Source organism: Electrophorus electricus, chromosome 9, assembly GCF_041902795.1.
Source record: "Electrophorus electricus isolate QZ-2024a chromosome 9, ASM4190279v1, whole genome shotgun sequence".
NCBI lineage: Eukaryota > Metazoa > Chordata > Actinopteri > Gymnotiformes > Gymnotidae > Electrophorus > Electrophorus electricus.
The window spans coordinates 1,882,631-1,954,058 of record NC_137505.1 but is presented as its reverse complement, the minus strand read 5'-3'; positions in this window follow the sequence as shown (position 1 = coordinate 1,954,058).

Here is a 71,428-nt window from a genome sequence, read left to right as displayed (position 1 = left end):
TGGGCCTTGAAATGTGGTGCTTTGAATGATTTAAAGAGTGAAACGGTCTGAAGTGTGCCCACGTTTAAAGCAACCTTGCTGGGCATGACTGTGTGACCTCTTGGGCCAGGAAGTCTGTTTCTAGTTTTATTTAAACGGTCAAACTGCGTAAAGTGTGCCCAGGCCCAGAGCTACTTTGCTGGGCATGGCTGTGTGACCTCTTGGGCCTGGAAGTCTGCTTGTAGTATGATTTTAAAGGGTCAAATGGTCTCCATTGTGTATCCAGGTTTAAGTCTACTTTGCTGGGCATGTGATTTGGACCCATCGGGTACGGAAGCCTTTCCGTCACGTGCTCGTTTTCCACGCCTTCAGCGCAGGTAGCCTGCGAATTTAAAACCGACGTGCATTTTATTCTTTTCCCCTTTTATCCTTTCATATCTCTCCGCTACCTTGGAGAAGAGAGACGCACGCGGGTAAATAAAATGTAAATATCTCTAAATATCTGTATAATATGTAAATAAAAGGAAGATGTGGTTGTGTAGTGTAGTCGTTTGATTATAAATAATCTCATAATAATTTTATCCACAAATTCTTATACATTTATACATGTTTATCTCTCTCTGTGTGTGTGTGTGTGTGTCTGTGTGTGTGTGTGTGTGGTTCTGTGTCACTAGTGGGGCCTGTGGCCCGATTGGAGTGTTTGCGGTGTGAGAAGGAGGAGTTGGAGAACAGTTTGTTTGAGCAGCTGAAGGAGTTGAGGTTGCAGAAGCAGAAGGAGCTGCAGGTTCTTCAGGAGATGCTGAAACACAAGCAGCAGGAGGAGACAGAGCTCCTGCAGAAACAGCAGGAGGAGGAGGAGCATAACAGGTCCATCAAGAGTAAGTACTATGGAAATGCAATAATACTAACATAACTAATAATGAATGTTAGCCTTTAGGCTCCAATAAAAGTGACACTAATATATGTATAGTACTATATATATTATATTTTATATATTCAGCAGTAATTATGTAGTATATACAATCTGTGTTATATCCAGCAGTAATGATACTTGCTCTGGCAGATATGAAAATGGCCTGTGAACAGGAGAAGAAATCTCTGGAGGAAGAACTTGAGAAGCTCAAACTGTCACTGCAGGTAGAGATCCCTTATAGTGTCAGTACACATCCACCAGTACCACCACCTCTCACTTATAACGTCAGTACACATTCAGTACACATTCCCACCTTTCCATTGTACTGGCTGTAGTGATGATTCGTGTCTGTGTTATACCAGCCCATAGAGGAGGACATTATGAGTCTGAAAGTGGCGCTGGAGATGAAGAACCAGGAGATCAAAGATCAGCACGATCTTTTGGTCAAACTATATACTCTGTATGTATACTATATCGAACCCACGGTTTTCACGCTACGATTTTTTTAAATGTGGTGAGCTGCGGAGAAAAGACGCGGTCCGGACGTATTTGTGGCTTAATATCTCTTGTCTCCTTGGGAGTAGGAAGTCTGTTCATGGCTCTTTGGAAAGGGCTGCATCTCCCCTCTAATCGCCTTCGAGCTTCAAGCGGATTGGACCCACGGTTATCACGCTACGATTTTTTAAAGCCGCCAGGGACGGGCCGAAAGCGTGGCAGGTGGCGTTCGTTAGAGACAGTCATGGAGGTGATGCGCACCGAGTTGCACGCCATTTGGACTTGGCCAGGCCTAGATGTGAGCGTTCAAAGTCAGCGCGTTTGTTTAAACTTTCTCCTCCAATTCGTTGCAACTGCTCAAGCGTTTCTCGCTCATCCGACTGGAGCGTAACGCTTTATATGTTAATATCTCTTGTCTCCTTGGGAGTAGGAAGTCTGTTCATGGATCTTTGGAAAGGGCTGCATCTCCCCTGTAATCGCCTTCGAGCGGCACGCGGATCGAACCCACGGTTTTCACGCTATGATTTTTTTAAATGTGTTGCGCGTAGGAGAAAATGCGCGCGTCGGACGTCATTTCGGCTTAAATCTCTTGTCTCCTTGGGAGTAGAAAGTCTTTTCATGGCTCTTTGGAAAGGGCTGCATCTCCCCTGTAATCGCCTTCGCGCGGCACGCGGATCGGAACCATCGTTATCACGCTACGATTTTTTAATGCCGACAGGGACGGGCCGAAAGCTTGGCAGGTGGCGTTCGTTAGGAAAAGTCATGGACGTGATGCGGACCGAGTTGCAGGCCATTTGGACCTGGCCCGGCCTAGATGTGAGCGTTCAAAGTCAGCGCGTTTGTTTAAACTTTCTCCTCCAATTCGTTGCAATTGTACAAGCGTTTCTCGTTCATCCGACTGGAGCGTAACGCTTTATAAGTTAATATTTCTGGTCTCCTTGGGAGTAGAAAGTCTGTTCATGGCTCTTTGGAAAGGGCTGCATCTCCCCTGTAATCGCCTTCGAGCGGCACGCGGATCGAACCCACGGTTTTCACGCTATGATTTTTTTAAATGTGGTGCGCGGCGGAGGAAATGCGCGCGTCGGACGTCATTTCGGCTTAATATCTCTTGTCTCCTTGGGAGTAGAAAGTCTTTTCATGGCTCTTTGGAAAGGGCTGCATCTCCGCTGTAATCGCCTTCGAGCGGCACGCGGATCGAACCCACGGTTTTCACGCTATGATTTTTTTAAATGTGGTGCGCGTCGGAGAAAATGCGCGCGTCGGACGTCATTTCGGCTTAATATCTCTTGTCTCCTTGGGAGTAGAAAGTCTTTTCATGGCTCTTTGGAAAGGTTTGCATCTCCCTTGTAATCGCCTTTAAGCGGCACGCGGATTGGACCCACCGTTCTTCCGATACGATTTTTTAAATGTGGTGCGCGGCGTAGAAAAGACGCGCGTAGGACGTATTTGCGGCTTAATATCTTTGGGCTCCTTGGGAGTAGGAAGTCTGTTCATGCCTCTTTGGAAAGGGCTGCATCTCCCCTGTAATCGCCTTCGAGCGGCACGTGGATCGAACCCACGGTTTTCACGCTATGATTTTTTTAAATGTGCTGCGCGGCGGAGAAAATGCGCGCGTCGGACGTCATTGCGGCTTAATATCTCTTGTCTCCTTGGGAGTAGAAAGTCTTTTCATGGTTCTTTGGAAAGGGTTGCATCTCCCCTGTAATCGCCTTTAAGCGGCACGCGGATCGGACCCACCGTTCTTACGCTACGATTTTTTAAATGTGGTGCGAGGCGTAGAAAAGACGCGCGTAGGACTTATTTGCGGCTTAATATCTTTGGGCTCCTTGGGAGTAGAAAGTCTGTTCATGGCTCTTTGGAAAGGGCTGCATCTCCCCTGTAATCGCCTTCGCGCGGCACGCGGATCGGAACCATCGTTATCACGCTACGATTTTTTAATGCCGACAGGGACGGGCCGAAAGCTTGGCAGGTGGCGTTCGTTAGGAAAAGTCATGGACGTGATGCGGACCGAGTTGCAGGCCATTTGGACCTGGCCCGGCCTAGATGTGAGCCTTCAAAGTCAGCGCGTTTGTTTAAACTTTCTCCTCCAATTCGTTGCAATTGTACAAGCGTTTCTCGCTCATCCGACTGGAGCGTAACGCTTTATCTGTTAATATCTCTGGTCTCCATGGGAGTAGAAAGTCTGTTCATGGCTCTTTGGAAAGGGATGCATCTCCCCTGTAATCGCCTTTAAGCCGCACGCGGATCGGACCCACCGTTCTCACGCTACGATTTTTTAAACGTGGTGCGCGTCGGAGAAAATGCGCGTAATATCTCTTGTCTCCTTGGGAGTAGAAAGTCTTTTCATGGCTCTTTGGAAAGGTTTGCATCTCCCTTGTAATCGCCTTTAAGCGGCACGCGGATTGGACCCACCGTTCTTCCGATACGATTTTTTAAATGTGGTGCGCGGCGTAGAAAAGACGCGCGTAGGACGTATTTGCGGCTTAATATCTTTGGGCTCCTTGGGAGTAGGAAGTCTGTTCATGCCTCTTTGGAAAGTGCTGCATCTCCCCTGTAATCGCCTTCGAGCGGCACGCGGATCGGACCCATCGTTCTCACGCTACGATTTTTTAAAATCCGCCAGGGACGGAACGAACGCTTGGCAGGTGGCGTTCGTGACGGACAGTCAAGCAGTTAATGCGCACCGAGCTGCAGGCCATTTGGACCTGGCCCAGCCTAGATGTGAGTATTCAAAGTCAGCACGTTTGTTTCAAAGTTCTCCACCAATTCGTTGTAATTGCGTGTGTGCGCGTGAACACCAGGTTTGTGGAGGAGTTCGTCCTTGGACTGTACAAGGGGAGACAGTGTGTGGCCTGGCTGCGTGAGGTTGCAGTTTGCTGGGCATGAGAGATTGGCATGTGGTGCCCTGGAGGTGTGGTTGTTCCAGGACGGGCAAGGTGGGGTAGTGTGGCTGGGTGACGGTGCGCTTCACTGGGGATGTGGTTGTGAGTTGCAGGCCCATTCCTTTGAATGACAGAAAGGATCTGATTTGTTTCCAGGTTTAAACGTACTTTGCTGGGTATGACTGTGACCTCTTGGGCCAGGAAGTCTGTTTCTAGTTTTATTTAAACGGTCAAACTGCGTGAAGTGTGCCCAGGCCCAGAGCTACTTTGCTGGGCATGGCTGTGTGACCTCTTGGGCCTGGAAGTCTGGTTGTAGTATGATTTTAAAGGGTCAAATGCTCTCCATTGCGTGTCCAGGTTTAAGGCTACTTTGCTGGGCATGTGATTTGGACCCATCGGGTACGGAAGCCTTTCCGTCACGTGCTCGTTTTCCACGCCTTCAGCGCAGGTAGCCTGCGAATTTAAAACCGACGTTCATTTTATTCTTTTCCCCTTTTATCCTTTCATATCTCTCCGCTACCTTGGAGAAGAGAGACGCACGCGGGTAAATAAAATGTAAATATCTCTAAATATCTGTATAATATGTAAATAAAAGGAAGATGTGGTTGTGTAGTGTAGTCGTTTGATTATAAATAATCTCATAATAATTTTATCCACAAATTCTTATACATTTATACATGTTTATCTCTCTCTTTGTGTGTGTGTGTGTGTGTGTGTGTGGTTCTGTGTCACTAGTGGGGCCTGTGGCCCGATTGGAGTGTTTGCGGTGTGAGAAGGAGGAGTTGGAGAACAGTTTGTTGGAGCAGCTGAAGGAGTTGAGGTTGCAGAAGCAGAAGGAGCTGCAGGTTCTTCAGGAGATGCTGAAACACAAGCAGCAGGAGGAGACAGAGCTCCTGCAGAAACAGCAGGAGGAGGAGGAGCATAACAGGTCCATCAAGAGTAAGTACTATGGAAATGCAATAATACTAACATAACTAATAATGAATGCTAGCCTTTAGGCTCCAATAAAAGTGACACTAATATATGTATAGTACTATATATATTATATTTTATATATTCAGCAGTAATTATGTAGTATATACAATCTGTGTTATATCCAGCAGTAATGATACTTGCTCTGGCAGATATGAAAATGGCCTGTGAACAGGAGAAGAAATCTCTGGAGGAAGAACTTGAGAAGCTCAAACTGTCACTGCAGGTAGAGATCCCTTATAGTGTCAGTACACATCCACCAGTACCACCACCTCTCACTTATAACGTCAGTACACATTCAGTACACATTCCCACCTTTCCATTGTACTGGCTGTAGTGATGATTCGTGTCTGTGTTATACCAGCCCATAGAGGAGGACATTATGAGTCTGAAAGTGGCGCTGGAGATGAAGAACCAGGAGATCAAAGATCAGCACGATCTTTTGGTCAAACTATATAATCTGTATGTATACTATATCGAACCCACGGTTTTCACGCTACGATTTTTTTAAATGTGGTGAGCTGCGGAGAAAAGACGCGGTCCGGACGTATTTGTGGCTTAATATCTCTTGTCTCCTTGGGAGTAGGAAGTCTGTTCATGGCTCTTTGGAAAGGGCTGCATCTCCCCTCTAATCGCCTTCGAGCGGCACGCGGATCGAACCCACGGTTTTCACGCTATGATTTTTTAAAATGTGCTGCGCGGCAGAGAAAATGCGCGCGTCGGACGTCATTGCGGCTTAATATCTCTTGTCTCCTTGGGAGTAGAAAGTCTTTTCATGGCTCTTTGGAAAGGGCTGTATCTCCCCTGTAATCGCCTTCGAGCGGCACGCGGATCGGACCCATCGTTCTCACGCTACGATTTTTTAAACGTGGTGCGCGTCGGAGAAAATGCGCGTAATATCTCTTGTCTCCTTGGGAGTAGAAAGTCTGTTCATGGCTCTTTGGAAAGGGCTGTATCTCCCCTGTAATCGCCTTCGAGCGGCACGCGCATCGGAACCATCGTTATCACGCTACGATTTTTTAATGCCGCCAGGGATAGGCCGAAAGCGTGGCAGGTGGCGTTCGTTAGGGACAGTCATGGAGGTGATGCACACCGAGTTGCACGCCATTTGGAGTTGGCCCGGCCTAGATGTGAGCGTTCAAAGTCAGCGCGTTTGTTTAAAGTTTCTCCTCCAATTCGTTGCAATTGTACAAGCGTTTCTCGTTCATCCGACTGGAGCGTAACGCTTTATATGTTAATATTTCTGGTCTCCTTGGGAGTAGAAAGTCTGTTCATGGCTCTTTTGAAAGGGATGCATCTCCCCTGTAATCGCCTTCGAGCGGCACGCGGATCGAACCCACGTTTTTCACGCTACGATTTTTTTTAAATGTGTTGCGCGGCGGAGAAAAGACGCGCGCCGGACGTATTTGCGGCTTAATATCTCTTGTCTCATTGGGTGTAGAAAGTCTGTTCATGGCTCTTTGGAAAGGGCTGCATCTCCCCTGTAATCGCCTTTGAGCGGCACGCGGATCGAACCCACGGTTTTCACGCTATGATTTTTTTAAATGTGGTGCGCGGCGGAGGAAATGTGCGCGTCGGACGTCATTTCGGCTTAATATCTCTTGTCTCCTTGGGAGTAGAAAGTCTTTTCATGGCTCTTTGGAAAGGGCTGCATCTCCGCTGTAATCGCCTTCGAGCGGCACGCGGATCGAACCCACGGTTTTCACGCTATGATTTTTTTAAATGTGGTGCGCGGCGGAGAAAATGCGCGCGTCGGACGTCATTTCGGCTTAATATCTCTTGTCTCCTTGGGAGTAGAAAGTCTTTTCATGGCTCTTTGGAAAGGTTTGCATCTCCCTTGTAATCGCCTTTAAGCGGCACGCGGATTGGACCCACCGTTCTTCCGATACGATTTTTTAAATGTGGTGGGCGGCGTAGAAAAGACGCGCGTAGGACGTATTTGCGGCTTAATATCTTTGGGCTCCTTGGGAGTAGGAAGTCTGTTCATGCCTCTTTGGAAATGGCTGCATCTCCCCTGTAATCGCCTTCGAGCGGCACGCGGATCGAACCCACGGTTTTCACGCTATGATTTTTTTAAATGTGTTGCGCGTCGGAGAAAATGCGCGCGTCGGACGTCATTTCGGCTTAAATCTCTTGTCTCCTTGGGAGTAGAAAGTCTTTTCATGGCTCTTTGGAAAGGGCTGCATCTCCCCTGTAATCGCCTTCGCGCGGCACGCGGATCGGAACCATCGTTATCACGCTACGATTTTTTAATGCCGACAGGGACGGGCCGAAAGCTTGGCAGGTGGCGTTCGTTAGGAAAAGTCATGGACGTGATGCGGACCGAGTTGCAGGCCATTTGGACCTGGCCCGGCCTAGATGTGAGCGTTCAAAGTCAGCGCGTTTGTTTAAACTTTCTCCTCCAATTCGTTGCAATTGTACAAGCGTTTCTCGTTCATCCGACTGGAGCGTAACGCTTTATAAGTTAATATTTCTGGTCTCCTTGGGAGTAGAAAGTCTGTTCATGGCTCTTTGGAAAGGGCTGCATCTCCCCTGTAATCGCCTTCGAGCGGCACGCGGATCGAACCCACGGTTTTCACGCTATGATTTTTTTAAATGTGGTGCGCGGCGGAGGAAATGCGCGCGTCGGACGTCATTTCGGCTTAATATCTCTTGTCTCCTTGGGAGTAGAAAGTCTTTTCATGGCTCTTTGGAAAGGGCTGCATCTCCGCTGTAATCGCCTTCGAGCGGCACGCGGATCGAACCCACGGTTTTCACGCTATGATTTTTTTAAATGTGGTGCACGTCGGAGAAAATGCGCGCGTCGGACGTCATTTCGGCTTAATATCTCTTGTCTCCTTGGGAGTAGAAAGTCTTTTCATGGCTCTTTGGAAAGGTTTGCATCTCCCTTGTAATCGCCTTTAAGCGGCACGCGGATTGGACCCACCGTTCTTCCGATACGATTTTTTAAATGTGGTGCGCGGCGTAGAAAAGACGCGCGTAGGACGTATTTGCGGCTTAATATCTTTGGGCTCCTTGGGAGTAGGAAGTCTGTTCATGCCTCTTTGGAAAGGGCTGCATCTCCCCTGTAATCGCCTTCGAGCGGCACGTGGATCGAACCCACGGTTTTCACGCTATGATTTTTTAAAATGTGCTGCGCGGCGGAGAAAATGCGCGCGTCGGACGTCATTGCGGCTTAATATCTCTTGTCTCCTTGGGAGTAGAAAGTCTTTTCATGGTTCTTTGGAAAGGTTTGCATCTCCCCTGTAATCGCCTTTAAGCGGCACGCGGATCGGACCCACCGTTCTTACGCTACGATTTTTTAAATGTGGTGCGAGGCGTAGAAAAGACGCGCGTAGGACTTATTTGCGGCTTAATATCTTTGGGCTCCTTGGGAGTAGAAAGTCTGTTCATGGCTCTTTGGAAAGGGCTGCATCTCCCCTGTAATCGCCTTCGCGCGGCACGCGGATCGGAACCATCGTTATCACGCTACGATTTTTTAATGCCGACAGGGACGGGCCGAAAGCTTGGCAGGTGGCGTTCGTTAGGAAAAGTCATGGACGTGATGCGGACCGAGTTGCAGGCCATTTGGACCTGGCCCGGCCTAGATGTGAGCGTTCAAAGTCAGCGCGTTTGTTTAAACTTTCTCCTCCAATTCGTTGCAATTGTACAAGCGTTTCTCGTTCATCCGACTGGAGCGTAACGCTTTATAAGTTAATATTTCTGGTCTCCTTGGGAGTAGAAAGTCTGTTCATGGCTCTTTGGAAAGGGCTGCATCTCCGCTGTAATCGCCTTCGAGCGGCACGCGGATCGAACCCACGGTTTTCACACTATGATTTTTTTAAATGTGGTGCACGTCGGAGAAAATGCGCGCGTCGGACGTCATTTCGGCTTAATATCTCTTGTCTCCTTGGGAGTAGAAAGTCTTTTCATGGCTCTTTGGAAAGGTTTGCATCTCCCTTGTAATCGCCTTTAAGCGGCACGCGGATTGGACCCACCGTTCTTCCGATACGATTTTTTAAATGTGGTGCGCGGCGTAGAAAAGACGCGCGTAGGACGTATTTGCGGCTTAATATCTTTGGGCTCCTTGGGAGTAGGAAGTCTGTTCATGCCTCTTTGGAAAGGGCTGCATCTCCCCTGTAATCGCCTTCGAGCGGCACGCGGATCGGACCCATCGTTCTCACGCTACGATTTTTTAAAATCCGCCAGGGACGGAACGAACGCTTGGCAGGTGGCGTTCGTGACGGACAGTCAAGCAGTTAATGCGCACCGAGCTGCAGGCCATTTGGACCTGGCCCAGCCTAGATGTGAGTATTCAAAGTCAGCACGTTTGTTTCAAAGTTCTCCACCAATTCGTTGTAATTGCGTGTGTGCGCGTGAACACCAGGTTTGTGGAGGAGTTCGTCCTTGGACTGTACAAGGGGAGACAGTGTGTGGCCTGGCTGCGTGAGGTTGCAGTTTGCTGGGCATGAGAGATTGGCATGTGGTGCCCTGGAGGTGTGGTTGTTCCAGGACGGGCAAGGTGGGGTAGTGTGGCTGGGTGACGGTGCGCTTCACTGGGGATGTGGTTGTGAGTTGCAGGCCCATTCCTTTGAATGACAGAAAGGATCTGATTTGTTTCCAGGTTTAAACGTACTTTGCTGGGTATGACTGTGACCTCTTGGGCCAGGAAGTCTGTTTCTAGTTTTATTTAAACGGTCAAACTGCGTGAAGTGTGCCCAGGCCCAGAGCTACTTTGCTGGGCATGGCTGTGTGACCTCTTGGGCCTGGAAGTCTGGTTGTAGTATGATTTTAAAGGGTCAAATGCTCTCCATTGCGTGTCCAGGTTTAAGGCTACTTTGCTGGGCATGTGATTTGGACCCATCGGGTACGGAAGCCTTTCCGTCACGTGCTCGTTTTCCACGCCTTCAGCGCAGGTAGCCTGCGAATTTAAAACCGACGTGCATTTTATTCTTTTCCCCTTTTATCCTTTCATATCTCTCCGCTACCTTGGAGAAGAGAGACGCACGCGGGTAAATAAAATGTAAATATCTCTAAATATCTGTATAATATGTAAATAAAAGGAAGATGTGGTTGTGTAGTGTAGTCGTTTGATTATAAATAATCTCATAATAATTTTATCCACAAATTCTTATACATTTATACATGTTTATCTCTCTCTTTGTGTGTGTGTGTGTGTGTGTGTGTGGTTCTGTGTCACTAGTGGGGCCTGTGGCCCGATTGGAGTGTTTGCGGTGTGAGAAGGAGGAGTTGGAGAACAGTTTGTTGGAGCAGCTGAAGGAGTTGAGGTTGCAGAAGCAGAAGGAGCTGCAGGTTCTTCAGGAGATGCTGAAACACAAGCAGCAGGAGGAGACAGAGCTCCTGCAGAAACAGCAGGAGGAGGAGGAGCATAACAGGTCCATCAAGAGTAAGTACTATGGAAATGCAATAATACTAACATAACTAATAATGAATGCTAGCCTTTAGGCTCCAATAAAAGTGACACTAATATATGTATAGTACTATATATATTATATTTTATATATTCAGCAGTAATTATGTAGTATATACAATCTGTGTTATATCCAGCAGTAATGATACTTGCTCTGGCAGATATGAAAATGGCCTGTGAACAGGAGAAGAAATCTCTGGAGGAAGAACTTGAGAAGCTCAAACTGTCACTGCAGGTAGAGATCCCTTATAGTGTCAGTACACATCCACCAGTACCACCACCTCTCACTTATAACGTCAGTACACATTCAGTACACATTCCGACCTTTCCATTGTACTGGCTGTAGTGATGATTCGTGTCTGTGTTATACCAGCCCATAGAGGAGGACATTATGAGTCTGAAAGTGGCGCTGGAGATGAAGAACCAGGAGATCAAAGATCAGCACGATCTTTTGGTCAAACTATATACTCTGTATGTATACTATATCGAACCCACGGTTTTCACGCTACGATTTTTTTAAATGTGGTGAGCTGCGGAGAAAAGACGCGGTCCGGACGTATTTGTGGCTTAATATCTCTTGTCTCCTTGGGAGTAGGAAGTCTGTTCATGGCTCTTTGGAAAGGGCTGCATCTCCCCTCTAATCGCCTTCGAGCGGCACGCGGATCGAACCCACGGTTTTCACGCTATGATTTTTTAAAATGTGCTGCGCGGCAGAGAAAATGCGCGCGTCGGACGTCATTGCGGCTTAATATCTCTTGTCTCCTTGGGAGTAGAAAGTCTTTTCATGGCTCTTTGGAAAGGGCTGTATCTCCCCTGTAATCGCCTTCGAGCGGCACGCGGATCGGACCCATCGTTCTCACGCTACGATTTTTTAAACGTGGTGCGCGTCGGAGAAAATGCGCGTAATATCTCTTGTCTCCTTGGGAGTAGAAAGTCTGTTCATGGCTCTTTGGAAAGGGCTGTATCTCCCCTGTAATCGCCTTCGAGCGGCACGCGCATCGGAACCATCGTTATCACGCTACGATTTTTTAATGCCGCCAGGGATAGGCCGAAAGCGTGGCAGGTGGCGTTCGTTAGGGACAGTCATGGAGGTGATGCACACCGAGTTGCACGCCATTTGGAGTTGGCCCGGCCTAGATGTGAGCGTTCAAAGTCAGCGCGTTTGTTTAAAGTTTCTCCTCCAATTCGTTGCAATTGTACAAGCGTTTCTCGTTCATCCGACTGGAGCGTAACGCTTTATATGTTAATATTTCTGGTCTCCTTGGGAGTAGAAAGTCTGTTCATGGCTCTTTTGAAAGGGATGCATCTCCCCTGTAATCGCCTTCGAGCGGCACGCGGATCGAACCCACGGTTTTCACGCTATGATTTTTTTAAATGTGGTGCGCGGCGGAGGAAATGCGCGCGTCGGACGTCATTTCGGCTTTATATCTCCTGTCTCCTTGGGAGTAGAAAGTCTTTTCATGGCTCTTTGGAAAGGGCTGCATCTCCGCTGTAATCGCCTTCGAGCGGCACGCGGATCGAACCCACGGTTTTCACGCTATGATTTTTTTAAATGTGGTGCGCGTCGGAGAAAATGCGCGCGTCGGATGTCATTTCGGCTTAATATCTATTGTCTCCTTGGGAGTAGAAAGTCTTTTCATGGCTCTTTGGAAAGGTTTGCATCTCCCCTGTAATCGACTTTAAGCGGCACGCGGATCGGACCCACCGTTCTTACGCTACGATTTTTTAAATGTGGTGCGAGGCGTAGAAAAGACGCGCGTAGGACTTATTTGCGGCTTAATATCTTTGGGCTCCTTGGGAGTAGAAAGTCTGTTCATGGCTCTTTGGAAAGGGCTGCATCTCCCCTGTAATTGCCTTCGCGCGGCACGCGGATCGGAACCATCGTTATCACGCTACGATTTTTTAATGCCGACAGGGACGGGCCGAAAGCTTGGCAGGTGGCGTTCGTTAGGAAAAGTCATGGACGTGATGCGGACCGAGTTGCAGGCCATTTGGACCTGGCCCGGCCTAGATGTGAGCCTTCAAAGTCAGCGCGATTGTTTAAACTTTCTCCTCCAATTCGTTGCAATTGTACAAGCGTTTCTCGCTCATCCGACTGGAGCGGAACGCTTTATCTGTTAATATCTCTGGTCTCCTTGGGAGTAGAAAGTCTGTTCATGGCTCTTTGGAAAGGGATGCATCTCCCCTGTAATCGCCTTTAAGCGGCACGCGGATCGGACCCACCGTTCTCACGCTACGATTTTTTAAACGTGGTGCACGTCGGAGAAAATACGCGTAATATCCCTTGTCTCCTTGGGAGTAGAAAGTCTGTTCATGGCTCTTTGGAAAGGGCTGTATCTCCCCTGTAATCGCCTTCGAGCGGCACGCGCATCGGAACCATCGTTATCACGCTACGATTTTTTAATGCCGCCAGGGACGGGCCGAAAGCGTGGCAGGTGGCGTTCGTTAGGGACAGTCATGGAGGTGATGCGCACCGAGTTGCACGCCATTTGGAGTTGGCCCGGCCTAGATGTGAGCGTTCAAAGTCAGCGCGTTTGTTTAAACTTTCTCCTCCAATTCGTTGCAATTGTACAAGCGTTTCTCGTTCATCCGACTGGAGCGTAACGCTTTATATGTTAATATTTCTGGTCTCCTTGGGAGTAGAAAGTCTGTTCATGGCTCTTTTGAAAGGGATGCATCTCCCCTGTAATCGCCTTCGAGCGGCACGCGGATCGAACCCACGGTTTTCACGCTATGATTTTTTTAAATGTGGTACGCGGCGGAGGAAATGCGCGCGTCGGACGTCATTTCGGCTTAATATCTCCTGTCTCCTTGGGAGTAGAAAGTCTTTTCATGGCTCTTTGGAAAGGGCTGCATCTCCGCTGTAATCGCCTTCGAGCGGCACGCGGATCGAACCCACGGTTTTCACGCTATGATTTTTTTAAATGTGGTGCGCGTCGGAGAAAATGCGCGCGTCGGATGTCATTTCGGCTTAATATCTATTGTCTCCTTGGGAGTAGAAAGTCTTTTCATGGCTCTTTGGAAAGGTTTGCATCTCCCTTGTAATCGCCTTTAAGCGGCACGCGGATTGGACCCACCGTTCTTCCGATACGATTTTTTAAATGTGGTGCGCGGCGTAGAAAAGACGCGCGTAGGACGTATTTGCGGCTTAATATCTTTGGGCTCCTTGGGAGTAGGAAGTCTGTTCATGCCTCTTTGGAAAGGGCTGCATCTCCCCTGTAATCGCCTTCGAGCGGCACGTGGATCGAACCCACGGTTTTCACGCTATGATTTTTTTAAATGTGCTGCGCGGCGGAGAAAATGCGCGCGTCGGACGTCATTGCGGCTTAATATCTCTTGTCTCCTTGGGAGTAGAAAGTCTTTTCATGGTTCTTTGGAAAGGGTTGCATCTCCCCTGTAATCTCCTTTAAGCGGCACGCGGATCGGACCCACCGTTCTTACGCTACGATTTTTTAAATGTGGTGCGAGGCGTAGAAAAGACGCGCGTAGGACTTATTTGCGGCTTAATATCTTTGGGCTCCTTGGGAGTAGAAAGTCTGTTCATGGCTCTTTGGAAAGGGCTGCATCTCCCCTGTAATCGCCTTCGCGCGGCACGCGGATCGGAACCATCGTTATCACGCTACGATTTTTTAAAGCCGCCAGGGACGGGCCGAAAGCGTGGCAGGTGGCGTTCGTTAGGGACAGTCATGGAGGTGATGCGCACCGAGTTGCACGCCATTTGGACTTGGCCAGACCTAGATGTGAGCGTTCAAAGTCAGCGCGTTTGTTTAAACTTTCTCCTCCAATTCGTTGCAACTGCTCAAGCGTTTCTCGCTCATCCGACTGGAGCGTAACGCTTTATATGTTAATATCTCTTGTCTCCTTGGGAGTAAGAAGTCTGTTCATGGATCTTTGGAAAGGGCTGCATCTCCCCTGTAATCGCCTTCGAGCGGCACGCGGATCGAACCCACGGTTTTCACGCTATGATTTTTTTAAATGTGTTGCGCGTCGGAGAAAATGCGCGCGTCGGACGTCATTTCGGCTTAAATCTCTTGTCTCCTTGGGAGTAGAAAGTCTTTTCATGGCTCTTTGGAAAGGGTTGCATCTCCCCTGTAATCGCCTTTAAGCGGCACGCGGATCGGACCCACCGTCCTCACGCTACGATTTTTTAAACGTGGTGCGCGTCGGAGAAAATGCGCGTAATATCTCTTGTCTCCTTGGGAGTAGAAAGTCTGTTCATGGCTCTTTGGAAAGGGCTGTATCTCCCCTGTAATCGCCTTCGAGCGGCACGCGCATCGGAACCATCGTTATCACGCTACGATTTTTTAATGCCGCCAGGGATAGGCCGAAAGCGTGGCAGGTGGCGTTCGTTAGGGACAGTCATGGAGGTGATGCACACCGAGTTGCACGCCATTTGGAGTTGGCCCGGCCTAGATGTGAGCGTTCAAAGTCAGCGCGTTTGTTTAAGCTTTCTCCTCCAATTCGTTGCAATTGTACAAGCGTTTCTCGTTCATCCGACTGGAGCGTAACGCTTTATAAGTTAATATTTCTGGTCTCCTTGGGAGTAGAAAGTCTGTTCATGGCTCTTTTGAAAGGGCTGCATCTCCCCTGTAATAGCCTTCGAGCGGCACGCGGATCGAACCCACGGTTTTCACGCTATGATTTTTTTAAATGTGGTGCGCGGCGGAGGAAATGCGCGCGTCGGACGTCATTTCGGCTTAATATCTCTTGTCTCCTTGGGAGTAGAAAGTCTTTTCATGGCTCTTTGGAAAGGGCTGCATCTCCGCTGTAATCGGCTTCGAGCGGCACGCGGATCGAACCCACGGTTTTCACCCTATGATTTTTTTAAATGTGGTGCGCGTCGGAGAAAATGCGCGCGTCGGACGTCATTTCGGCTTAATATCTATTGTCTCCTTGGGAGTAGAAAGTCTTTTCATGGCTCTTTGGAAAGGTTTGCATCTCCCTTGTAATCGCCTTTAAGCGGCACGCGGATTGGACCCACCGTTCTTCCGATACGATTTTTTAAATGTGGTGCGCGGCGTAGAAAAGACGCGCTAGGACGTATTTGCGGCTTAATATCTTTGGGCTCCTTGGGAGTAGGAAGTCTGTTCATGCCTCTTTGGAAAGGGCTGCATCTCCCCTGTAATCGCCTTCGAGCGGCACGTGGATCGAACCCACGGTTTTCACGCTATGATTTTTTTAAATGTGGTGCGCGGCGGAGGAAATGCGCGCGTCGGACGTCATTTCGGCTTAATATCTCTTGTCTCCTTGGGAGTAGAAAGTCTTTTCATGGCTCTTTGGAAAGGGCTGCATCTCCCCTGTAATCGCCTTTAAGCGGCACGCGGATCGAACCCACGGTTTTCACGCTACGTTTTTTTTTAAATGTGTTGCGCGGCGGAGAATAGACGCGCGCCGGACGTATTTGCGGCTTGATATCTCTTGTCTCATTGGGAGTAGAAAGTCTGTTCATGGCTCTTTGGAAAGGGCTGCATCTCCCCTGTAATCGCCTTCGAGCGGCACGCGGATCGAACCCACGGTTTTCACGCTATGATTTTTTTAAATGTGTTGAGCGTCGGAGAAAATGCGCGCGTCGGACGTCATTGCGGCTTAATATCTCTTGTCTCCTTGGGAGTAGAAAGTCTTTTCATGGCTCTTTGGAAAGGTTTGCTTCTCCCCTGTAATCGCCTTTAAGCGGCACGCGGATCGGACCCACCGTTCTTACGCTACGATTTTTTAAATGTGGTGCGCGGCGTAGAAAAGACGCGCGTAGGACGTATTTGCGGCTTAATATCTTTGGGCTCCTTGGGAGTAGGAAGTCTGTTCATGCCTCTTTGGAAAGGGCTCCATCTCCCCTGTAATCGCCTTCGAGCGGCACGCGGATCGAACCCACGGTTTTCACGCTATGATTTTTTTAAATGTGCTGCGCGGCGGAGAAAATGCGCGCGTCGGACGTCATTGCGGCTTAATATCTCTTGTCTCCTTGGGAGTAGGAAGTCTGTTCATGCCTCTTTGGAAAGGGTTGCATCTCCCCTGTAATCGCCTTTAAGCGGCACGCGGATCGGACCCACCGTTCTCACGCTACGATTTTTTAAACGTGGTGCGCGTCGGAGAAAATGCGCGTAATATCTCTTGTTTCCTTGGGAGTAGAAAGTCTGTTCATGGCTCTTTGGAAAGGGCTGTATCTCCCCTGTAATCGCCTTCGAGCGGCACGCGCATCGGAACCATCGTTATCACGCTACGATTTTTTAATGCCGCCAGGGATAGGCCGAAAGCGTGGCAGGTGGCGTTCGTTAGGGACAGTCATGGAGGTGATGCACACCGAGTTGCACGCCATTTGGAGTTGGCCCGGCCTAGATGTGAGCGTTCAAAGTCAGCGCGTTTGTTTAAACTTTCTCCTCCAATTCGTTGCAATTGTACAAGCGTTTCTCGTTCATCCGACTGGAGCGTAACGATTTATAAGATAATATTTCTGGTCTCCTTGGGAGTAGAAAGTCTGTTCATGGCTCTTTGGAAAGGGCTGCATCTCCCCTGTAATCGCCTTCGAGCGGCACGCGGATCGAACCCACGGTTTTCACGCTATGATTTTTTTAAATGTGGTGCGCGGCGGAGGAAATGCGCGCGTCGGACGTCATTTCGGCTTAATATCTCTTGTCTCCTTGGGAGTAGAAAGTCTTTTCATGGCTCTTTGGAAAGGGCTGCATCTCCCCTGTAATAGCCTTCGAGCGGCGCGCGGATCGAACCCACGGTTTTCACGCTATGATTTTTTTAAATGTGGTGCGTGTCGGAGAAAATGCGCGCGTCGGACGTCATTTCGGCTTAATATCTATTGTCTCCTTGGGAGTAGAAAGTCTTTTCATGGCTCTTTGGAAAGGTTTGCATCTCCCTTGTAATCGCCTTTAAGCGGCACGCGGATTGGACCCACCGTTCTTCCGATACGATTTTTTAAATGTGGTGCGCGGCGTAGAAAAGACGCGCGTAGGACGTATTTGCGGCTTAATATCTTTGGGCTCCTTGGGAGTAGGAAGTCTGTTCATGCCTCTTTGGAAAGGGCTGCATCTCCCCTGTAATCGCCTTCGAGCGGCACGCGGATCGAACCCACGGTTTTCACGCTATGATTTTTTTAAATGTGGTGCGCGGCGGAGGAAATGCGCGCGTCGGACGTCATTTCGGCTTAATATCTCTTGTCTCCTTGGGAGTAGAAAGTCTTTTCATGGCTCTTTGGAAAGGGCTGCATCTCCCCTGTAATCGCCTTTAAGCGGCACGCGGATCGAACCCACGGTTTTCACGCTACGATTTTTTTAAATGTGTTGCGCGGCGGAGAATAGACGCGCGCCGGACGTATTTGCGGCTTGATATCTCTTGTCTCATTGGGAGTAGAAAGTCTGTTCATGGCTCTTTGGAAAGGGCTGCATCTCCCCTGTAATCGCCTTCGAGCGGCACGCGGATCGAACCCACGGTTTTCACGCTATGATTTTTTTAAATGTGTTGCGCGTCGGAGAAAATGCGCGCGTCGGACGTCATTGCGGCTTAATATCTCTTGTCTCCTTGGGAGTAGAAAGTCTTTTCATGGCTCTTTGGAAAGGTTTGCATCTCCCCTGTAATCGCCTTTAAGGGGCACGCGGATCGGACCCACCGTTCTTACGCTACGATTTTTTAAATGTGGTGCGCGGCGTAGAAAAGACGCGCGTAGGACGTATTTGCGGCTTAATATCTTTGGGCTCCTTGGGAGTAGGAAGTCTGTTCATGCCTCTTTGGAAAGGGCTCCATCTCCCCTGTAATCGCCTTCGAGCGGCACGCGGATCGAACCCACGGTTTTCACGCTATGATTTTTTTAAATGTGCTGCGCGGCGGAGAAAATGCGCGCGTCGGACGTCATTGCGGCTTAATATCTCTTGTCTCCTTGGGAGTAGGAAGTCTGTTCATGCCTCTTTGGAAAGGGCTGTATCTCCCCTGTAATCGCCTTCGAGCGGCACGCGCATCGGAACCATCGTTATCACGCTACGATTTTTTAATGCCGCCAGGGATAGGCCGAAAGCGTGGCAGGTGGCGTTCGTTAGGGACAGTCATGGAGGTGATGCACACCGAGTTGCACGCCATTTGGAGTTGGCCCGGCCTAGATGTGAGCGTTCAAAGTCAGCGCGTTTGTTTAAACTTTCTCCTCCAATTCGTTGCAATTGTACAAGCGTTTCTCGTTCATCCGACTGGAGCGTAACGCTTTATAAGTTAATATTTCTGGTCTCCTTGGGAGTAGAAAGTCTGTTCATGGCTCTTTGGAAAGGGCTGCATCTCCCCTGTAATCGCCTTCGAGCGGCACGCGGATCGAACCCACGGTTTTCACGCTATGATTTTTTTAAATGTGGTGCGCGGCGGAGGAAATGCGCGCGTCGGACGTCATTTCGGCTTAATATCTCTTGTCTCCTTGGGAGTAGAAAGTCTTTTCATGGCTCTTTGGAAAGGGCTGCATCTCCCCTGTAATAGCCTTCGAGCGGCGCGCGGATCGAACCCACGGTTTTCACGCTATGATTTTTTTAAATGTGGTGCGTGTCGGAGAAAATGCGCGCGTCGGACGTCATTTCGGCTTAATATCTATTGTCTCCTTGGGAGTAGAAAGTCTTTTCATGGCTCTTTGGAAAGGTTTGCATCTCCCTTGTAATCGCCTTTAAGCGGCACGCGGATTGGACCCACCGTTCTTCCGATACGATTTTTTAAATGTGGTGCGCGGCGTAGAAAAGACGCGCGTAGGACGTATTTGCGGCTTAATATCTTTGGGCTCCTTGGGAGTAGGAAGTCTGTTCATGCCTCTTTGGAAAGGGCTGCATCTCCCCTGTAATCGCCTTCGAGCGGCACGCGGATCGAACCCACGGTTTTCACGCTATGATTTTTTTAAATGTGGTGCGCGGCGGAGGAAATGCGCGCGTCGGACGTCATTTCGGCTTAATATCTCTTGTCTCCTTGGGAGTAGAAAGTCTTTTCATGGCTCTTTGGAAAGGGCTGCATCTCCCCTGTAATCGCCTTTAAGCGGCACGCGGATCGAACCCACGGTTTTCACGCTACGATTTTTTTAAATGTGTTGCGCGGCGGAGAATAGACGCGCGCCGGACGTATTTGCGGCTTGATATCTCTTGTCTCATTGGGAGTAGAAAGTCTGTTCATGGCTCTTTGGAAAGGGCTGCATCTCCCCTGTAATCGCCTTCGAGCGGCACGCGGATCGAACCCACGGTTTTCACGCTATGATTTTTTTAAATGTGTTGCGCGTCGGAGAAAATGCGCGCGTCGGACGTCATTGCGGCTTAATATCTCTTGTCTCCTTGGGAGTAGAAAGTCTTTTCATGGCTCTTTGGAAAGGTTTGCATCTCCCCTGTAATCGCCTTTAAGGGGCACGCGGATCGGACCCACCGTTCTTACGCTACGATTTTTTAAATGTGGTGCGCGGCGTAGAAAAGACGCGCGTAGGACGTATTTGCGGCTTAATATCTTTGGGCTCCTTGGGAGTAGGAAGTCTGTTCATGCCTCTTTGGAAAGGGCTCCATCTCCCCTGTAATCGCCTTCGAGCGGCACGCGGATCGAACCCACGGTTTTCACGCTATGATTTTTTTAAATGTGCTGCGCGGCGGAGAAAATGCGCGCGTCGGACGTCATTGCGGCTTAATATCTCTTGTCTCCTTGGGAGTAGGAAGTCTGTTCATGCCTCTTTGGAAAGGGCTGTATCTCCCCTGTAATCGCCTTCGAGCGGCACGCGCATCGGAACCATCGTTATCACGCTACGATTTTTTAATGCCGCCAGGGATAGGCCGAAAGCGTGGCAGGTGGCGTTCGTTAGGGACAGTCATGGAGGTGATGCACACCGAGTTGCACGCCATTTGGAGTTGGCCCGGCCTAGATGTGAGCGTTCAAAGTCAGCGCGTTTGTTTAAACTTTCTCCTCCAATTCGTTGCAATTGTACAAGCGTTTCTCGTTCATCCGACTGGAGCGTAACGCTTTATAAGTTAATATTTCTGGTCTCCTTGGGAGTAGAAAGTCTGTTCATGGCTCTTTGGAAAGGGCTGCATCTCCCCTGTAATCGCCTTCGAGCGGCACGCGGATCGAACCCACGGTTTTCACGCTATGATTTTTTTAAATGTGGTGCGCGGCGGAGGAAATGCGCGCGTCGGACGTCATTTCGGCTTAATATCTCTTGTCTCCTTGGGAGTAGAAAGTCTTTTCATGGCTCTTTGGAAAGGGCTGCATCTCCGCTGTAATCGCCTTCGAGCGGCACGTGGATCGAACCCACGGTTTTCACGCTATGATTTTTTTAAATGTGGTGCGCGTCGGAGAAAATGCGCGCGTCGGACGTCATTTCGGCTTAATATCTATTGTCTCCTTGGGAGTAGAAAGTCTTTTCATGGCTCTTTGGAAAGGTTTGCATCTCCCTTGTAATCGCCTTTAAGCGGCACGCGGATTGGACCCACCGTTCTTCCGATACGATTTTTTAAATGTGGTGCGCGGCGTAGAAAAGACGCGCGTAGGACGTATTTGCGGCTTAATATCTTTGGGCTCCTTGGGAGTAGGAAGTCTGTTCATGCCTCTTTGGAAAGGGCTGCATCTCCCCTGTAATCGCCTTCGAGCGGCACGTGGATCGAACCCACGGTTTTCACGCTATGATTTTTTTAAATGTGCTGCGCGGCGGAGAAAATGTGAGCGTCGGACGTCATTGCGGCTTAATATCTCTTGTCTCCTTGGGAGTAGAAAGTCTTTTCATGGTTCTTTGGAAAGGGTTGCATCTCCCCTGTAATCGCCTTTAAGCGGCACGCGGATCGGACCCACCGTTCTTACGCTACGATTTTTTAAATGTGGTGCGAGGCGTAGAAAAGACGCGCGTAGGACTTATTTGCGGCTTAATATCTTTGGGCTCCTTGGGAGTAGAAAGTCTGTTCATGGCTCTTTGGAAAGGGCTGCATCTCCCCTGTAATCGCCTTCGCGCGGCACGCGGATCGGAACCATCGTTATCACGCTACGATTTTTTAATGCCGACAGGGACGGGCCGAAAGCTTGGCAGGTGGCGTTCGTTAGGAAAAGTCATGGACGTGATGCGGACCGAGCTGCAGGCCATTTGGACCTGGCCCGGCCTAGATGTGAGCCTTCAAAGTCAGCGCGTTTGTTTAAACTTTCTCCTCCAATTCGTTGCAATTGTACAAGCGTTTCTCGCTCATCCGACTGGAGCGTAACGCTTTATCTGTTAATATCTCTGGTCTCCTTGGGAGTAGAAAGTCTTTTCATGGCTCTTTGGAAAGGTTTGCATCTCCCTTGTAATCGCCTTTAAGCGGCACGCGGATTGGACCCACCGTTCTCACGCTACGATTTTTTGAACGTGGTGCGCGTCGGAGAAAATGCGCGTAATATCTCTTGTCTCCTTGGGAGTAGAAAGTCTTTTCATGGCTCTTTGGAAAGGTTTGCATCTCCCTTGTAATCGCCTTTAAGCGGCACGCGGATTGGACCCACCGTTCTTCCGATACGATTTTTTAAATGTGGTGCGCGGCGTAGAAAAGACGCGCGTAGGACGTATTTGCGGCTTAATATCTTTGGGCTCCTTGGGAGTAGGAAGTCTGTTCATGCCTCTTTGGAAAGGGCTGCATCTCCCCTGTAATCGCCTTCGAGCGGCACGCGGATCGGACCCATCGTTCTCACGCTACGATTTTTTAAAATCCGCCAGGGACGGAACGAACGCTTGGCAGGTGGCGTTCGTGACGGACAGTCAAGCAGTTAATGCGCACCGAGCTGCAGGCCATTTGGACCTGGCCCCGCCTAGATGTGAGTATTCAAAGTCAGCACGTTTGTTTCAAAGTTCTCCACCAATTCGTTGTAATTGCATGTGTGCGCGTGAACACCAGGTTTGTGGAGGAGTTCGTCCTTGGACTGTACAAGGGGAGACAGTGTGTGGCCTGGCTGCGTGAGGTTGCAGTTTGCTGGGCATGAGAGATTGGCATGTGGTGCCCTGGAGGTGTGGTTGTTCCAGGACGGGCAAGGTGGGGTAGTGTGGCTGGGTGACGGTGCGCTTCACTGGGGATGTGGTTGTGAGTTGCAGGCCCATTCCTTTGAATGACAGAAAGGATCTGATTTGTTTCCAGGTTTAAACGTACTTTGCTGGGTATGACTGTGACCTCTTGGGCCAGGAAGTCTGTTTCTAGTTTTATTTAAACGGTCAAACTGCGTGAAGTGTGCCCAGGCCCAGAGCTACTTTGCTGGGCATGGCTGTGTGACCTCTTGGGCCTGGAAGTCTGGTTGTAGTATGATTTTAAAGGGTCAAATGCTCTCCATTGCGTGTCCAGGTTTAAGGCTACTTTGCTGGGCATGTGATTTGGACCCATCGGGTACGGAAGCCTTTCCGTCACGTGCTCGTTTTCCACGCCTTCAGCGCAGGTAGCCTGCGAATTTAAAACCGACGTGCATTTTATTCTTTTCCCCTTTTATCCTTTCATATCTCTCCGCTACCTTGGAGAAGAGAGACGCACGCGGGTAAATAAAATGTAAATATCTCTAAATATCTGTATAATATGTAAATAAAAGGAAGATGTGGTTGTGTAGTGTAGTCGTTTGATTATAAATAATCTCATAATAATTTTATCCACAAATTCTTATACATTTATACATGTTTATCTCTCTCTTTGTGTGTGTGTGTGTGTGTGTGGTTCTGTGTCACTAGTGGGGCCTGTGGCCCGATTGGAGTGTTTGCGGTGTGAGAAGGAGGAGTTGGAGAACAGTTTGTTGGAGCAGCTGAAGGAGTTGAGGTTGCAGAAGCAGAAGGAGCTGCAGGTTCTTCAGGAGATGCTGAAACACAAGCAGCAGGAGGAGACAGAGCTCCTGCAGAAACAGCAGGAGGAGGAGGAGCATAACAGGTCCATCAAGAGTAAGTACTATGGAAATGCAATAATACTAACATAACTAATAATGAATGCTAGCCTTTAGGCTCCAATAAAAGTGACACTAATATATGTATAGTACTATATATATTATATTTTATATATTCAGCAGTAATTATGTAGTATATACAATCTGTGTTATATCCAGCAGTAATGATACTTGCTCTGGCAGATATGAAAATGGCCTGTGAACAGGAGAAGAAATCTCTGGAGGAAGAACTTGAGAAGCTCAAACTGTCACTGCAGGTAGAGATCCCTTATAGTGTCAGTACACATCCACCAGTACCACCACCTCTCACTTATAACGTCAGTACACATTCAGTACACATTCCCACCTTTCCATTGTACTGGCTGTAGTGATGATTCGTGTCTGTGTTATACCAGCCCATAGAGGAGGACATTATGAGTCTGAAAGTGGCGCTGGAGATGAAGAACCAGGAGATCAAAGATCAGCACGATCTTTTGGTCAAACTATATACTCTGTATGTATACTATATCGAACCCACGGTTTTCACGCTACGATTTTTTTAAATGTGGTGAGCTGCGGAGAAAAGACGCGGTCCGGACGTATTTGTGGCTTAATATCTCTTGTCTCCTTGGGAGTAGGAAGTCTGTTCATGGCTCTTTGGAAAGGGCTGCATCTCCCCTCTAATCGCCTTCGAGCTTCAAGCGGATTGGACCCACGGTTATCACGCTACGATTTTTTAAAGCCGCCAGGGACGGGCCGAAAGCGTGGCAGGTGGCGTTCGTTAGGGACAGTCATGGAGGTGATGCGCACCGAGTTGCACGCCATTTGGACTTGGCCAGACCTAGATGTGAGCGTTCAAAGTCAGCGCGTTTGTTTAAACTTTCTCCTCCAATTCGTTGCAACTGCTCAAGCGTTTCTCGCTCTTCCGACTGGAGCGTAACGCTTTATATGTTAATATCTCTTGTCTCCTTGGGAGTAGGAAGTCTGTTCATGGATCTTTGGAAAGGGCTGCATCTCCCCTGTAATCGCCTTCGAGCGGCACGCGGATCGAACCCACGGTTTTCACGCTATGACTTTTTTAAATGTGTTGCGCGTCGGTGAAAATGCGCGCGTCGGACGTCATTTCGGCTTAAATCTCTTGTCTCCTTGGGAGTAGGAAGTCTGTTCATGCCTCTTTGGAAAGGGCTCCATCTCCCCTGTAATCGCCTTCGAGCGGCACGCGGATCGAACCCACGGTTTTCACGCTATGATTTTTTTAAATGTGCTGCGCGGCGGAGAAAATGCGCGCGTCGGACGTCATTGCGGCTTAATATCTCTTGTCTCCTTGGGAGTAGGAAGTCTGTTCATGCCTCTTTGGAAAGGGTTGCATCTCCCCTGTAATCGCCTTTAAGCGGCACGCGGATCGGACCCACCGTTCTCACGCTACGATTTTTTAAACGTGGTGCGCGTCGGAGAAAATGCGCGTAATATCTCTTGTTTCCTTGGGAGTAGAAAGTCTGTTCATGGCTCTTTGGAAAGGGCTGTATCTCCCCTGTAATCGCCTTCGAGCGGCACGCGCATCGGAACCATCGTTATCACGCTACGATTTTTTAATGCCGCCAGGGATAGGCCGAAAGCGTGGCAGGTGGCGTTCGTTAGGGACAGTCATGGAGGTGATGCACACCGAGTTGCACGCCATTTGGAGTTGGCCCGGCCTAGATGTGAGCGTTCAAAGTCAGCGCGTTTGTTTAAACTTTCTCCTCCAATTCGTTGCAATTGTACAAGCGTTTCTCGTTCATCCGACTGGAGCGTAACGATTTATAAGATAATATTTCTGGTCTCCTTGGGAGTAGAAAGTCTGTTCATGGCTCTTTGGAAAGGGCTGCATCTCCCCTGTAATCGCCTTCGAGCGGCACGCGGATCGAACCCACGGTTTTCACGCTATGATTTTTTTAAATGTGGTGCGCGGCGGAGGAAATGCGCGCGTCGGACGTCATTTCGGCTTAATATCTCTTGTCTCCTTGGGAGTAGAAAGTCTTTTCATGGCTCTTTGGAAAGGGCTGCATCTCCCCTGTAATAGCCTTCGAGCGGCGCGCGGATCGAACCCACGGTTTTCACGCTATGATTTTTTTAAATGTGGTGCGTGTCGGAGAAAATGCGCGCGTCGGACGTCATTTCGGCTTAATATCTATTGTCTCCTTGGGAGTAGAAAGTCTTTTCATGGCTCTTTGGAAAGGTTTGCATCTCCCTTGTAATCGCCTTTAAGCGGCACGCGGATTGGACCCACCGTTCTTCCGATACGATTTTTTAAATGTGGTGCGCGGCGTAGAAAAGACGCGCGTAGGACGTATTTGCGGCTTAATATCTTTGGGCTCCTTGGGAGTAGGAAGTCTGTTCATGCCTCTTTGGAAAGGGCTGCATCTCCCCTGTAATCGCCTTCGAGCGGCACGCGGATCGAACCCACGGTTTTCACGCTATGATTTTTTTAAATGTGGTGCGCGGCGGAGGAAATGCGCGCGTCGGACGTCATTTCGGCTTAATATCTCTTGTCTCCTTGGGAGTAGAAAGTCTTTTCATGGCTCTTTGGAAAGGGCTGCATCTCCCCTGTAATCGCCTTTAAGCGGCACGCGGATCGAACCCACGGTTTTCACGCTACGATTTTTTTAAATGTGTTGCGCGGCGGAGAATAGACGCGCGCCGGACGTATTTGCGGCTTGATATCTCTTGTCTCATTGGGAGTAGAAAGTCTGTTCATGGCTCTTTGGAAAGGGCTGCATCTCCCCTGTAATCGCCTTCGAGCGGCACGCGGATCGAACCCACGGTTTTCACGCTATGATTTTTTTAAATGTGTTGCGCGTCGGAGAAAATGCGCGCGTCGGACGTCATTGCGGCTTAATATCTCTTGTCTCCTTGGGAGTAGAAAGTCTTTTCATGGCTCTTTGGAAAGGTTTGCATCTCCCCTGTAATCGCCTTTAAGGGGCACGCGGATCGGACCCACCGTTCTTACGCTACGATTTTTTAAATGTGGTGCGCGGCGTAGAAAAGACGCGCGTAGGACGTATTTGCGGCTTAATATCTTTGGGCTCCTTGGGAGTAGGAAGTCTGTTCATGCCTCTTTGGAAAGGGCTCCATCTCCCCTGTAATCGCCTTCGAGCGGCACGCGGATCGAACCCACGGTTTTCACGCTATGATTTTTTTAAATGTGCTGCGCGGCGGAGAAAATGCGCGCGTCGGACGTCATTGCGGCTTAATATCTCTTGTCTCCTTGGGAGTAGGAAGTCTGTTCATGCCTCTTTGGAAAGGGCTGTATCTCCCCTGTAATCGCCTTCGAGCGGCACGCGCATCGGAACCATCGTTATCACGCTACGATTTTTTAATGCCGCCAGGGATAGGCCGAAAGCGTGGCAGGTGGCGTTCGTTAGGGACAGTCATGGAGGTGATGCACACCGAGTTGCACGCCATTTGGAGTTGGCCCGGCCTAGATGTGAGCGTTCAAAGTCAGCGCGTTTGTTTAAACTTTCTCCTCCAATTCGTTGCAATTGTACAAGCGTTTCTCGTTCATCCGACTGGAGCGTAACGCTTTATAAGTTAATATTTCTGGTCTCCTTGGGAGTAGAAAGTCTGTTCATGGCTCTTTGGAAAGGGCTGCATCTCCCCTGTAATCGCCTTCGAGCGGCACGCGGATCGAACCCACGGTTTTCACGCTATGATTTTTTTAAATGTGGTGCGCGGCGGAGGAAATGCGCGCGTCGGACGTCATTTCGGCTTAATATCTCTTGTCTCCTTGGGAGTAGAAAGTCTTTTCATGGCTCTTTGGAAAGGGCTGCATCTCCCCTGTAATAGCCTTCGAGCGGCGCGCGGATCGAACCCACGGTTTTCACGCTATGATTTTTTTAAATGTGGTGCGTGTCGGAGAAAATGCGCGCGTCGGACGTCATTTCGGCTTAATATCTATTGTCTCCTTGGGAGTAGAAAGTCTTTTCATGGCTCTTTGGAAAGGTTTGCATCTCCCTTGTAATCGCCTTTAAGCGGCACGCGGATTGGACCCACCGTTCTTCCGATACGATTTTTTAAATGTGGTGCGCGGCGTAGAAAAGACGCGCGTAGGACGTATTTGCGGCTTAATATCTTTGGGCTCCTTGGGAGTAGGAAGTCTGTTCATGCCTCTTTGGAAAGGGCTGCATCTCCCCTGTAATCGCCTTCGAGCGGCACGCGGATCGAACCCACGGTTTTCACGCTATGATTTTTTTAAATGTGGTGCGCGGCGGAGGAAATGCGCGCGTCGGACGTCATTTCGGCTTAATATCTCTTGTCTCCTTGGGAGTAGAAAGTCTTTTCATGGCTCTTTGGAAAGGGCTGCATCTCCCCTGTAATCGCCTTTAAGCGGCACGCGGATCGAACCCACGGTTTTCACGCTACGATTTTTTTAAATGTGTTGCGCGGCGGAGAATAGACGCGCGCCGGACGTATTTGCGGCTTGATATCTCTTGTCTCATTGGGAGTAGAAAGTCTGTTCATGGCTCTTTGGAAAGGGCTGCATCTCCCCTGTAATCGCCTTCGAGCGGCACGCGGATCGAACCCACGGTTTTCACGCTATGATTTTTTTAAATGTGTTGCGCGTCGGAGAAAATGCGCGCGTCGGACGTCATTGCGGCTTAATATCTCTTGTCTCCTTGGGAGTAGAAAGTCTTTTCATGGCTCTTTGGAAAGGTTTGCATCTCCCCTGTAATCGCCTTTAAGGGGCACGCGGATCGGACCCACCGTTCTTACGCTACGATTTTTTAAATGTGGTGCGCGGCGTAGAAAAGACGCGCGTAGGACGTATTTGCGGCTTAATATCTTTGGGCTCCTTGGGAGTAGGAAGTCTGTTCATGCCTCTTTGGAAAGGGCTCCATCTCCCCTGTAATCGCCTTCGAGCGGCACGCGGATCGAACCCACGGTTTTCACGCTATGATTTTTTTAAATGTGGTGCGCGGCGGAGAAAATGCGCGCGTCGGACGTCATTTCGGCTTAATATCTCTTGTCTCCTTGGGAGTAGAAAGTCTTTTCATGGCTCTTTGGAAAGGGCTGCATCTCCCCTGTAATCGCCTTCGAGCGGCACGCGCATCGGAACCATCGTTATCACGCTACGATTTTTTAATGCCGCCAGGGATAGGCCGAAAGCGTGGCAGGTGGCGTTCGTTAGGGACAGTCATGGAGGTGATGCACACCGAGTTGCACGCCATTTGGAGTTGGCCCGGCCTAGATGTGAGCGTTCAAAGTCAGCGCGTTTGTTTAAACTTTCTCCTCCAATTCGTTGCAATTGTACAAGCGTTTCTCGTTCATCCGACTGGAGCGTAACGCTTTATAAGTTAATATTTCTGGTCTCCTTGGGAGTAGAAAGTCTGTTCATGGCTCTTTGGAAAGGGCTGCATCTCCCCTGTAATCGCCTTCGAGCGGCACGCGGATCGAACCCACGGTTTTCACGCTATGATTTTTTTAAATGTGGTGCGCGGCGGAGGAAATGCGCGCGTCGGACGTCATTTCGGCTTAATATCTCTTGTCTCCTTGGGAGTAGAAAGTCTTTTCATGGCTCTTTGGAAAGGGCTGCATCTCCGCTGTAATCGCCTTCGAGCGGCACGTGGATCGAACCCACGGTTTTCACGCTATGATTTTTTTAAATGTGGTGCGCGTCGGAGAAAATGCGCGCGTCGGACGTCATTTCGGCTTAATATCTATTGTCTCCTTGGGAGTAGAAAGTCTTTTCATGGCTCTTTGGAAAGGTTTGCATCTCCCTTGTAATCGCCTTTAAGCGGCACGCGGATTGGACCCACCGTTCTTCCGATACGATTTTTTAAATGTGGTGCGCGGCGTAGAAAAGACGCGCGTAGGACGTATTTGCGGCTTAATATCTTTGGGCTCCTTGGGAGTAGGAAGTCTGTTCATGCCTCTTTGGAAAGGGCTGCATCTCCCCTGTAATCGCCTTCGAGCGGCACGTGGATCGAACCCACGGTTTTCACGCTATGATTTTTTTAAATGTGCTGCGCGGCGGAGAAAATGTGAGCGTCGGACGTCATTGCGGCTTAATATCTCTTGTCTCCTTGGGAGTAGAAAGTCTTTTCATGGTTCTTTGGAAAGGGTTGCATCTCCCCTGTAATCGCCTTTAAGCGGCACGCGGATCGGACCCACCGTTCTTACGCTACGATTTTTTAAATGTGGTGCGAGGCGTAGAAAAGACGCGCGTAGGACTTATTTGCGGCTTAATATCTTTGGGCTCCTTGGGAGTAGAAAGTCTGTTCATGGCTCTTTGGAAAGGGCTGCATCTCCCCTGTAATCGCCTTCGCGCGGCACGCGGATCGGAACCATCGTTATCACGCTACGATTTTTTAATGCCGACAGGGACGGGCCGAAAGCTTGGCAGGTGGCGTTCGTTAGGAAAAGTCATGGACGTGATGCGGACCGAGCTGCAGGCCATTTGGACCTGGCCCGGCCTAGATGTGAGCCTTCAAAGTCAGCGCGTTTGTTTAAACTTTCTCCTCCAATTCGTTGCAATTGTACAAGCGTTTCTCGCTCATCCGACTGGAGCGTAACGCTTTATCTGTTAATATCTCTGGTCTCCTTGGGAGTAGAAAGTCTTTTCATGGCTCTTTGGAAAGGTTTGCATCTCCCTTGTAATCGCCTTTAAGCGGCACGCGGATTGGACCCACCGTTCTCACGCTACGATTTTTTAAACGTGGTGCGCGTCGGAGAAAATGCGCGTAATATCTCTTGTCTCCTTGGGAGTAGAAAGTCTTTTCATGGCTCTTTGGAAAGGTTTGCATCTCCCTTGTAATCGCCTTTAAGCGGCACGCGGATTGGACCCACCGTTCTTCCGATACGATTTTTTAAATGTGGTGCGCGGCGTAGAAAAGACGCGCGTAGGACGTATTTGCGGCTTAATATCTTTGGGCTCCTTGGGAGTAGGAAGTCTGTTCATGCCTCTTTGGAAAGGGCTGCATCTCCCCTGTAATCGCCTTCGAGCGGCACGCGGATCGGACCCATCGTTCTCACGCTACGATTTTTTAAAATCCGCCAGGGACGGAACGAACGCTTGGCAGGTGGCGTTCGTGACGGACAGTCAAGCAGTTAATGCGCACCGAGCTGCAGGCCATTTGGACCTGGCCCCGCCTAGATGTGAGTATTCAAAGTCAGCACGTTTGTTTCAAAGTTCTCCACCAATTCGTTGTAATTGCATGTGTGCGCGTGAACACCAGGTTTGTGGAGGAGTTCGTCCTTGGACTGTACAAGGGGAGACAGTGTGTGGCCTGGCTGCGTGAGGTTGCAGTTTGCTGGGCATGAGAGATTGGCATGTGGTGCCCTGGAGGTGTGGTTGTTCCAGGACGGGCAAGGTGGGGTAGTGTGGCTGGGTGACGGTGCGCTTCACTGGGGATGTGGTTGTGAGTTGCAGGCCCATTCCTTTGAATGACAGAAAGGATCTGATTTGTTTCCAGGTTTAAACGTACTTTGCTGGGTATGACTGTGACCTCTTGGGCCAGGAAGTCTGTTTCTAGTTTTATTTAAACGGTCAAACTGCGTGAAGTGTGCCCAGGCCCAGAGCTACTTTGCTGGGCATGGCTGTGTGACCTCTTGGGCCTGGAAGTCTGGTTGTAGTATGATTTTAAAGGGTCAAATGCTCTCCATTGCGTGTCCAGGTTTAAGGCTACTTTGCTGGGCATGTGATTTGGACCCATCGGGTACGGAAGCCTTTCCGTCACGTGCTCGTTTTCCACGCCTTCAGCGCAGGTAGCCTGCGAATTTAAAACCGACGTGCATTTTATTCTTTTCCCCTTTTATCCTTTCATATCTCTCCGCTACCTTGGAGAAGAGAGACGCACGCGGGTAAATAAAATGTAAATATCTCTAAATATCTGTATAATATGTAAATAAAAGGAAGATGTGGTTGTGTAGTGTAGTCGTTTGATTATAAATAATCTCATAATAATTTTATCCACAAATTCTTATACATTTATACATGTTTATCTCTCTCTTTGTGTGTGTGTGTGTGTGTGTGGTTCTGTGTCACTAGTGGGGCCTGTGGCCCGATTGGAGTGTTTGCGGTGTGAGAAGGAGGAGTTGGAGAACAGTTTGTTGGAGCAGCTGAAGGAGTTGAGGTTGCAGAAGCAGAAGGAGCTGCAGGTTCTTCAGGAGATGCTGAAACACAAGCAGCAGGAGGAGACAGAGCTCCTGCAGAAACAGCAGGAGGAGGAGGAGCATAACAGGTCCATCAAGAGTAAGTACTATGGAAATGCAATAATACTAACATAACTAATAATGAATGCTAGCCTTTAGGCTCCAATAAAAGTGACACTAATATATGTATAGTACTATATATATTATATTTTATATATTCAGCAGTAATTATGTAGTATATACAATCTGTGTTATATCCAGCAGTAATGATACTTGCTCTGGCAGATATGAAAATGGCCTGTGAACAGGAGAAGAAATCTCTGGAGGAAGAACTTGAGAAGCTCAAACTGTCACTGCAGGTAGAGATCCCTTATAGTGTCAGTACACATCCACCAGTACCACCACCTCTCACTTATAACGTCAGTACACATTCAGTACACATTCCCACCTTTCCATTGTACTGGCTGTAGTGATGATTCGTGTCTGTGTTATACCAGCCCATAGAGGAGGACATTATGAGTCTGAAAGTGGCGCTGGAGATGAAGAACCAGGAGATCAAAGATCAGCACGATCTTTTGGTCAAACTATATACTCTGTATGTATACTATATCGAACCCACGGTTTTCACGCTACGATTTTTTTAAATGTGGTGAGCTGCGGAGAAAAGACGCGGTCCGGACGTATTTGTGGCTTAATATCTCTTGTCTCCTTGGGAGTAGGAAGTCTGTTCATGGCTCTTTGGAAAGGGCTGCATCTCCCCTCTAATCGCCTTCGAGCTTCAAGCGGATTGGACCCACGGTTATCACGCTACGATTTTTTAAAGCCGCCAGGGACGGGCCGAAAGCGTGGCAGGTGGCGTTCGTTAGGGACAGTCATGGAGGTGATGCGCACCGAGTTGCACGCCATTTGGACTTGGCCAGACCTAGATGTGAGCGTTCAAAGTCAGCGCGTTTGTTTAAACTTTCTCCTCCAATTCGTTGCAACTGCTCAAGCGTTTCTCGCTCTTCCGACTGGAGCGTAACGCTTTATATGTTAATATCTCTTGTCTCCTTGGGAGTAGGAAGTCTGTTCATGGATCTTTGGAAAGGGCTGCATCTCCCCTGTAATCGCCTTCGAGCGGCACGCGGATCGAACCCACGGTTTTCACGCTATGACTTTTTTAAATGTGTTGCGCGTCGGTGAAAATGCGCGCGTCGGACGTCATTTCGGCTTAAATCTCTTGTCTCCTTGGGAGTAGGAAGTCTGTTCATGCCTCTTTGGAAAGGGCTCCATCTCCCCTGTAATCGCCTTCGAGCGGCACGCGGATCGAACCCACGGTTTTCACGCTATGATTTTTTTAAATGTGCTGCGCGGCGGAGAAAATGTGCGCGTCGGACGTCATTGCGGCTTAATATCTCTTGTCTCCTAGGGAGTAGGAAGTCTGTTCATGCCTCTTTGGAAAGGGTTGCATCTCCCCTGTAATCGCCTTTAAGCGGCACGCGGATCGGACCCACCGTTCTCACGCTACGATTTTTTAAACGTGGTGCGCGTCGGAGAAAATGCGCGTAATATCTCTTGTCTCCTTGGGAGTAGAAAGTCTGTTCATGGCTCTTTGGAAAGGGCTGTATCTCCCCTGTAATCGCCTTCGAGCGGCACGCGCATCTGAACCATCGTTATCACGCTACGATTTTTTAATGCCGCCAGGGATAGGCCGAAAGCGTGGCAGGTGGCGTTCGTTAGGGACAGTCATGGAGGTGATGCACACCGAGTTGCACGCCATTTGGAGTTGGCCCGGCCTAGATGTGAGCGTTCAAAGTCAGCGCGTTTGTTTAAACTTTCTCCTCCAATTCGTTGCAATTGTACAAGCGTTTCTCGTTCATCCGACTGGAGCGTAACGCTTTATAAGTTAATATTTCTGGTCTCCTTGGGAGTAGAAAGTCTGTTCATGGCTCTTTGGAAAGGGCTGCATCTCCCCTGTAATCGCCTTCGAGCGGCACGCGGATCGAACCCACGGTTTTCACGCTATGATTTTTTTAAATGTGGTGCGCGGCGGAGGAAATGCGCGCGTCGGACGTCATTTTGGCTTAATATCTCTTGTCTCCTTGGGAGTAGAAAGTCTTTTCATGGCTCTTTGGAAAGGGCTGCATCTCCCCTGTAATCGCCTTTAAGCGGCACGCGGATCGAACCCACGGTTTTCACGCTACGATTTTTTTAAATGTGTTGCGCGGCGGAGAATAGACGCGCGCCGGACGTATTTGCGGCTTGATATCTCTTGTCTCATTGGGAGTAGAAAGTCTGTTCATGGCTCTTTGGAAAGGGCTGCATCTCCCCTGTAATCGCCTTCGAGCGGCACACGGATCGAACCCACGGTTTTCACGCTATGATTTTTTTAAATGTTTTGCGCGTCGGAGAAAATGCGCGCATCGGACGTCATTGCGGCTTAATATCTCTTGTCTCCTTGGGAGTAGAAAGTCTTTTCATGGCTCTTTGGAAAGGTTTGCATCTCCCCTGTAATCTCCTTTAAGCGGCACGCGGATCGGACCCACCGTTCTTACGCTACGATTTTTTAAATGTGGTGCGCGGCGTAGAAAAGACGCGCGTAGGACGTATTTGCGGCTTAATATCTTTGGGCTCCTTGGGAGTAGGAAGTCTGTTCATGCCTCTTTGGAAAGGGCTCCATCTCCCCTGTAATGGCCTTCGAGCGGCACGCGGATCGAACCCACGGTTTTCACGCTATGATTTTTTTAAATGTGCTGCGCTGCGGAGAAAATGCGCGCGTCGGACGTCATTTCGGCTTAATATCTCTTGTCTCCTTGGGAGTAGAAAGTCTTTTCATGGCTCTTTGGAAAGGGCTGCATCTCCCCTGTAATCGCCTTTAAGCGGCACGCGGATCGAACCCACGGTTTTCACGCTACGATTTTTTTAAATGTGTTGCGCGGCGGAGAATAGACGCGCGCCGGACGTATTTGCGGCTTGATATCTCTTGTCTCATTGGGAGTAGAAAGTCTGTTCATGGCTCTTTGGAAAGGGCTGCATCTCCCCTGTAATCGCCTTCGAGCGGCACGCGGATCGAACCCACGGTTTTCACGCTATGATTTTTTTAAATGTGTTGCGCGTCGGAGAAAATGCGCGCGTCGGACGTCATTGCGGCTTAATATCTCTTGTCTCCTTGGGAGTAGAAAGTCTTTTCATGGCTCTTTGGAAAGGTTTGCATCTCCCCTGTAATCGCCTTTAAGCGGCACGCGGATCGGACCCACCGTTCTTACGCTACGATTTTTTAAATGTGGTGCGCGGCGTAGAAAAGACGCGCGTAGGACGTATTTGCGGCTTAATATCTTTGGGCTCCTTGGGAGTAGGAAGTCTGTTCATGCCTCTTTGGAAAGGGCTGCATCTCCCCTCTAATCGCCTTCGAGCGGCACGCGGATCGAACCCACGGTTTTCACGCTATGATTTTTTTAAATGTTCTGCGCGGCGGAGAAAATGCGCGCGTCGGACGTCATTGCGGCTTAATATCTCTTGTCTCCTTGGGAGTAGGAAGTCTGTTCATGCCTCTTTGGAAAGGGTTGCATCTCCCCTGTAATCGCCTTCGCGCGGCACGCGGATCGGAACCATCGTTATCACGCTACGATTTTTTAATGCCGACAGGGACGGGCCGAAAGCTTGGCAGGTGGAGTTCGTTAGGAAAAGTCATGGACGTGATGCGGACCGAGTTGCAGGCCATTTGGACCTGGCCCGGCCTAGATGTGAGCCTTCAAAGTCAGCGCGTTTGTTTAAACTTTCTCCTCCAATTCGTTGCAATTGTACAAGCGTTTCTCGCTCATCCGACTGGAGCGTAACGCTTTATCTGTTAATATCTCTGGTCTCCTTGGGAGTAGAAAGTCTTTTCATGGTTCTTTGGAAAGGGTTGCATCTCCCCTGTAATCGCCTTTAAGCGGCACGCGGATCGGACCCATCGTTCTCACGCTACGATTTTTTAAAATCCGCCAGGGACGGAACGAACGCTTGGCAGGTGGCGTTCGTGACGGACAGTCAAGCAGTTAATGCGCACCGAGCTGCAGGCCATTTGGACCTGGCCCAGCCTAGATGTGAGTATTCAAAGTCAGCACGTTTGTTTCAAAGTTCTCCACCAATTCGTTGTAATTGCGTGTGTGCGCGTGAACACCAGGTTTGTGGAGGAGTTCGTCCTTGGACTGTACAAGGGGAGACAGTGTGTGGCCTGGCTGCGTGAGGTTGCAGTTTGCTGGGCATGAGAGATTGGCATGTGGTGCCCTGGAGGTGTGGTTGTTCCAGGACGGGCAAGGTGGGGTAGTGTGGCTGGGTGACGGTGCGCTTCACTGGGGATGTGGTTGTGAGTTGCAGGCCCATTCCTTTGAATGACAGAAAGGATCTGATTTGTTTCCAGGTTTAAACGTACTTTGCTGGGGATGACTGTGACCTCTTGGGCCAGGAAGTCTGTTTCTAGTTTTATTTAAACGGTCAAACTGCGTGAAGTGTGCCCAGGCCCAGAGCTACTTTGCTGGGCATGGCTGTGTGACCTCTTGGGCCTGGAAGTCTGGTTGTAGTATGATTTTAAAGGGTCAAATGCTCTCCATTGCGTGTCCAGGTTTAAGGCTACTTTGCTGGGCATGTGATTTGGACCCATCGGGTACGGAAGCCTTTCCGTCACGTGCTCGTTTTCCACGCCTTCAGCGCAGGTAGCCTGCGAATTTAAAACCGACGTGCATTTTATTCTTTTCCCCTTTTATCCTTTCATATCTCTCCGCTACCTTGGAGAAGAGAGACGCACGCGGGTAAATAAAATGTAAATATCTCTAAATATCTGTATAATATGTAAATAAAAGGAAGATGTGGTTGTGTAGTGTAGTCGTTTGATTATAAATAATCTCATAATAATTTTATCCACAAATTCTTATACATTTATACATGTTTATCTCTCTCTTTGTGTGTGTGTGTGTGTGTGTGGTTCTGTGTCACTAGTGGGGCCTGTGGCCCGATTGGAGTGTTTGCGGTGTGAGAAGGAGGAGTTGGAGAACAGTTTGTTGGAGCAGCTGAAGGAGTTGAGGTTGCAGAAGCAGAAGGAGCTGCAGGTTCTTCAGGAGATGCTGAAACACAAGCAGCAGGAGGAGACAGAGCTCCTGCAGAAACAGCAGGAGGAGGAGGAGCATAACAGGTCCATCAAGAGTAAGTACTATGGAAATGCAATAATACTAACATAACTAATAATGAATGCTAGCCTTTAGGCTCCAATAAAAGTGACACTAATATATGTATAGTACTATATATATTATATTTTATATATTCAGCAGTAATTATGTAGTATATACAATCTGTGTTATATCCAGCAGTAATGATACTTGCTCTGGCAGATATGAAAATGGCCTGTGAACAGGAGAAGAAATCTCTGGAGGAAGAACTTGAGAAGCTCAAACTGTCACTGCAGGTAGAGATCCCTTATAGTGTCAGTACACATCCACCAGTACCACCACCTCTCACTTATAACGTCAGTACACATTCAGTACACATTCCCACCTTTCCATTGTACTGGCTGTAGTGATGATTCGTGTCTGTGTTATACCAGCCCATAGAGGAGGACATTATGAGTCTGAAAGTGGCGCTGGAGATGAAGAACCAGGAGATCAAAGATCAGCACGATCTTTTGGTCAAACTATATACTCTGTATGTATACTATATCGAACCCACGGTTTTCACGCTACGATTTTTTTAAATGTGGTGAGCTGCGGAGAAAAGACGCGGTCCGGACGTATTTGTGGCTTAATATCTCTTGTCTCCTTGGGAGTAGGAAGTCTGTTCATGGCTCTTTGGAAAGGGCTGCATCTCCCCTCTAATCGCCTTCGAGCTTCAAGCGGATTGGACCCACGGTTATCACGCTACGATTTTTTAAAGCCGCCAGGGACGGGCCGAAAGCGTGGCAGGTGGCGTTCGTTAGGGACAGTCATGGAGGTGATGCGCACCGAGTTGCACGCCATTTGGACTTGGCCAGACCTAGATGTGAGCGTTCAAAGTCAGCGCGTTTGTTTAAACTTTCTCCTCCAATTCGTTGCAACTGCTCAAGCGTTTCTCGCTCATCCGACTGGAGCGTAACGCTTTATATGTTAATATCTCTTGTCTCCTTGGGAGTAGGAAGTCTGTTCATGGATCTTTGGAAAGGGCTGCATCTCCCCTGTAATCGCCTTCGAGCGGCACGCGGATCGAACCCACGGTTTTCACGCTATGATTTTTTTAAATGTGTTGCGCGTCGGAGAAAATGCGCGCGTCGGACGTCATTTCGGCTTAAATCTCTTGTCTCCTTGGGAGTAGAAAGTCTTTTCATGGCTCTTTGGAAAGGGTTGCATCTCCCCTGTAATCGCCTTTAAGCGGCACGCGGATCGGACCCACCGTTCTTACGCTACGATTTTTTAAATGTGGTGCGCGGCGTAGAAAAGACGCGCGTAGGACTTATTTGCGGCTTAATATCTTTGGGCTCCTTGGGAGTAGAAAGTCTGTTCATGGCTCTTTGGAAAGGGCTGCATCTCCCCTGTAATCGCCTTCGCGCGGCACGCGGATCGGAACCATCGTTATCACGCTACGATTTTTTAATGCCGACAGGGACGGGCCGAAAGCTTGGCAGGTGGCGTTCGTTAGGAAAAGTCATGGACGTGATGCGGACCGAGTTGCAGGCCATTTGGACCTGGCCCGGCCTAGATGTGAGCCTTCAAAGTCAGCGCGTTTGTTTAAACTTTCTCCTCCAATTCGTTGCAATTGTATAAGCGTTTCTCGCTCATCCGACTGGAGCGTAACGCTTTATCTGTTAATATCTCTGGTGTCCTTGGGAGTAGAAAGTCTGTTCATGGCTCTTTGGAAAGGGATGCATCTCCCCTGTAATCGCCTTCGAGCGGCACGCGGATCGAACCCACGTTTTTCACGCTACGATTTTTTTTAAATGTGTTGCGCGGCGGAGAAAAGACGCGCGCCGGACGTATTTGCGGCTTAATATCTCTTGTCTCATTGGGAGTAGAAAGTCTTTTCATGGCTCTTTGAAAAGGGCTGCATCTCCGCTGTAATCGCCTTCGAGCGGCACGCGGATCGAACCCACGGTTTTCACGCTATGATTTTTTTAAATGTGGTGCGCGGCGGAGAAAATGCGCGCGTCGGACGTCATTTCGGCTTAATATCTATTGTCTCCTTGGGAATAGAAAGTCTTTTCATGGCTCTTTGGAAAGGTTTGCATCTCCCTTGTAATCGCCTTTAAGCGGCACGCGGATTGGACCCACCGTTCTTCCGATACGATTTTTTAAATGTGGTGCGCGGCGTAGAAAAGACGCGCGTAGGACGTATTTGCGGCTTAATATCTTTGGGCTCCTTGGGAGTAGGAAGTCTGTTCATGCCTCTTTGGAAAGGGCTGCATCTCCCCTGTAATCGCCTTCGAGCGGCACGCAGATCGAACCCACGGTTTTCACGCTATGATTTTTTTAAATGTGGTGCGCGGCGGAGGAAATGCGCGCGTCGGACGTCATTTCGGCTTAATATCTCTTGTCTCCTTGGGAGTAGAAAGTCTTTTCATGGCTCTTTGGAAAGGGCTGCATCTCCCCTGTAATCGCCTTTAAGCGGCACGCGGATCGAACCCACGGTTTTCACGCTACGATTTTTTTTAAATGTGTTGCGCGGCGGAGAATAGACGCGCGCCGGACGTATTTGCGGCTTGATATCTCTTGTCTCATTGGGAGTAGAAAGTCTGTTCATGGCTCTTTGGAAAGGTTTGCATCTCCCCTGTAATCGCCTTTGAGCGGCACGCGGATCGGACCCACCGTTCTTACGCTACGATTTTTTAAATGTGGTGCGTGGCGTAGAAAAGACGCGCGTAGGACGTATTTGCGGCTTAATATCTTTGGGCTCTTTAGGAGTAGGAAGTCTGTTCATGCCTCTTTGGAAAGGGCTGCATCTCCCCTGTAATCGCCTTCGAGCGGCACGCGGATCGAACCCACGGTTTTCACGCTATGGTTTTTTTAAATGTGCTGCGCGGCGGAGAAAATGCGCGCGTCGGACGTCATTGCGGCTTAATATCTCTTGTCTCCTTGGGAGTAGAAAGTCTTTTCATGGTTCTTTGGAAAGGGTTGCATCTCCCCTGTAATCGCCTTTAAGGGGCACGCGGATCGGACCCACCGTTCTTACGCTACGATTTTTTAAATGTGGTGCGAGGCGTAGAAAAGACGCGCGTAGGACTTATTTGCGGCTTAATATCTTTGGGCTCCTTGGGAGTAGAAAGTCTGTTCATGGCTCTTTGGAAAGGGCTGCATCTCCCCTGTAATCACCTTCGAGCGGCACGCGGATCGAACCCACGGTTTTCACGCTATGATTTTTTTAAATGTGGTGCGCGGCGGAGGAAATGCGCGCGTCGGACGTCATTTCGGCTTAATATCTCTTGTCTCCTTGGGAGTAGAAAGTCTTTTCATGGCTCTTTGGAAAGCGCTGCATCTCCGCTGTAATCGCCTTCGAGCGGCACGCGGATCGAACCCACGGTTTTCACGCTATGATTTTTTTAAATGTGGTGCGCGGCGGAGAAAATGCGCGCGTCGGACGTCATTTCGGCTTAATATCTATTGTCTCCTTGGGAGTAGAAAGTCTTTTCATGGCTCTTTGGAAAGGTTTGCATCTCCCTTGTAATCGCCTTTAAGCGGCACGCGGATTGGACCCACCGTTCTTCCGATACGATTTTTTAAATGTGTTGCGCGGCGTAGAAAAGACGCGCGTAGGACGTATTTGCGGCTTAATATCTTTGGGCTCCTTGGGAGTAGGAAGTCTGTTCATGCCTCTTTGGAAAGGGCTGCATCTCCCCTGTAATCGCCTTCGAGCGGCACGCGGATCGAACCCACGGTTTTCACGCTATGATTTTTTTAAATGTGGTGCGCGGCGGAGGAAATGCGCGCGTCGGACGTCATTTCGGCTTAATATCTCTTGTCTCCTTGGGAGTAGAAAGTATTTTAATGGCTCTTTGGAAAGGGCTGCATCTCCCCTGTAATCGCCTTTAAGCGGCACGCGGATCGAACCCACGGTTTTCACGTTACGATTTTTTTTAAATGTGTTGCGCGCCGGAGAATAGACGCGCGCCAGACGTATTTGCGGCTTAATATCTCTTGTCTCATTGGGAGTAGAAAGTCTGTTCATGGCTCTTTGGAAAGGGCTGCATCTCCCCTGTAATCGCCTTTAAGCGGCACGCGGATCGGACCCACCGTTCTCACGCTACGATTTTTTAAACGTGGTGTGCGTCGGAGAAAATGCGCGTAATATCTCTTGTCTCTTTGGGAGTAGAAAGTCTGTTCATGGCTCTTTGGAAAGGGCTGTATCTCCCCTGTAATCGCCTTCGAGCGGCACGCGCATCGGAACCATCGTTATCACGCTACGATTTTTTAATGCCGCCAGGGATAGGCCGAAAGCGTGGCAGGTGGCGTTCGTTAGGGACAGTCATGGAGGTGATGCACACCGAGTTGCACGCCATTTGGAGTTGGCCCGGCCTAGATGTGAGCGTTCAAAGTCAGCGCGTTTGTTTAAACTTTCTCCTCCAATTCGTTGCAATTGTACAAGCGTTTCTCGTTCATCCGACTGGAGCGTAACGCTTTATATGTTAATATTTCTGGTCTCCTTGGGAGTAGAAAGTCTGTTCATGGCTCTTTTGAAAGGGATGCATCTCCCCTGTAATGGCCTTCGAGCGGCACGCGGATCGAACCCACGTTTTTCACGCTACGATTTTTTTAAAATGTGTTGCGCGGCGGAGAAAAGACGCGCGCCGGACGTATTTGCGGCTTAATATCTCTTGTCTCATTGGGAGTAGAAAGTCTGTTCATGGCTCTTTGGAAAGGTTTGCATCTTCCCTGTAATCGCCTTTAAGCGGCACGCGGATCGGACCCACCGTTCTCACGCTACGATTTTTTAAACGTTGTGCGCGTCGGAGAAAATGCGCGTAATATCTCTTGTCTCCTTGGGAGTAGAAAGTCTGTTCATGGCTCTTTGGAAAGGGCTGCATCTCCCCTGTAATCGCCTTCGAGCGGCACGCGGATCGAACCCACGGTTTTCAAGCTATGATTTTTTTAAATGTGGTGCGCGGCGGAGGAAATGCGCGCGTCGGACGTCATTTCGGCTTAATATCTCTTGTCTCCTTGGGAGTAGAAAGTCTTTTCATGGCTCTTTGGAAAGGGCTGCATCTCCGCTGTAATCGCCTTCGAGCGGCACGCGGATCGAACCCACGGTTTTCACGCTATGATTTTTTTAAATGTGGTGCGCGGCGGAGAAAATGCGCGCGTCGGACGTCATTTCGGCTTAATATCTATTGTCTCCTTGGGAGTAGAAAGTCTTTTCATGGCTCTTTGGAAAGGTTTGCATCTCCCTTGTAATCGCCTTTAAGCGGCACGCGGATTGGACCCACCGTTCTTCCGATACGATTTTTTAAATGTGGTGCGCGGCGTAGAAAAGACGCGCGTAGGACGTATTTGCGGCTTAATATCTTTGGGCTCCTTGGGAGTAGGAAGTCTGTTCATGCCTCTTTGGAAAGGGCTGCATCTCCCCTGTAATCGCCTTCGAGCGGCACGCGGATCGAACCCACGGTTTTCACGCTATGATTTTTTTAAATGTGGTGCGCGGCGGAGGAAATGCGCGCGTCGGACGTCATTTCGGCTTAATATCTCTTGTCTCCTTGGGAGTAGAAAGTATTTTAATGGCTCTTTGGAAAGGGCTGCATCTCCCCTGTAATCGCCTTTAAGCGGCACGCAGATCGAACCCACGGTTTTCACGTTACGATTTTTTTTAAATGTGTTGCGCGGCGGAGAATAGACGCGCGCCGGACGTATTTGCGGCTTGATATCTCTTGTCTCATTGGGAGTAGAAAGTCTGTTCATGGCTCTTTGGAAAGGGCTGCATCTCCCCTGTAATCGCCTTTAAGCGGCACGCGGATCGGACCCACCGTTCTCACGCTACGATTTTTTAAACGTGGTGCGCGTCGGAGAAAATGCGCGTAATATATCTTGTCTCCTTGGGAGTAGAAAGTCTGTTCATGGCTCTTTGGAAAGGGCTGTATCTCCCCTGTAATCGCCTTCGAGCGGCACGCGCATCGGAACCATCGTTATCACGCTACGATTTTTTAATGCCGCCAGGGATAGGCCGAAAGCGTGGCAGGTGGCGTTCGTTAGGGACAGTCATGGAGGTGATGCACACCGAGTTGCACGCCATTTGGAGTTGGCCCGGCCTAGATGTGAGCGTTCAAAGTCAGCGCGTTTGTTTAAACTTTCTCCTCCAATTCGTTGCAATTGTACAAGCGTTTCTCGTTCATCCGACTGGAGCGTAACGCTTTATATGTTAATATTTCTGGTCTCCTTGGGAGTAGAAAGTCTGTTCATGGCTCTTTTGAAAGGGATGCATCTCCCCTGTAATGGCCTTCGAGCGGCACGCGGATCGAACCCACGTTTTTCACGCTACGATTTTTTTAAAATGTGTTGCGCGGCGGAGAAAAGACGCGCGCCGGACGTATTTGCGGCTTAATATCTCTTGTCTCATTGGGAGTAGAAAGTCTGTTCATGGCTCTTTGGAAAGGTTTGCATCTTCCCTGTAATCGCTTTTAAGCGGCACGCGGATCGGACCCACCGTTCTTACGCTACGATTTTTTAAATGTGGTGCGCGGCGTAGAAAAGACGCGCGTAGGACGTATTTGCGGCTTAATATCTTTGGGCTCCTTGGGAGTAGGAAGTCTGTTCATGCCTCTTTGGAAAGGGCTCCATCTCCCCTGTAATCGCCTTCAAGCGGCACGCGGATCGAACCCACGGTTTTCACGCTATGATTTTTTTAAATGTGCTGCGCGGCGGAGAAAATGCGCGCGTCGGACGTCATTGCGGCTTAATATCTCTTGTCTCCTTGGGAGTAGAAAGTCTTTTCATGGTTCTTTGGAAAGGGCTGCATCTCCCCTGTAATCGCCTTCGTGCGGCACGCGGATCGGAACCATCGTTATCACGCTACGATTTTTTAATGCCGACAGGGACGGGCCGAAAGCTTGGCAGGTGGCGTTCGTTAGGAAAAGTCATGGACGTGATGCGGACCGAGTTGCAGGCCATTTGGACCTGGCCCGGCCTAGATGTGAGCCTTCAAAGTCAGCGCGTTTGTTTAAACTTTCTCCTCCAATTCGTTGCAATTGTACAAGCGTTTCTCGCTCATCCGACTGGAGCGTAACGCTTTATCTGTTAATATCTCTGGTCTCCTTGGGAGTAGAAAGTTTGTTCATGGCTCTTTGGAAAGGGATGCATCTCCCCTGTAATCGCCTTTAAGCGGCATGCGGATCGGACCCACCGTTCTCACGCTACGATTTTTTAAACGTGGTGCGCGTCGGAGAAAATGCGCGTAATATCTCTTGTCTCCTTGGGAGTAGAAAGTCTGTTCATGGCTCTTTGGAAAGGGCTGCATCTCCCCTGTAATCGCCTTCGAGCGACACGCGGATCGAACCCACGGTTTTCAAGCTATGATTTTTTTAAATGTGGTGCGCGGCGGAGGAAATGCGCGCGTCGGACGTCATTTCGGCTTAATATCTCTTGTCTCCTTGGGAGTAGAAAGTCTTTTCATGGTTCTTTGGAAAGGGTTGCATCTCCCCTGTAATCGCCTTTAAGCGGCACCCGGATCGGACCCACCGTTCTCACGCTACGATTTTTTAAACGTGGTGCGCGTCGGAGAAAATGCGCGTAATATCTCTTGTCTCCTTGGGAGTAGAAAGTCTGTTCATGGCCCTTTGGAAAGGGCTGTATCTCCCCTGTAATCGCCTTTGAGCTGCACGCGCATCGGAACCATCGTTATCACACTACGATTTTTTAATGCCGCCAGGGATAGGCCGAAAGCGTGGCAGGTGGCGTTCGTTAGCGACAGTCATGGAGGTGATGCGCACCGAGTTGCACGCCATTTGGAGTTGGCCCGGCCTAGATGTGAGCGTTCAAAGTCAGCGCGTTTGTTTAAACTTTCTCCTCCAATTCGTTGCAATTGTACAAGCGTTTCTCGTTCATCCGACTGGAGCGTAACGATTTATATGTTAATATTTCTGGTCTCCTTGGGAGTAGAAAGTCTGTTCATGGCTCTTTTGAAAGGGATGCATCTCCCCTGTAATCGCCTTCGAGCGGCACGCGGATCGAACCCACGTTTTTCACGCTACGATTTTTTTTAAATGTGTTGCGCGGCGGAGAAAAGACGCGCGCCGGACGTATTTGCGGCTTAATATCTCTTGTCTCCTTGGGAGTAGAAAGTCTGTTCATGGCTCTTTGGAAAGGGATGCATCTCCCCTGTAATCGCCTTTAAGCGGCACGCGGATCGGACCCACCGTTCTCACGCTACGATTTTTTAAACGTGGTGCGCGTCGGAGAAAATGCGCGTAATATCTCTTGTCTCCTTGGGAGTAGAAAGTCTGTTCATGGCTCTTTGGAAAGGGCTGCATCTCCCCTGTAATCACCTTCGAGCGGCACGCGGATCGAACCCACGGTTTTCAAGCTATGATTTTTTTAAATGTGGTGCGCGGCGGAGGAAATGCGCGCGTCGGACGTCATTTCGGCTTAATATCTCTTGTCTCCTTGGGAGTAGAAAGTCTTTTCATGGCTCTTTGGAAAGGGCTGCATCTCCGCTGTAATCGCCTTCGAGCGGCACGCGGATCGAACCCACGGTTTTCACGCTATGATTTTTTTAAATGTGGTGCGCGGCGGAGAAAATGCGCGCGTCGGACGTCATTTCGGCTTAATATCTATTGTCTCCTTGGGAGTAGAAAGTCTTTTCATGGCTCTTTGGAAAGGTTTGCATCTCCCTTGTAATCGCCTTTAAGCGGCACGCGGATTGGACCCACCGTTCTTCCGATACGATTTTTTAAATGTGGTGCGCGGCGTAGAAAAGACGCGCGTAGGACGTATTTGCGGCTTAATATCTTTGGGCTCCTTGGGAGTAGGAAGTCTGTTCATGCCTCTTTGGAAAGGGCTGCATCTCCCCTGTAATCGCCTTCGAGCGGCACGCGGATCGAACCCACGGTTTTCACGCTATGATTTTTTTAAATGTGGTGCGCGGCGGAGGAAATGCGCGCGTCGGACGTCATTTCGGCTTAATATCTCTTGTCTCCTTGGGAGTAGAAAGTATTTTAATGGCTCTTTGGAAAGGGCTGCATCTCCCCTGTAATCGCCTTTAAGCGGCACGTGGATCGAACCCACGGTTTTCACGTTACGATTTTTTTTAAATGTGTTGCGCGGCGGAGAATAGACGCGCGCCGGACGTATTTGCGGCTTAATATCTCTTGTCTCATTGGGAGTAGAAAGTCTGTTCATGGCTCTTTGGAAAGGGCTGCATCTCCCCTGTAATCGCCTTTAAGCGGCACGCGGATCGGACCCACCGTTCTCACGCTACGATTTTTTAAACGTGGTGCGCGTCGGAGAAAATGCGCGTAATATCTCTTGTCTCCTTGGGAGTAGAAAGTCTGTTCATGGCTCTTTGGAAAGGGCTGTATCTCCCCTGTAATCGCCTTCGAGCGGCACGCGCATCGGAACCATCGTTATCACGCTACGATTTTTTAATGCCGCCAGGGATAGGCCGAAAGCGTGGCAGGTGGCGTTCGTTAGGGACAGTCATGGAGGTGATGCACACCGAGTTGCACGCCATTTGGAGTTGGCCCGGCCTAGATGTGAGCGTTCAAAGTCAGCGCGTTTGTTTAAACTTTCTCCTCCAATTCGTTGCAATTGTCCAAGCGTTTCTCGTTCATCCGACTGGAGCGTAACGCTTTATATGTTAATATTTCTGGTCTCCTTGGGAGTAGAAAGTCTGTTCATGGCTCTTTTGAAAGGGATGCATCTCCCCTGTAATGGCCTTCGAGCGGCACGCGGATCGAACCCACGTTTTTCACGCTACGATTTTTTTAAAATGTGTTGCGCGGCGGAGAAAAGACGCGCGCCGGACGTATTTGCGGCTTAATATCTCTTGTCTCATTGGGAGTAGAAAGTCTGTTCATGGCTCTTTGGAAAGGTTTGCATCTTCCCTGTAATCGCCTTTAAGCGGCACGCGGATCGGACCCACCGTTCTCACGCTACGATTTTTTAAACGTGGTGCGCGTCGGAGAAAATGCGCGTAATATCTCTTGTCTCCTTGGGAGTAGAAAGTCTGTTCATGGCTCTTTGGAAAGGGCTGCATCTCCCCTGTAATCGCCTTCGAGCGACACGCGGATCGAACCCACGGTTTTCAAGCTATGTTTTTTTAAATGTGGTGCGCGGCGGAGGAAATGCGCGCGTCGGACGTCATTTCGGCTTAATATCTCTTGTCTCCTTGGGAGTAGAAAGTCTTTTCATGGCTCTTTGGAAAGGGCTGCATCTCCCCTGTAATCGCCTTTAAGCGGCATGCGGATCGAACCCACGGTTTTCACGTTACGATTTTTTTTAAATGTCTTGCGCGGCGGAGAATAGACGCGCGCCGGACGTATTTGCGGCTTGATATCTCTTGTCTCATTGGGAGTAGAAAGTCTGTTCATGGCTCTTTGGAAAGGGCTGCATCTCCCCTGTAATCGCCTTCGAGCGGCACGCGGATCGAACCCACGGTTTTCACGCTATGATTTTTTAAAATGTGTTGCGCGGCGGAGAAAATGCGCGCGTCGGACGTCATTGCGGCTTAATATCTCTTGTCTCCTTGGGAGTAGAAAGTCTTTTCATGGCTCTTTGGAAAGGTTTGCATCTCCCCTGTAATCGCCTTTAAGCGGCACGCGGATCGGACCCACCGTTCTTACGCTACGATTTTTTAAATGTGGTGCGCGGCGTAGAAAAGACGCGCGTAGGACGTATTTGCGGCTTAATATCTTTGGGCTCCTTGGGAGTAGGAAGTCTGTTCATGCCTCTTTGGAAAGGGCTGCATCTCCCCTGTAATCGCCTTCGAGCGGCACGCGGATCGAACCCACGGTTTTCACGCTATGATTTTTTTAAATGTGGTGCGCGGCGGAGGAAATGCGCGCGTCGGACGTCATTTCGGCTTAATATCTCTTGTCTCCTTGGGAGTAGAAAGTCTTTTCATGGCTCTTTGGAAAGGGCTGCATCTCCCCTGTAATCGCCTTTAAGCGGCACGCGGATCGAACCCACGGTTTTCACGCTATGATTTTTTTTAAATGTGTTGCGCGGCGGAGAAAAGATGCGCGCCGGACGTATTTGCGGCTTAATATCTCTTGTCTCATTGGGTGTAGAAAGTCTTTTCATGGCTCGTTGGAAAGGTTTGCATCTCCCCTGTAATCGCCTTTAAGCGGCACGCGGATCGGACCCACCGTTCTCACGCTACGATTTTTTAAACGTGGTGCGCGTCGGAGAAAATGCGCGTAATAACTCTTGTCTCCTTGGGAGTAGAAAGTCTGTTCATGGCTCTTTGGAAAGGGCTGTATCTCCCCTGTAATCGCCTTTGAGCGGCACGCGCATCGGAACCATCGTTATCACGCTACGATTTTTTAATGCCGCCAGGGATAGGCCGAAAGCGTGGCAGGTGGCGTTCGTTAGGGACAGTCATGGAGGTGATGCACACCGAGTTGCACGCCATTTGGAGTTGGCCCGGCCTAGATGTGAGCGTTCAAAGTCAGCGCGTTTGTTTAAACTTTCTCCTCCAATTCGTTGCAATTGTACAAGCGTTTCTCGTTCATCCGACTGGAGCGTAACGCTTTATATGTTAATATTTCTGGTCTCCTTGGGAGTAGAAAGTCTGTTCATGGCTCTTTTGAAAGGGATGCATCTCCCCTGTAATCGCCTTCGAGCGGCACGCGGATCGAACCCACGTTTTTCACGCTACGATTTTTTTTAAATGTGTTGCGCGGCGGAGGAAATGCGCGCGTCGGACGTCATTTCGGCTTAATATCTCTTGTCTCCTTGGGAGTAGAAAGTCTTTTCATGGCTCTTTGGAAAGGGCTGCATCTCCGCTGTAATCGCCTTCGAGCGGCACGCGGATCGAACCCACGGTTTTCACGCTATGATTTTTTTAAATGTGGTGCGCGGCGGAGAAAATGCGCGCGTCGGACGTCATTTCGGCTTAATATCTATTGTCTCCTTGGGAGTAGAAAGTCTTTTCATGGCTCTTTGGAAAGGTTTGCATCTCCCTTGTAATCGCCTTTAAGCGGCACGCGGATTGGACCCACCGTTCTTCCGATACGATTTTTTAAATGTGGTGCGCGGCGTAGAAAAGACACGCGTAGGACGTATTTGCGGCTTAATATCTTTGGGCTCCTTGGGAGTAGGAAGTCTGTTCATGCCTCTTTGGAAAGGGCTGCATCTCCCCTGTAATCGCCTTCGAGCGGCACGCGGATCGAACCCACGGTTTTCACGCTATGATTTTTTTAAATGTGGTGCGCGGCGGAGGAAATGCGCGCGTCGGACGTCATTTCGGCTTAATATCTCTTGTCTCCTTGGGAGTAGAAAGTCTTTTCATGGCTCTTTGGAAAGGGCTGCATCTCCCCTGTAATCGCCTTTAAGCGGCACGCGGATCGAACCCACGGTTTTCACGCTACGATTTTTTTAAAATTTGTTGCGCGGCGGAGAATAGACGCGCGCCGGACGTATTTGCGGCTTGATATCTCTTGTCTCATTGGGAGTAGAAAGTCTGTTCATGGCTCTTTGGAAAGGGCTGTATCTCCCCTGTAATCGCCTTTGAGCTGCACGCGCATCGGAACCATCGTTATCACACTACGATTTTTTAATGCCGCCAGGGATAGGCCGAAAGCGTGGCAGGTGGCGTTCGTTAGCGACAGTCATGGAGGTGATGCGCACCGAGTTGCACGCCATTTGGAGTTGGCCCGGCCTAGATGTGAGCGTTCAAAGTCAGCGCGTTTGTTTAAACTTTCTCCTCCAATTCGTTGCAATTGTACAAGCGTTTCTCGTTCATCCGACTGGAGCGTAACGATTTATATGTTAATATTTCTGGTCTCCTTGGGAGTAGAAAGTCTGTTCATGGCTCTTTTGAAAGGGATGCATCTCCCCTGTAATCGCCTTCGAGCGGCACGCGGATCGAACCCACGTTTTTCACGCTACGATTTTTTTTAAATGTGTTGCGCGGCGGAGAAAAGACGCGCGCCGGACGTATTTGCGGCTTAATATCTCTTGTCTCCTTGGGAGTAGAAAGTCTGTTCATGGCTCTTTGGAAAGGGATGCATCGCCCCTGTAATCGCCTTTAAGCGGCACGCGGATCGGACCCACCGTTCTCACGCTACGATTTTTTAAACGTGGTGCGCGTCGGAGAAAATGCGCGTAATATCTCTTGTCACCTTGGGAGTAGAAAGTCTGTTCATGGCTCTTTGGAAAGGGCTGCATCTCCCCTGTAATCGCCTTCGAGCGGCACGCGGATCGAACCCACGGTTTTCAAGCTATGATTTTTTTAAATGTGGTGCGCGGCGGAGGAAATGCGCGCGTCGGACGTCATTTCGGCTTAATATCTCTTGTCTCCTTGGGAGTAGAAAGTCTTTTCATGGCTCTTTGGAAAGGGCTGCATCTCCGCTGTAATCGCCTTCGAGCGGCACGCGGATCGAACCCACGGTTTTCACGCTATGATTTTTTTAAATGTGGTGCGCGGCGGAGAAAATGCGCGCGTCGGACATCATTTCGGCTTAATATCTATTGTCTCCTTGGGAGTAGAAAGTCTTTTCATGGCTCTTTGGAAAGGTTTGCATCTCCCTTGTAATCGCCTTTAAGCGGCACGCGGATTGGACCCACCGTTCTTCCGATACGATTTTTTAAATGTGGTGCGCGGCGTAGAAAAGACGCGCGTAGGACGTATTTGCGGCTTAATATCTTTGGGCTCCTTGGGAGTAGGAAGTCTGTTCATGCCTCTTTGGAAAGGGCTGCATCTCCCCTGTAATCGCCTTCGAGCGGCACACGGATCGAACCCACGGTTTTCACGCTATGATTTTTTTAAATGTGGTGCGCGGCGGAGAAAATGCGCGCGTCGGACGTCATTTCGGCTTAATATCTCTTGTCTCCTTGGGAGTAGAAAGTCTTTTCATGGCTCTTTGGAAAGGGCTGCATCTCCCCTGTAATCGCCTTTAAGCGGCACGCGGATCGAACCCACGGTTTTCACGCTACGATTTTTTTAAATGTGTTGCGCGGCGGAGAATAGACGCGCGCCGGACGTATTTGCGGCTTGATATCTATTGTCTCATTGGGAGTAGAAAGTCTGTTCATGGCTCTTTGGAAAGGGCTGCATCTCCCCTGTAATCGCCTTTAAGCGGCACGCGGATCGGACCCACCGTTCTCACGCTACGATTTTTTAAACGTGGTGCGCGTCGGAGAAAATGCACGTAATATCTCTTGTCTCCTTGGGAGTAGAAAGTCTGTTCATGGCTCTTTGGAAAGGGCTGTATCTCCCCTGTAATCGCCTTCGAGCGGCACGCGCATCGGAACCATCGTTATCACGCTACGATTTTTTAATGCCGCCAGGGATAGGCCGAAAGCGTGGCAGGTGGCGTTCGTTAGGGACAGTCATAGAGGTGATGCGCACCGAGTTGCACGCCATTTGGAGTTGGCCCGGCCTAGATGTGAGCGTTCAAAGTCAGCGCGTTTGTTTAAACTTTCTCCTCCAATTCGTTGCAATTGTACAAGCGTTTCTCGTTCATCCGACTGGAGCGTAACGCTTTATATGTTAATATTTCTGGTCTCCTTGGGAGTAGAAAGTCTGTTCATGGCTCTTTTGAAAGGGATGCATCTCCCCTGTAATGGCCTTCGAGCGGCACGCGGATCGAACCCACGTTTTTCACGATACGATTTTTTTAAAATGTGTTGCGCGGCGGAGAAAAGACGCGCGCCGGACGTATTTGCGGCTTAATATCTCTTGTCTCATTGGGAGTAGAAAGTCTGTTCATGGCTCTTTGGAAAGGTTTGCATCTTCCCTGTAATCGCCTTTAAGCGGCACGCGGATCGGACCCACCGTTCTCACGCTACGATTTTTTAAACGTGGTGCGCGTCGGAGAAAATGCGCGTAATATCTCTTGTCTCCTTGGGAGTAGAAAGTCTGTTCATGGCTCTTTGGAAAGGGCTGCATCTCCCCTGTAATCGCCTTCGAGCGGCACACGGATCGAACCCACGGTTTTCAAGCTATGATTTTTTTAAATGTGGTGCGCGGCGGAGGAAATGCGCGCGTCGGACGTCATTTCGGCTTAATATCTCTTGTCTCCTTGGGAGTAGAAAGTCTTTTCATGGCTCTTTGGAAAGGGCTGCATCTCCGCTGTAATCGCCTTCGAGCGGCACGCGGATCGAACCCACGGTTTTCACGCTATGATTTTTTTAAATGTGGTGCGCGGCGGAGAAAATGCGCGCGTCGGACGTCATTTCGGCTTAATATCTATTGTCTCCTTGGGAGTAGAAAGTCTTTTCATGGCTCTTTGGAAAGGTTTGCATCTCCCTTGTAATCGCCTTTAAGCGGCACGCGGATTGGACCCACCGTTCTTCCGATACGATTTTTTAAATGTGGTGCGCGGCGTAGAAAAGACGCGCGTAGGACGTATTTGCGGCTTAATATCTTTGGGCTCCTTGGGAGTAGGAAGTCTGTTCATGCCTCTTTGGAAAGGGCTGCATCTCCCCTGTAATCGCCTTCGAGCGGCACGCGGATCGAACCCACGGTTTTCACGCTATGATTTTTTTAAATGTGGTGCGCGGCGGAGGAAATGCGCGCGTCGGACGTCATTTCGGCTTAATATCTCTTGTCTACTTGGGAGTAGAAAGTATTTTAATGGCTCTTTGGAAAGGGCTGCATCTCCCCTGTAATCGCCTTTAAGCGGCACGCGGATCGAACCCACGGTTTTCACGTTACGATTTTTTTTAAATGTGTTGCGCGGCGGAGAATAGACGCGCGCCGGACGTATTTGCGGCTTGATATCTCTTGTCTCATTGGGAGTAGAAAGTCTGTTCATGGCTCTTTGGAAAGGGCTGCATCTCCCCTGTAATCGCCTTTAAGCGGCACGCGGATCGGACCCACCGTTCTCACGCTACGATTTTTTAAACGTGGTGCGCGTCGGAGAAAATGCGCGTAATATCTCTTGTCTCCTTGGGAGTAGAAAGTCTGTTCATGGCTCTTTGGAAAGGGCTGTATCTCCCCTGTAATCGCCTTCGAGCGGCACGCGGATCGAACCCACGGTTTTCAAGCTATGATTTTTTTAAATGTGGTGCGCGGCGGAGGAAATGCGCGCGTCGGACGTCATTTCGGCTTAATATCTCTTGTCTCCTTGGGAGTAGAAAGTCTTTTCATGGCTCTTTGGAAAGGGCTGCATCTCCGCTGTAATCGCCTTCGAGCGGCACGCGGATCGAACCCACGGTTTTCACGCTATGATTTTTTTAAATGTGCTGCGCGGCGGAGAACATGCGCGCGTCGGACGTCATTGCGGCTTAATATCTCTTGTCTCCTTGGGAGTAGAAAGTCTTTTCATGGTTCTTTGGAAAGGGTTGCATCTCCCCTGTAATCGCCTTTAAGCGGCACCCGGATCGGACCCACCGTTCTCACGCTACGATTTTTTAAACGTGGTGCGCGTCGGAGAAAATGCGCGTAATATCTCTTGTCTCCTTGGGAGTAGAAAGTCTGTTCATGGCTCTTTGGAAAGGGCTGTATCTCCTCTGTAATCGCCTTTGAGCTGCACGCGCATCGGAACCATCGTTATCACACTACGATTTTTTAATGCCGCCAGGGATAGGCCGAAAGCGTGGCAGGTGGCGTTCGTTAGCGACAGTCATGGAGGTGATGCGCACCGAGTTGCACGCCATTTGGAGTTGGCCCGGCCTAGATGTGAGCGTTCAAAGTCAGCGCGTTTGTTTAAACTTTCTCCTCCAATTCGTTGCAATTGTACAAGCGTTTCTCGTTCATCCGACTGGAGCGTAACGATTTATATGTTAATATTTCTGGTCTCCTTGGGAGTAGAAAGTCTGTTCATGGCTCTTTTGAAAGGGATGCATCTCCCCTGTAATCGCCTTCGAGCGGCACGCGGATCGAACCCACGTTTTTCACGCTACGATTTTTTTTAAATGTGTTGCGCGGCGGAGAAAAGACGCGCGCCGGACGTATTTGCGGCTTAATATCTCTTGTCTCCTTGGGAGTAGAAAGTCTGTTCATGGCTCTTTGGAAAGGGCTGCATCTCCCCTGTAATCGACTTCGAGCGGCACGCGGATCGAACCCACGGTTTTCACGCTATGATTTTTTTAAATGTGGTGCGCGGCGGAGGAAATGCGCGCGTCGGACGTCATTTCGGCTTAATATCTCTTGTCTCCTTGGGAGTAGAAAGTCTTTTCATGGCTCTTTGGAAAGGGCTGCATCTCCGCTGTAATCGACTTCGAGCGGCACGCGGATCGAACCCACGGTTTTCACGCTATGATTTTTTTAAATGTGGTGCGCGGCGGAGGAAATGCGCGCGTCGGACGTCATTTCGGCTTAATATCTCTTGTCTCCTTGGGAGTAGAAAGTCTTTTCATGGCTCTTTGGAAAGGTTTGCATCTCCCCTGTAATCGCCTTTAAGCGGCACGCGGATCGGACCCACCGTTCTTACGCTACGATTTTTTAAATGTGGTGCGCGGCGTAGAAAAGACGCGCGTAGGACGTATTTGCGGCTTAATATCTTTGGCTCCTTGGGAGTAGGAAGTCTGTTCATGCCTCTTTGGAAAGGGCTCCATCTCCCCTGTAATCGCCTTCGAGCGGCACGCGGATCGAACCCACGGTTTTCACGCTATGACTTTTTTAAATGTGCTGCGCGGCGGAGAAAATGCGCGCGTCGGACGTCATTGCGGCTTAATATCTCTTGTCTCCTTGGGAGTAGAAAGTCTTTTCATGGTTCTTTGGAAAAGGTTGCATCTCCCCTGTAATCGCCTTTAAGCGGCACGCGGATCGGACCCACCGTTCTCACGCTACGATTTTTTAAACGTGGTGCGCGTCGGAGAAAATGCGCGTAATATCTCTTGTCTCCTTGGGAGTAGAAAGTCTGTTCATGGCTCTTTGGAAAGGGCTGTATCTCCCCTGTAATCGCCTTCGAGCGGCACGCGCATCGGAACCATCGTTATCACGCTACGATTTTTTAATGCCGCCAGGGACGGGCCGAAAGCGTGGCAGGTGGCGTTCGTTAGGGACAGTCATGGAGGTGATGCACACCGAGTTGCACGCCATTTGGAGTTGGCCCGGCCTAGATGTGAGCGTTCAAAGTCAGCGCGTTTGTTTAAACTTTCTCCTCCAATTCGTTGCAATTGTACAAGCGTTTCTCGTTCATCCGACTGGAGCGTAACGATTTATATGTTAATATTTCTGGTCTCCTTGGGAGTAGAAAGTCTGTTCATGGCTCTTTTGAAAGGGATGCATCTCCCCTGTAATCGCCTTCGAGCGGCACGCGGATCGAACCCACGTTTTTCACGCTACGATTTTTTTTAAATGTGTTGCGCGGCGGAGAAAAGACGCGCGCCGGACGTATTTGCGGCTTAATATCTCTTGTCTCATTGGGTGTAGAAAGTCTGTTCATGGCTCTTTGGAAAGGGCTGCATCTCCCCTGTAATCGCCTTCGAGCGGCACGCGGATTGGACCCACCGTTCTTCCGATACGATTTTTTTTAAATGTGTTGCGCGGCGGAGAAAAGACGCGCGCCGGACGTATTTGCGGCTTAATATCTCTTGTCTCATTGGGTGCAGAAAGTCTTTTCATGGCTCTTTGGAAAGGGCTGCATCTCCGCTGTAATCGCCTTCGAGCGGCACGCGGATCGGAACCATCGTTATCACGCTATGATTTTTTTAAATGTGGTGCGCGGCGGAGAAAATGCGCGTGTCGGACGTCATTTCGGCTTAATATCTCTTGTCTCCTTGGGAGTAGGAAGTCTTTTCATGGCTCTTTGGAAAGGGCTGCATTTCCCTTGTAATCGCCTTTAAGCGGCACGCGGATCGGACCCACCGTTCTCACGCTAAGATTTTTTAAATGTGGTGCGCGGCGGAGAAAATGCGCGCGTCGGACATCATTGCGGCTTAATATCTCTTGTCTCCTTGGGAGTAGGAAGTCTGTTCATGGCTCTTTAGAAAGGGTTGCATCTCCCCTGTAATCGCCTTTAAGCGGCACGCGGATCGAACCCACGGTTTTCACGCTATGATTTTTTTAATTGTGGTGCGCGGCGGAGAAAATGCGCGTGTCGGACGTCATTTCGGCTTAATATCTCTTGTCTCCTTGAGAGTAGAAAGTCTTTTCATGGCTCTTTGGAAAGGGTTGCGTCTCCCCTGTAATCACCTTCGCGCGGCACGCGGATCGGAACCATCGTTATCACGCTACGATTTTTTAATGCCGACAGGGACGGGCCGAAAGCGTGGCAGGTGGCGTTCGTTAGGGACAGTCATGGAGGTGATGCGCGCCGAGTTGCAGGCCATTTGGACCTGGCCCGGCCTAGATGTGAGCGTTCAAAGTCAGCGCGTTTGTTTAAACTTTCTCCTCCAATTCGTTGCAATTGTACAAGCGTTTCTCGCTCATCCGACTGGAGCGAAACGCTTTTTCTGTTAATATCTCTGGTCTCCTTGGGAGTAGAAAGTCTGTTCATGGCTCTTTGGAAAGAGATGCATCTCCCCTGTAATCGCCTTTAAGCGGCACGCGGATCGGACCCACCGTTCTCACGCTACGATTTTTTAAACGTGGTGCGCGGCGGAGAAAATGCGCGCGTCGGACGTCATTGCGGCTTAATATCTCTTGTCTCCTTGGGAGTAGAAAGTCTGTTCATGGCTCTTTTGAAAGGGATGCATCTCCCCTGTAATCGCCTTCGAGCGGCACGCGGATCGAACCCACGTTTTTCACGCTACGATTTTTTTTAAATGTGTTGCGCGGCGGAGAAAAGACGCGCGCCGGACGTATTTGCGGCTTAATATCTATTGTCTCCTTGGGAGTCGAAAGTCTTTTCATGGCTCTTTGGAAAGGTTTGCATCTCCCCTGTAATCGCCTTTAAGCCGCACGCGGATCGGACCCACCGTTCTTACGCTACGATTTTTTAAATGTGGTGCGCGGCGTAGAAAAGACGCGCGTAGGACGTATTTGCGGCTTAATATCTTTGGGCTCCTTGGGAGTAGGAAGTCTGTTCATGCCTCTTTGGAAAGGGATGCATCTCCCCTGTAATCGCCTTCGAGCGGCACGCGGATCGAACCCACGGTTTTCACGCTACGATTTTTTAAAATGTGCTGCGAGGCGTAGAAAAGACGCTCGTAGGACTTATTGCGGCTTAATATCTTTGGGCTCCTTGGGAGTAGAAAGTCTGTTCATGGCTCTTTGGAAAGGGCTGCATCTCCCCTGTAATCGCCTTCGCGCGGCACGCGGATCGGAACCATCGTTATCACGCTACGATTTTTTAATGCCGACAGGGACGGGCCGAAAGCTTGGCAGGTGGCGTTCGTTAGGAAAAGTCATGGACGTGATGCGGACCGAGTTGCAGGCCATTTGGACCTGGCCCGGCCTAGATGTGAGCCTTCAAAGTCAGCGCGTTTGTTTAAACTTTCTCCTCCAATTCGTTGCAATTGTACAAGCGTTTCTCGCTCATCCGACTGGAGCATAACGCTTTATCTGTTAATATCTCTGGTCTCCTTGGGAGTAGAAAGTCTGTTCATGGCTCTTTGGAAAGGGATGCATCTCCCCTGTAATCGCCTTCGAGCGGCACGCGGATCGAACCCACGGTTTTCACGCTATGATTTTTTTAAATGTGGTGCGCAGCGGAGAAAATGCGCGCGTCGGACGTCATTTCGGCTTAATATCTATTGTCTCCTTGGGAGTAGAAAGTCTTTTCATGGCTCTTTGGAAAGGTTTGCATCTCCCTTGTAATCGCCTTTAAGCGGCATGCGGATTGGACCCACCGTTCTTCCGATACGATTTTTTAAATGTGGTGCGCGGCGTAGAAAAGACGCGCGTAGGACGTATTTGCGGCTTAATATCTTTGGGCTCCTTGGGAGTAGGAAGTCTGTTCATGCCTCTTTGGAAAGGGCTGCATCTCCCCTGTAATCGCCTTTAAGCGGCACGCGGATCGAACCCACGGTTTTCACGCTACGATTTTTTTTAAATGTGTTGCACGGCGGAGAATAGACGCGCGCCGGACGTATTTGCGGCTTGATATCTCTTGTCTCATTGGGAGTAGAAAGTCTGTTCATGGCTCTTTGGAAAGGGCTGCATCTCCCCTGTAATCGCCTTCGAGCGGCACGCGCATCGGAACCATCGTTATCACGCTACGATTTTTTAATGCCGCCAGGGATAGGCCGAAAGCGTGGCAGGTGGCGTTCGTTAGGGACAGTCATGGAGGTGATGCGCACCGAGTTGCACGCCATTTGGAGTTGGCCCGGCCTAGATGTGAGCGTTCAAAGTCAGCGCGTTTGTTTAAACTTTCTCCTCCAATTCGTTGCAATTGTACAAGCGTTTCTCGTTCATCCGACTGGAGCGTAACGCTTTATATGTTAATATTTCTGGTCTCCTTGGGAGTAGAAAGTCTGTTCATGGCTCTTTTGAAAGGGATGCATCTCCCCTGTAATCGCCTTCGAGCGGCACGCGGATCGAACCCACGGTTTTCACGCTATGATTTTTTTAAATATGGTGCGCGGCGGAGGAAATGCGCGCGTCGGACGTCATTTCGGCTTAATATCTCGTCTCCTTGGGAGTAGAAAGTCTTTTCATGGCTCTTTGGAAAGGGCTGCATTTCCCTTGTAAACGCCTTTAAGCGGCACGCGGATCGGACCCACCGTTCTCACGCTAAGATTTTTTAAATGTGGTGCGCGGCGGAGAAAATGCGCGCGTCGGACATCATTGCGGCTTAATATCTCTTGTCTCCTTGGGAGTAGGAAGTCTGTTCATGGCTCTTTGGAAAGGGTTGCATCTCCCCTGTAATCGCCTTTAAGCGGCACGCGGATCGGACCCACCGTTCTTACGCTACGATTTTTTAAATGTGGTGCGCGGCGTAGAAAAGACGCGCGTAGGACGTATTTGCGGCTTAATATCTTTGGGCTCCTTGGGAGTAGGAAGTCTGTTCATGCCTCTTTGGAAAGGGCTGCATCTCCCCTGTAATCGCCTTCGAGCGGCACGCGGATCGAACCCACGGTTTTCACGCTATGATTTTTTTAAATGTGGTGCGCGGCGGAGAAAATGCGCGCGTCGGACGTCATTTCGGCTTAATATCTATTGTCTCCTTGGGAGTAGAAAGTCTTTTCATGGCTCTTTGGAAAGGTTTGCATCTCCCTTGTAATCGCCTTTAAGCGGCACGCGGATTGGACCCACCGTTCTTCCGATACGATCTTTTAAATGTGGTGCGCGGCGTAGAAAAGACGCGCGTAGGACGTATTTGCGGCTTAATATCTTTGGGCTCCTTGGGAGTAGGAAGTCTGTTCATGCCTCTTTGGAAAGGGCTGCATCTCCCCTGTAATCGCCTTCGAGCGGCACGTGGATCGAACCCACGGTTTTCACGCTATGATTTTTTTAAATGTGCTGCGCGGCGGAGAAAATGCGCGCGTCGGACGTCATTGCGGCTTAATATCTCTTGTCTCCTTGGGAGTAGAAAGTCTTTTCATGGTTCTTTGGAAAGGGATGCATCTCCCCTGTAATCGCCTTTAAGCGGCACGCGGATCGGACCCACCGTTCTTACGCTACGATTTTTTAAATGTGGTGCGAGGCGTAGAAAAGACGCGCGTAGGACTTATTTGCGGCTTAATATCTTTGGGCTCCTTGGGAGTAGAAAGTCTGTTCATGGCTCTTTGGAAAGGGCTGCATCTCCCCTGTAATCGCCTTCGCGCGGCACGCGGATCGGAACCATCGTTATCACGCTACGATTTTTTAATGCCGACAGGGACGGGCCGAAAGCTTGGCAGGTGGCGTTCGTTAGGAAAAGTCATGGACGTGATGCGGACCGAGTTGCAGGCCATTTGGACCTGGCCCGGCCTAGATGTGAGCCTTCAAAGTCAGCGCGTTTGTTTAAACTTTCTCCTCCAATTCGTTGCAATTGTACAAGCGTTTCTCGCTCATCCGACTGGAGCGTAACGCTTTATCTGTTAATATCTCTGGTCTCCTTGGGAGTAGAAAGTCTGTTCATGGCTCTTTGGAAAGGGATGCATCTCCCCTGTAATCGCCTTTAAGCCGCACGCGGATCGGACCCACCGTTCTCACGCTACGATTTTTTAAACGTGGTGCGCGTCGGAGAAAATGCGCGTAATATCTCTTGTCTCCTTGGGAGTAGAAAGTCTTTTCATGGCTCTTTGGAAAGGTTTGCATCTCCCTTGTAATCGCCTTTAAGCGGCACGCGGATTGGACCCACCGTTCTTCCGATACGATTTTTTAAATGTGGTGCGCGGCGTAGAAAAGACGCGCGTAGGACGTATTTGCGGCTTAATATCTTTGGGCTCCTTGGGAGTAGGAAGTCTGTTCATGCCTCTTTGGAAAGGGCTGCATCTCCCCTGTAATCGCCTTCGAGCGGCACGCGGATCGGACCCATCGTTCTCACGCTACGATTTTTTAAAATCCGCCAGGGACGGAACGAACGCTTGGCAGGTGGCGTTCGTGACGGACAGTCAAGCAGTTAATGCGCACCGAGCTGCAGGCCATTTGGACCTGGCCCAGCCTAGATGTGAGTATTCAAAGTCAGCACGTTTGTTTCAAAGTTCTCCACCAATTCGTTGTAATTGCGTGTGTGCGCGTGAACACCAGGTTTGTGGAGGAGTTCGTCCTTGGACTGTACAAGGGGAGAGAGTGTGTGGCCTGGCTGCGTGAGGTTGCAGTTTGCTGGGCATGAGAGATTGGCATGTGGTGCCCTGGAGGTGTGGTTGTTCCAGGACGGGCAAGGTGGGGTAGTGTGGCTGGGTGACGGTGCGCTTCACTGGGGATGTGGTTGTGAGTTGCAGGCCCATTCCTTTGAATGACAGAAAGGATCTGATTTGTTTCCAGGTTTAAACGTACTTTGCTGGGTATGACTGTGACCTCTTGGGCCAGGAAGTCTGTTTCTAGTTTTATTTAAACGGTCAAACTGCGTGAAGTGTGCCCAGGCCCAGAGCTACTTTGCTGGGCATGGCTGTGTGACCTCTTGGGCCTGGAAGTCTGGTTGTAGTATGATTTTAAAGGGTCAAATGCTCTCCATTGCGTGTCCAGGTTTAAGGCTACTTTGCTGGGCATGTGATTTGGACCCATCGGGTACGGAAGCCTTTCCGTCACGTGCTCGTTTTCCACGCCTTCAGCGCAGGTAGCCTGCGAATTTAAAACCGACGTGCATTTTATTCTTTTCCCCTTTTATCCTTTCATATCTCTCCGCTACCTTGGAGAAGAGAGACGCACGCGGGTAAATAAAATGTAAATATCTCTAAATATCTGTATAATATGTAAATAAAAGGAAGATGTGGTTGTGTAGTGTAGTCGTTTGATTATAAATAATCTCATAATAATTTTATCCACAAATTCTTATACATTTATACATGTTTATCTCTCTCTTTGTGTGTGTGTGTGTGTGTGTGTGGTTCTGTGTCACTAGTGGGGCCTGTGGCCCGATTGGAGTGTTTGCGGTGTGAGAAGGAGGAGTTGGAGAACAGTTTGTTGGAGCAGCTGAAGGAGTTGAGGTTGCAGAAGCAGAAGGAGCTGCAGGTTCTTCAGGAGATGCTGAAACACAAGCAGCAGGAGGAGACAGAGCTCCTGCAGAAACAGCAGGAGGAGGAGGAGCATAACAGGTCCATCAAGAGTAAGTACTATGGAAATGCAATAATACTAACATAACTAATAATGAATGCTAGCCTTTAGGCTCCAATAAAAGTGACACTAATATATGTATAGTACTATATATATTATATTTTATATATTCAGCAGTAATTATGTAGTATATACAATCTGTGTTATATCCAGCAGTAATGATACTTGCTCTGGCAGATATGAAAATGGCCTGTGAACAGGAGAAGAAATCTCTGGAGGAAGAACTTGAGAAGCTCAAACTGTCACTGCAGGTAGAGATCCCTTATAGTGTCAATACACATCCACCAGTACCACCACCTCTCACTTATAACGTCAGTACACATTCAGTACACATTCCCACCTTTCCATTGTACTGGCTGTAGTGATGATTCGTGTCTGTGTTATACCAGCCCATAGAGGAGGACATTATGAGTCTGAAAGTGGCGCTGGAGATGAAGAACCAGGAGATCAAAGATCAGCACGATCTTTTGGTCAAACTATATACTCTGTATGTATACTATATCGAACCCACGGTTTTCACGCTACGATTTTTTTAAATGTGGTGAGCTGCGGAGAAAAGACGCGGTCCGGACGTATTTGTGGCTTAATATCTCTTGTCTCCTTGGGAGTAGGAAGTCTGTTCATGGCTCTTTGGAAAGGGATGCATCTCCCCTCTAATCGCCTTCGAGCGGCACGCGGATCGAACCCACGGTTTTCACGCTACGATTTTTTTTAAGTGTGTTGCGCGGCGGAGAAAAGACGCGCGCCGGACGTATTTGCGGCTTAATATCTCTTGTCTCATTGGGAGTAGAAAGTCTGTTCATGGCTCATTGGAAAGGGTTGCATCTCCCTTGTAATCGACTTTAAGCGGCACGCGGATCGAACCCACGGTTTTCACGCTACGATTTTTTTAAATGTGGTGCGCGGCGGAGGAAATGCGCGCGTCGGACGTCATTTCGGCTTAATATCTCTTGGCTCCTTGGGAGTAGAAAGTCTTTTCATGGCTCTTTGGAAAGGGCTGCATCTCCCCTGTAATCGCCTTTAAGCGGCACGCGGATCGAACCCACGGTTTTCACGCTATGATTTTTTTAAATGTGTTGCGCGTCGGAGAAAATGCGCGCGTAGGACGTGTTTGCGGCTTAATATCTTTGGGCTCCTTGGGAGTAGGAAGTCTCTTCATGCCTCTTTGGAAAGGGCTGCATCTCCCCTGTAATCGCCTTCGAGCGGCACGCGGATCGAACCCACGGTTTTCACGCTATGATTTTTTTAAATGTGGTGCGCGGCGGAGAAAATGCGCGCGTCGGACGTCATTGCGGCTTAATATCTCTGGTCTCCTTGGGAGTAGAAAGTCTGTTCATGGCTCTTTGGAAAGGGTTGCATCTCCCTTGTAATCGCCTTTAAGCGGCACGCGGATCGAACCCACGGTTTTCACGCTACGATTTTTTTAAATGTGGTGCGCGGCGGAGGAAATGCGCGCGTCGGACGTCATTTCGGCTTAATATCTCTTGTCTCCTTGGGAGTAGAAAGTCTTTTCATGGCTCTTTGGAAAGGGCTGCATCTCCCCTGTAATCGCCTTTAAGCGGCACGCGGATCGAACCCACGGTTTTCACGCTATGATTTTTTTAAATGTGTTGCGCGTCGGAGAAAATGCGCGCGTAGGACGTGTTTGCGGCTTAATATCTTTGGGCTCCTTGGGAGTAGGAAGTCTCTTCATGCCTCTTTGGAAAGGGCTGCATCTCCCCTGTAATCGCCTTCGAGCGGCACGCGGATCGAACCCACGGTTTTCACGCTATGATTTTTTTAAATGTGCTGCGCGTCGGAGAAAATGCGCGCGTCGGACGTCATTGCGGCTTAATATCTATTGTCTCCTTGGGAGTAGGAAGTCTGTTCATGGCTCTTTGGAAAGGGCTGCATCTCCCCTGTAATCGCCTTCGAGCGGCACGCGCATCGGAACCATCGTTATCACGCTACGATTTTTTAATGCCGCCAGGGACGGGCCGAAAGCGTGGCAGGTGGCGTTCGTTAGGGACAGTCATGGAGGTGATGCGCACCGAGTTGCACGCCATTTGGAGTTGGCCCGGCCTAGATGTGAGCGTTCAAAGTCAGCGCGTTTGTTTAAACTTTCTCCTCCAATTCGTTGCAATTGTACAAGCGTTTCTCGTTCATCCGACTGGAGCGTAACGCTTTATATGTTAATATTTCTGGTCTCCTTGGGAGTAGAAAGTCTGTTCATGGCTCTTTTGAAAGGGATGCATCTCCCCTGTAATCGCCTTCGATCGGCACGCGGATCGAACCCACGTTTTTCACGCTACGATTTTTTTTAAATGTGTTGCGCGGCGGAGAAAAGACGCGCGCCGGACGTATTTGCGGCTTAATATCTCTTGTCTCATTGGGTGCAGAAAGTCTTCATGGCTCTTTGGAAAGGGCTGCATCTCCGCTGTAATCGCCTTCGAGCGGCACGCGGATCGGAACCATCGTTATCACGCTATGATTTTTTTAAATGTGGTGCGCGGCGGAGAAAATGCGCGTGTCGGACGTCATTTCGGCTTAATATCTCTTGTCTCCTTGGGAGTAGGAAGTCTTTTCATGGCTCTTTGGAAAGGGCTGCATTTCCCTTGTAATCGCCTTTAAGCGGCACGCGGATCGGACCCACCGTTCTCACGCTAAGATTTTTTAAATGTGGTGCGCGGCGGAGAAAATGCGCGCGTCGGACATCATTGCGGCTTAATATCTCTTGTCTCCTTGGGAGTAGGAAGTCTGTTCATGGCTCTTTAGAAAGGGTTGCATCTCCCCTGTAATCGCCTTTAAGCGGCACGCGGATCGAACCCACGGTTTTCACGCTATGATTTTTTTAATTGTGGTGCGCGGCGGAGAAAATGCGCGTGTCGGACGTCATTTCGGCTTAATATCTCTTGTCTCCTTGAGAGTAGAAAGTCTTTTCATGGCTCTTTGGAAAGGGTTGCGTCTCCCCTGTAATCACCTTCGCGCGGCACGCGGATCGGAACCATCGTTATCACGCTACGATTTTTTAATGCCGACAGGGACGGGCCGAAAGCGTGGCAGGTGGCGTTCGTTAGGGACAGTCATGGAGGTGATGCGCGCCGAGTTGCAGGCCATTTGGACCTGGCCCGGCCTAGATGTGAGCGTTCAAAGTCAGCGCGTTTGTTTAAACTTTCTCCTCCAATTCGTTGCAATTGTACAAGCGTTTCTCGCTCATCCGACTGGAGCGAAACGCTTTTTCTGTTAATATCTCTGGTCTCCTTGGGAGTAGAAAGTCTGTTCATGGCTCTTTGGAAAGAGATGCATCTCCCCTGTAATCGCCTTTAAGCGGCACGCGGATCGGACCCACCGTTCTCACGCTACGATTTTTTAAACGTGGTGCGCGGCGGAGAAAATGCGCGCGTCGGACGTCATTGCGGCTTAATATCTCTTGTCTCCTTGGGAGTAGAAAGTCTGTTCATGGCTCTTTTGAAAGGGATGCATCTCCCCTGTAATCGCCTTCGAGCGGCACGCGGATCGAACCCACGTTTTTCACGCTACGATTTTTTTTAAATGTGTTGCGCGGCGGAGAAAAGACGCGCGCCGGACGTATTTGCGGCTTAATATCTATTGTCTCCTTGGGAGTCGAAAGTCTTTTCATGGCTCTTTGGAAAGGTTTGCATCTCCCCTGTAATCGCCTTTAAGCCGCACGCGGATCGGACCCACCGTTCTTACGCTACGATTTTTTAAATGTGGTGCGCGGCGTAGAAAAGACGCGCGTAGGACGTATTTGCGGCTTAATATCTTTGGGCTCCTTGGGAGTAGGAAGTCTGTTCATGCCTCTTTGGAAAGGGATGCATCTCCCCTGTAATCGCCTTCGAGCGGCACGCGGATCGAACCCACGGTTTTCACGCTACGATTTTTTAAAATGTGCTGCGAGGCGTAGAAAAGACGCTCGTAGGACTTATTGCGGCTTAATATCTTTGGGCTCCTTGGGAGTAGAAAGTCTGTTCATGGCTCTTTGGAAAGGGCTGCATCTCCCCTGTAATCGCCTTCGCGCGGCACGCGGATCGGAACCATCGTTATCACGCTACGATTTTTTAATGCCGACAGGGACGGGCCGAAAGCTTGGCAGGTGGCGTTCGTTAGGAAAAGTCATGGACGTGATGCGGACCGAGTTGCAGGCCATTTGGACCTGGCCCGGCCTAGATGTGAGCCTTCAAAGTCAGCGCGTTTGTTTAAACTTTCTCCTCCAATTCGTTGCAATTGTACAAGCGTTTCTCGCTCATCCGACTGGAGCATAACGCTTTATCTGTTAATATCTCTGGTCTCCTTGGGAGTAGAAAGTCTGTTCATGGCTCTTTGGAAAGGGATGCATCTCCCCTGTAATCGCCTTCGAGCGGCACGCGGATCGAACCCACGGTTTTCACGCTATGATTTTTTTAAATGTGGTGCGCAGCGGAGAAAATGCGCGCGTCGGACGTCATTTCGGCTTAATATCTATTGTCTCCTTGGGAGTAGAAAGTCTTTTCATGGCTCTTTGGAAAGGTTTGCATCTCCCTTGTAATCGCCTTTAAGCGGCACGCGGATTGGACCCACCGTTCTTCCGATACGATTTTTTAAATGTGGTGCGCGGCGTAGAAAAGACGCGCGTAGGACGTATTTGCGGCTTAATATCTTTGGGCTCCTTGGGAGTAGGAAGTCTGTTCATGCCTCTTTGGAAAGGGCTGCATCTCCCCTGTAATCGCCTTTAAGCGGCACGCGGATCGAACCCACGGTTTTCACGCTACGATTTTTTTTAAATGTGTTGCACGGCGGAGAATAGACGCGCGCCGGACGTATTTGCGGCTTGATATCTCTTGTCTCATTGGGAGTAGAAAGTCTGTTCATGGCTCTTTGGAAAGGGCTGCATCTCCCCTGTAATCGCCTTCGAGCGGCACGCGCATCGGAACCATCGTTATCACGCTACGATTTTTTAATGCCGCCAGGGATAGGCCGAAAGCGTGGCAGGTGGCGTTCGTTAGGGACAGTCATGGAGGTGATGCGCACCGAGTTGCACGCCATTTGGAGTTGGCCCGGCCTAGATGTGAGCGTTCAAAGTCAGCGCGTTTGTTTAAACTTTCTCCTCCAATTCGTTGCAATTGTACAAGCGTTTCTCGTTCATCCGACTGGAGCGTAACGCTTTATATGTTAATATTTCTGGTCTCCTTGGGAGTAGAAAGTCTGTTCATGGCTCTTTTGAAAGGGATGCATCTCCCCTGTAATCGCCTTCGAGCGGCACGCGGATCGAACCCACGGTTTTCACGCTATGATTTTTTTAAATATGGTGCGCGGCGGAGGAAATGCGCGCGTCGGACGTCATTTCGGCTTAATATCTCGTCTCCTTGGGAGTAGAAAGTCTTTTCATGGCTCTTTGGAAAGGGCTGCATTTCCCTTGTAAACGCCTTTAAGCGGCACGCGGATCGGACCCACCGTTCTCACGCTAAGATTTTTTAAATGTGGTGCGCGGCGGAGAAAATGCGCGCGTCGGACATCATTGCGGCTTAATATCTCTTGTCTCCTTGGGAGTAGGAAGTCTGTTCATGGCTCTTTGGAAAGGGTTGCATCTCCCCTGTAATCGCCTTTAAGCGGCACGCGGATCGGACCCACCGTTCTTACGCTACGATTTTTTAAATGTGGTGCGCGGCGTAGAAAAGACGCGCGTAGGACGTATTTGCGGCTTAATATCTTTGGGCTCCTTGGAAGTAGGAAGTCTGTTCATGCCTCTTTGGAAAGGGCTGCATCTCCCCTGTAATCGCCTTCGAGCGGCACGCGGATCGAACCCACGGTTTTCACGCTATGATTTTTTTAAATGTGGTGCGCGGCGGAGAAAATGCGCGTGTCGGACGTCATTTCGGCTTAATATCTCTTGTCTCCTTGAGAGTCGAAAGTCTTTTCATGGCTCTTTGGAAAGGGTTGCGTCTCCCCTGTAATCGCCTTTAAGCGGCACGCGGATCGGACCCACCGTTCTTACGCTACGATTTTTTAAATGTGGTGCGCGGCGTAGAAAAGACGCGCGTAGGACGTATTTGCGGCTTAATATCTTTGGGCTCCTTGGGAGTAGAAAGTCTGTTCATGGCTCTTTGGAAAGGGCTGCATCTCCCCTGTAATCGCCTTCGCGCGGCACGCGGATCGGAACCATCGTTATCACGCTACGATTTTTTAATGCCGACAGGGACGGGCCGAAAGCGTGGCAGGTGGCGTTCGTTAGGGACAGTCATGGAGGTGATGCGCGCCGAGTTGCAGGCCATTTGGACCTGGCCCGGCCTAGATGTGAGCGTTCAAAGTCAGCGCGTTTGTTTAAACTTTCTCCTCCAATTCGTTGCAATTGTACAAGCGTTTCTCGCTCATACGACTGGAGCGTAACGCTTTTTCTGTTAATATCTCTGGTCTCCTTGGGAGTAGAAAGTCTGTTCATGGCTCTTTGGAAAGGGATGCATCTCCCCTGTAATCGCCTTCGAGCGGCACGCGGATCGAACCCACGGTTTTCACGCTATGATTTTTTTAAATGTGGTGCGCAGCGGAGAAAATGCGCGCGTCGGACGTCATTTCGGCTTAATATCTATTGTCTCCTTGGGAGTAGAAAGTCTTTTCATGGCTCTTTGGAAAGGTTTGCATCTCCCTTGTAATCGCCTTTAAGCGGCACGCGGATTGGACCCACCGTTCTTCCGATACGATTTTTTAAATGTGGTGCGCGGCGTAGAAAAGACGCGCGTAGGACGTATTTGCGGCTTAATATCTTTGGGCTCCTTGGGAGTAGGAAGTCTGTTCATGCCTCTTTGGAAAGGGCTGCATCTCCCCTGTAATCGCCTTTAAGCGGCACGCGGATCGAACCCACGGTTTTCACGCTACGATTTTTTTTAAATGTGTTGCACGGCGGAGAATAGACGCGCGCCGGACGTATTTGCGGCTTGATATCTCTTGTCTCATTGGGAGTAGAAAGTCTGTTCATGGCTCTTTGGAAAGGGCTGCATCTCCCCTGTAATCGCCTTCGAGCGGCACGCGCATCGGAACCATCGTTATCACGCTACGATTTTTTAATGCCGCCAGGGATAGGCCGAAAGCGTGGCAGGTGGCGTTCGTTAGGGACAGTCATGGAGGTGATGCGCACCGAGTTGCACGCCATTTGGAGTTGGCCCGGCCTAGATGTGAGCGTTCAAAGTCAGCGCGTTTGTTTAAACTTTCTCCTCCAATTCGTTGCAATTGTACAAGCGTTTCTCGTTCATCCGACTGGAGCGTAACGCTTTATATGTTAATATTTCTGGTCTCCTTGGGAGTAGAAAGTCTGTTCATGGCTCTTTTGAAAGGGATGCATCTCCCCTGTAATCGCCTTCGAGCGGCACGCGGATCGAACCCACGGTTTTCACGCTATGATTTTTTTAAATATGGTGCGCGGCGGAGGAAATGCGCGCGTCGGACGTCATTTCGGCTTAATATCTCGTCTCCTTGGGAGTAGAAAGTCTTTTCATGGCTCTTTGGAAAGGGCTGCATTTCCCTTGTAAACGCCTTTAAGCGGCACGCGGATCGGACCCACCGTTCTCACGCTAAGATTTTTTAAATGTGGTGCGCGGCGGAGAAAATGCGCGCGTCGGACATCATTGCGGCTTAATATCTCTTGTCTCCTTGGGAGTAGGAAGTCTGTTCATGGCTCTTTGGAAAGGGTTGCATCTCCCCTGTAATCGCCTTTAAGCGGCACGCGGATCGGACCCACCGTTCTTACGCTACGATTTTTTAAATGTGGTGCGCGGCGTAGAAAAGACGCGCGTAGGACGTATTTGCGGCTTAATATCTTTGGGCTCCTTGGGAGTAGGAAGTCTGTTCATGCCTCTTTGGAAAGGGCTGCATCTCCCCTGTAATCGCCTTCGAGCGGCACGCGGATCGAACCCACGGTTTTCACGCTATGATTTTTTTAAATGTGGTGCGCGGCGGAGAAAATGCGCGTGTCGGACGTCATTTCGGCTTAATATCTCTTGTCTCCTTGAGAGTCGAAAGTCTTTTCATGGCTCTTTGGAAAGGGTTGCGTCTCCCCTGTAATCGCCTTTAAGCGGCACGCGGATCGGACCCACCGTTCTTACGCTACGATTTTTTAAATGTGGTGCGCGGCGTAGAAAAGACGCGCGTAGGACGTATTTGCGGCTTAATATCTTTGGGCTCCTTGGGAGTAGAAAGTCTGTTCATGGCTCTTTGGAAAGGGCTGCATCTCCCCTGTAATCGCCTTCGCGCGGCACGCGGATCGGAACCATCGTTATCACGCTACGATTTTTTAATGCCGACAGGGACGGGCCGAAAGCGTGGCAGGTGGCGTTCGTTAGGGACAGTCATGGAGGTGATGCGCGCCGAGTTGCAGGCCATTTGGACCTGGCCCGGCCTAGATGTGAGCGTTCAAAGTCAGCGCGTTTGTTTAAACTTTCTCCTCCAATTCGTTGCAATTGTACAAGCGTTTCTCGCTCATACGACTGGAGCGTAACGCTTTTTCTGTTAATATCTCTGGTCTCCTTGGGAGTAGAAAGTCTATTCATGGCTCTTTGGAAAGGGCTGCATCTCCCCTGTAATCGCCTTTAATCGGCACGCGGATCGAACCCACGGTTTTCACGCTACGATTTTTTTTAAGTGTGTTGCGCGGCGGAGAAAAGACGCGCGCTAGACGTATTTGCGGCTTAATATCTCTTGTCTCATTGGGAGTAGAAAGTCTGTTCATGCCTCTTTGGAAAGGGCTGCATCTCCCCTGCAATCGCCTTCGAGCGGCACGCGGATCGAACCCACGGTTTTCACGCTATGATTTTTTTAAATGTGGTGCGCGGCGGAGGAAATGCGCGCGTCGGACGTCATTTCGGCTTACTATCTCTTGTCTCCTTGGGAGTAGAAAGTCTTTTCATGGCTCTTTGGAAAGGGCTGCATCTCCCCTGTAATCGCCTTTAAGCGGCACGCGGATCGAACCCACGGTTTTCACGCTACGATTTTTTTTAAATGTGTTGCGCGGCGGAGAATAGACGCGCGCCGGACGTATTTGCGGCTTGATATCTCTTGTCTCATTGGGAGTAGAAAGTCTGTTCATGGCTCTTTGGAAAGGGCTGCATCTCCCCTGTAATCGCCTTCGAGCGGCACGCGGATCGAACCCACGGTTTTCACGCTATGATTTTTTTAAATGTGTTGCGCGTCGGAGAAAATGCGCGCGTCGGACGTCATTGCGGCTTAATATCTCTTGTCTCCTTGGGAGTAGAAAGTCTTTTCATGGCTCTTTGGAAAGGTTTGCATCTCCCCTGTAATCGCCTTTAAGCGGCACGCGGATCGGACCCACCGTTCTTACGCTACGATTTTTTAAATGTGGTGCGCGGCGTAGAAAAGACGCGCGTAGGACGTGTTTGCGGCTTAATATCTTTGGGCTCCTTGGGAGTAGGAAGTCTCTTCATGCCTCTTTGGAAAGGGCTGCATCTCCCCTGTAATGGCCTTCGAGCGGCACGCGGATCGAACCCACGGTTTTCACGCTATGATTTTTTTAAATGTGTTGCGCGTCGGAGAAAATGCGCGCGTCGGACGTCATTGCGGCTTAATATCTATTGTCTCCTTGGGAGTAGGAAGTCTGTTCATGGCTCTTTGGAAAGGGCTGCATCTCCCCTGTAATCGCCTTCGAGCGGCACGCGCATCGGAACCATCGTTATCACGCTACGATTTTTTAATGCCGCCAGGGACGGGCCGAAAGCGTGGCAGGTGGCGTTCGTTAGGGACAGTCATGGAGGTGATGCGCACCGAGTTGCACGCCATTTGGAGTTGGCCCGGCCTAGATGTGAGCGTTCAAAGTCAGCGCGTTTGTTTAAACTTTCTCCTCCAATTCGTTGCAATTGTACAAGCGTTTCTCGTTCATCCGACTGGAGCGTAACGCTTTATATGTTAATATTTCTGGTCTCCTTGGGAGTAGAAAGTCTGTTCATGGCTCTTTTGAAAGGGATGCATCTCCCCTGTAATCGCCTTCGAGCGGCACGCGGATCGAACCCACGTTTTTCACGCTACGATTTTTTTTAAATGTGTTGCGCGGCGGAGAAAAGACGCGCGCCGGACGTATTTGCGGCTTAATATCTCTTGTCTCATTGGGTGTAGAAAGTCTGTTCATGGCTCTTTGGAAAGGGCTGCATCTCCCCTGTAATCGCCTTCGAGCGGCAC